Here is a 66,918-nt window from a genome sequence, read left to right on the forward strand (position 1 = left end):
CATAATGCGATCACGCTCGAACTGAGCGCGGGGAGAATGGTGCCGACAGTAAATTAAAGGTGTTTATTGGGCGTCCTCTTGTCTAGGGGGCTGGTGCTGGGGGCTATGAGCACCCGTACGAAATGCCGCACGGTTCCCGGACACGGCAAGAGTCACTAACAGCGTGTCGTCACATTCCACAGCTACCCCGAATGAGCCTCGATTTTACGGACGACGATGACGGTGGCTACGCATCATCGAGTGAGCAAGAAGCGGACCAAGTCTTTCCCACACACACACACACACTTGCACACACACATTCCGAAAACGGTCGCACTTATTAACCTTCACTGAACGACTTCCCTTCTGCTCCGTTTCAATTAAATGTGGCGCGACATTCTTTCGCTAATCAGGAACTGCCCCAACTCGCAGTCCCCACACACATTCTGCCAGGTGTTAGAGAGAGCCCGAAGGGCTTTGCGGGAAACTATGCTGGGTGTCCGGAAAATGGGTGCCCTTTTCACCGTTGCCTAACTCAAAGCGCTGCGTTCTTTGTGTACCAATTTGTACAGGTCGGCGCTACCTTTCTCGCTAGTGGTTCTTATCACACTCTGCAAGGGCACCAAAGCAATCTGGGCTTACGAACTGCAAAAAAATACTACAACAAGCATAAACAACGGCATACAGCGCTAAAAGCGGAACGGCAAAGCGCTGAGCGGTTTGTGTAATGTCAGCGCATGATTTTTGCTATAAATCACTTTCCCTAATTACCATTTCCCACTTGAAAAGCCGCATTCACCCGCAGGGAAGCACGAACCAAGCGCGAAACACGAGCTTTTTCCTCGCGAAGTACGCCCGGAAGCGGGCTGCAACCGAAGGGCGCGCTTTTTTCGCTGCAAATGTCATTAGAAAGAGTAAAGCAATGTGGTTGTGAGTTGCCCTTTAGGCCGTGGGACAAAAAACAACAACTCTCGGGCATCCTAGAGCGATGGTTTGGATCACCAGCACGCGTGATTCGAAGAGATGTTTGAGATACGCCTGGTAGGTATGCAATTTGCAAACCAAAACAACAAAATCAGATGGAGACGCATGGTACCTCACTCAAGGCTGCTCAAATATGCTGCACTACTTCAGTTTGCGACCAGTTTGCAATACTTTTCCCCTTCCGGGACTCATTTAATACGCTAACGGAAGCATCGGTATAGAAATAGCGCTGCAGTGCTGCTCTTAAAAATTAAGTTGTAAATCAGTCCCTGCATGGCAACGGAGCAAAGAAAGCGCCAAGCCTGCACCGTCAGCGGCAAGAGTGCGGATGATGGATGAACGGGGAAAAGAGAGTGCCGACGGCATAAACTGGAGCTATAAATAAGTAAGCAAGGCTCCACTAGAGGTAGAACATACGGAAGCTAATCGTCGCTCGTGTAAAGACGCACAATGCGATTGTTTGCGGATTTTTATTAGCTCCGTTCATGAGTGGGGTTTGATGGATTGATTAAAAATACTACCGGGCGATTAAGCGCACAAATGAGTCGATCAACATCGTCGTCGAAGGACGTTTATCAATGAGCGGTCTCCGATGGGTGTATGACGACAAGGTACGCCACTCGCTTACGTTTTTTCTTCCAAAAGGCGCTGCCTTTCTGCTTCACCGTGAATATTATGCAAACTATGTCTACCCACCTTGCATCGCCGATCGATATAGCCTATTTGACCGCCCCGCCCAAGCAGTGAACACGCGAAAGACAAACGTCCCCAGGCGCTATCGAGACGGTTGCACGGTGCACTTGCAACCCACGATGCACCGCCACTGAGTGTCGGTAAATTCCGGGCCTGAGTTTTCTAAAGAATGATAAATTACTCCCATTTTCACCGCCTGCTTTTCCGTCAGCTTTCAGCCCCCCGGAGTTCGATACAATTTAGCAAAATTATGAAATTTGTATGCGTCACGCTGCGTGGCGCCATAGGATGGATGGAAAATTGAGACGTTACATTAATGCAGTTCAATTTAGGCGTTTATGGAGCGTCATAATTCACCTGATAGGGGTAGCACGCAGAGTGCATCGGATGCATTGATTATGAGATTGATACCTCATCAGCAGTCAGCTTGGGAGGTTTGAAACGTATTTGCTACAACCAAAGAAAACAATTTGAAATGGAAATGATCGCAAAACTGCCGGATTAACATTCCACGGAGGATTTTTCATTAGTGAACGTAGCTAATGACGCTTGAAAAATTACTTTCTTGCTACTTCGGACGTCATCGCATCGGAAAAAAGGCTCACTCACCGAGTACCACGAAGACACGTTTGACGGATCTCTTCTCATTCGTTCCAGTCCAGGCATCGTATATGAGGCCGGTTCGAAATGTGAACATTAAAGCAACGTGCGTACCTTCGACATGCCGCTTATTTATCCTACCTAATGAAAAGAGAATGACTTTCCACAATTTCAGCCCGTAAGGAGCGGTGATGGCAACGCAAAAAAAACACACACACAGTAAAACTCATTTTTGTAATGAGCAAAACTAGCAGCAGAAGGTGGGGCGAAAGCCATTTGTGGACGCCAAAACCCAACCAGAGCCCAAGACTGAGAGAGATAGGAAAAGGAGCGTTCAGTCAAACACAAAACTCATTAGTATTTGGAATTGTCCTCTCGTGACCTCCCGAACCCGAGTCCCGAACATAATGCTGGGCGTTCCAGCAGCAGGAAGTAAGTGCCGGCATCATCTAGATAAGACCGCTGGTCGGTTCGTTGTTTTCGACCGGTGTTTTAAGTAACTGACTTCGGTTCCGTGCACCGCAAGCTACCGTGGCCCATCATAACACGGCATCAGACACGAACGGGACCCCGGTCCTGGTAGGGCAGGATAACCCCTTGTTTGCCATTTCGGGAGGAGTCGCTCGCACGAAAGCACCGACGGAAGGGAAATAAAATTCATTAGAAATAGTCATTAATAATGTCAAGTTGCATGGCAGGAAGCAGCGCGTTACTCTCGGGCACGAGCCGGGAAGGACGATAGATAAATTTCACTGCCGGTCACGGAAGTACCGGCCACGTGGTAAGTATCATCGTGGCGTGCGAGATTCGTGTACAACAGCTGTAAATTTGATGATGATTTCTGTTTTCCCCCACCAGACTACGGCGGTCTGCTGATGGCCAGCTCGAGCTAATAGAAACGTCCGTTGGACCGGCGAAACCGGGGTCGGAACCGATTCGTCACTGCCGAGTTGCATTCCCGCCAATCAATATTCATACGCACCGGCTACTAGCTGGGACTGGGTTTCGTTTAGCATCGTTCCTGGGGGACGAATCGGCCCCAGCTAGATACGAGCGTTTATTGAGTCATGATAAATAGGTACCGTTCATCGGGTTTTCCAATCACGTAGCCTCGATTCTTTTTCGCTTTCCCCCAAAACGCTTCGAACCGTGCAAGTGGCCACCGAGGTGCAATTTATACTCGAGCTCATATTATGCCTCCTGGAATGCTGCAACTTGTGCTTATCGATATGGAACGCCCTCGGCCGTGAGTGGAGGAGTTTTTTTTTTTGGCCCTTCTAAACCACCACGACCGACAGAAAAGAACGTGTTGACATTCGGCAATCGGTGCCATTGAGGCGTTTGTTCCCTCTTTGGTGGCTTCATCAGCGGTCTCGCCTTTGGCGCTGCTAGAGGGCTGGGATCGGATTTTCTGGATGGCGCAAATTTCACGCGCACCCTCGCTCATCGGTGGAATGCAATTTCTCGTGCGAACTCGTGTGAACGAAGGACAAAAAAAAAACATCTTTCCAGACCTTTCCCCACTGGAAGGTTTTTCCATTTCCTTTCGGCACCTTTTGTTCACGCGTCGAGTGCGTACGTTTGATTTCGAAAGGGCGCGAGGATTCGGAAAAGAAATGCGTACTCAACCGGTCGGGGAGCCACCAGGCATCAAGGAGCAGCCCTCGATCTGTCCGAAGGGGTGCATAAATTCGTGAACGTGTTCATCAATCTTTTATTAGATTTTTCAATTTCCCGTCGCTCGTTACCGGGCGCGCGATCTACGCCGAGTGGTTTCCAGGCCGCAGGGCCCGATGTTTTCGTGGCCACCCGACCCTGCCCACAGATGGGATGTGAGTTTCTTTCGCCTCGAAACGCAATCCCGAAGTCGAAGGATACGAATCCCCTCCGGAAACGCACCAATCAAGCAGCCGGTGCGTGCAGTGAAGCAATCCCGTTAGCGAGCGCCATTGTGCTCGGCTCCCTCGCAGGACTTGAAGGAAGGAGTTTATCGCTTCCCGTCACTCGATTTCGGGAGGTTTCCTGTGGCTTGCAAACGCGGGCTGGCCGAAAATCATGCCCTAAGCACGGCTCATCATCCGGAGGCGGGAAACAAACACCGGTTAGCGAGAGGTTTGGAAAAGTGATTTTTCTTGTTGCCCCAAAATAACGGCCCGAATCGCAAAGCAAGGTACGCGCGATTCCTTTGGCGTACTTTAACAAGTGCCATCAATCTCACCATTCGGTCCGGGAACAATCGCTCGTTGCGTTGGCAGGAAGGAAGCACGCCATCAGTCGGAAAGGTGGCGGCTTGTCGAGTGGCCACTTTCATCGTAAAGGATCGCTCAAGAGGATCGACTGCGTGTCTGATTGTGATAAGCACGATCGAAAATTCCCAACAAAGAAGCACAACAAGCGTCGAGACAACGTTCCACGCCATTAACAGCTCGTCCTGCCGATTGCGTGGTGCTTGTTTCGTTTCGCGGTGTGATAAATACAGTTTCCATTTCCGCTTACGGTTCCGCAAAACCCGTTCCCGTACCCAGCCGATCGATCGGCACAGCGGGCGCGCAGTAAATCCTTTGGTGCAGCATAAATTTCCCACCACACCGACTATCAACGCGTGCACTCGGCACGCGCTACACGTCGGTGCACCCGCGGAGCCGGAAAACAAATTAAAAATTATAATCCTCTCAGTGACACTCGACGCGGCCCGGCGGGTGCAACAATCAAACCATTCCGCGCTCGAATGTAAACAGCATTTTAAGAGCCTTACTACAGCGGCACTTCAACCGGCCACCGGGACCGGGACAGGACCCGTTAAAGCATTAATTTCGTATAAAAATAATCGCTTAAAATATGCAACAGCTCGCGTTTCACACAGCTGGACACCAATCGGGCCGGACACGGCCAGCCGGCATCGGCGGATTGGGGATTTTTCATTTATGATCATTTGCAAATTTACGTGAATAAAAGATGAACCATTTGGTGCAACCTTCGGTTGTGGGGATTTTCCGCCATATGCGTGTGTGTGTGTGTGGAGGGGAAATGATTTTAATGACCGACACCGGTCATTCACGCTGGAACGTTGTCCATCGATGCTTGTTAACAGTGGCCCGTTTACATCAGCCATGGGTTCGTTCCCGGCCAAACTAATCCTGGAGGCAAACGCTCTACTCTGGTCACGGATGGGGTGGCTGGAAACTTTATAATTACCAAAGCACACATTATCTTCCGATGCACCGGCACCGAGCTAGAGCAGGTGTTGGTGGTAACTTTTTTAAGCCTTAGCAGCGCCCGACACGGCATACCTACGCCATTCGGTCGACCTTCATCCTTATGAATCTTTTTTTTTTGTACTTTTAGAAGATCTCCTTTCACCTTCACCCGGGTGGGTTTAGATGTGGCGTGAAGCTTAGAGAGGGCCCTCTCCGGGGTCGTGGTCGTCTGTAAAGTTTGCCCGCTCCGTGTGCAGCGGCGTGAATGGGGCAAAAGGATTAGGCACACGGCCGTGGCTCAGGTGTAGCTAATTAGTTTGAACCATAAAGGGCGGCGGAGTTGGGAGTGAGAAACCTGCAAGATGACAGGACGATGAGCAGATACTGGAGTTTCGTTTTTTTTTTCGTTCTTAATTCTTTCTGTGCAAGCGATGATGACCTTAAAGCCATTCTTTCTTTACACTCCCAAATGGACTACAGAGTTTCTGCTCTAGAAAACGAACCGAGATGAAACTAGCTCAAAGTCTTTATCATCGATAAAGCAACTTTGCTCACGTGCAGTGTTTCGGTGAAAACACCTGGATCACTCTGACAAATCATCGGTCTTATCGTGTATGAAAGAGCGCCCAGCTAGGTGTTATTTTTGGCAAGCCTGGGCCCAATGCGACTCGTCATTTCCTCAATTCACTGCTATCTATTGCTACTCCCGGGTGTTGGATGATGTTTTTCGCTACTATAATTAACCACCGGTGCAATCTTGTCCGTCCATGGCGGATGTGATGAGCATGACTTTTCATTCATGCTGATCCGAACCAGCATGAGTACTTGCACTGTGCGATGGGCGTGTCAACGTGCTACCGTCATCGTTTATGGGCCCGCAATCAATGAGCAATCGACATAAAATGATCGTTCGAGATGATTTCCGATACCCGCCAAAGACACCCGGTGAAGAAGCTAGAAAACAAAACAATTCCAAAAACCGAATTGATAATGGAACGCCTTGCATCGTGTCTTCGTTGGTGGTGATTAAAAAGTGGCACCGTTTGATAAGAGCATGGATAGATTGGGATAGGTATATAACGGCATTCGCCGATGATCCGAAAGGTAGTTGGAAATAGATCGAAGTGCCTGGTGTCAAAATGAAGCTATTGATTGTACTGAGTGTGGTGTTGGCAGTCCTTATCGGGTTGTCTAGCGCAAAACCGTCGAGCTCTGGAAGTTGTTCAAAGCAGGACGAAGGAAAAACGTACGGTTTGCCGGAAGACTGCCATCAGTATGTGATCTGCAAGAAAGGTAAACTCGAGACTGAGCAATGCCCGAGCAAGTACAACTACGACACAGCCACAGACAAGTGTGTGAAGGCCAAGTATGCGACCTGTGCAGTGAAGGACACTCCGCTGGAGCCCGTAGAAACCAACGAGAAGTACGACTACCTTTGCACGAAGGTGTTGTATGGAGTTCGAGTCCACCCCGAAGGATGTGACAAGTACCTGGTCTGTACGAAGGAAAAGGCAGAGATTCAATACTGCGACGACGGATTCATCTTTTTGGCCAGTTCCATTAGCTGTGTTGAGGGTGATAAAGTGTCGTGTACGGTTAAAGTTATCGAACCGATCACAACAGCAAGCCCACCGAAGACATCAAACGACTCTGATGAGAGTGGATCTTCGGAATCTGATGAAAGCTCCTCAAAAGAGGGTGGAAAGTATGATTCGCTGTGTGACAAGAAGTCATCAGGAAATGTGGCTCACCCTGAATCGTGCACGAAATACATTTCATGCTCAAAGAACAAGGCCCAAGAGAAGGACTGCAAGAAGGGCTACTCTTATTCTTCCAAGGACAAAAAATGCGTGAAACAGAAGAATGGAGAGTGTGCCGATGCTCCTCAGACAACTACTTCGACTACGACTACAACAACCACTACCAGCGTACCCGTACCAGCAGGAAAGTACGACTACCTGTGTGAGAATGTTTACTTTGGAAACCGTGCCCATCCTGAGTCCTGTACGAAGTACATCTCGTGCTCGAAGAACAAGGCTCAGGAGAAAGACTGTAAGAGCGGGTTCTATTTCTCCGTCTACCTAAGACTGTGCATCCCAGGAAACAGTGAAACCTGCTCGGAGAACAACGGTGGCAATCATGAAACGCAGCCACCAACGGAACCGTCCGTCGAAGAAACGACTCCAACGAAACCGTCCGTCGAAGAAACGACTCCAACGAAACCGTCCGTCGAAGAAACGACCCCAACGGAACCGTCCGTCGAAGAAACGACCCCAACGGAACTGGTGACTCTTCCGCAGATTGGTGGAGATCCAGGTCAGCCAAGCAATGACTGTTCCGTGGGCTTCACAGGCTACCTGCCGATGCAGAACGATTGCACGACCTACGTGTACTGCTTCCAGGGAGAACCATTACAACGTTCGTGTCTCGAAAACTACATCTACTACGCGCCACTAACGACGTGCCTGCCAGGTGACCCGGTCCTGTGCCAACTGTACTCGGTTTAGGCGCCGTATCACCAGCAGGATACCATTAACCGGTGATACAAAGTAATGCCTTTGCCCCGTCCGGATTCAGGCACTCGTTTTTTTTTTTTTGCTGTTTCGCCGTGCACATGTACAGTCAGTAGCGGAGGCCTACCCTATCAGACGCGCAATCGACTGAAAGAGACTGAATAAAAAAAGCAGAAGGGGCCTTCGAGTGAAAAGAAAACCCATCGATTCGTAAATGCGTTGCGCCATTCCGCATCGAAAGCGGTGTAATTGACAATCAGTTTCAGTGGTTCGCCGAAGACGATCCGTTTCGTGAGCGGGCTGGGTCGGGCATATAATCGAAACCTTATTGATTGGCAATGAAGCTAACCGCACGACATAACCGAAACGGCCATAAAATCGTCGGCCGGTAAAGGGCGGCCACGCAAAAAGCCACGCGGAACTGTGCGTGTTTCGAGCATGTGAGTTTAATTGCTTGTCCCTTCGTTGTACGGGCGGTTCCGCCGGTGCTGGTTCCGCAAACTCGAGAGTCAGACATGCGTTACGCGGCCCCGTCAGGGATCATCCCATGTGGTTGGGTTTTGCGATAAGGCGCCTTCGTGTAGGGTGAAACGATAAAAAAGGCCCTCCGATAGCCGGAAACACGGAGGGACGAGCCATCGTTAGCGAGTACTTACCGGTTACACGCACCTGAAGGAGGAGGCTCAACCGCGAGAGATCGGAAGTAGTTATCGATTTTCGGTCCCAGCACCGAACTAACGGCGCATTTCCGGCGGCTGCAAATTGTCTGCCATGCGGACAGGAAACGACTGCCGGTTTTCTTTCGCTTATCTGGTGGGATCAGGCCACGTTTGTGAGTCCTTTTCTCCTTCTGAGTCATTTTGCTTACAGTGCGGTTGGTCGGTTCCAGGCTTCGCTTTTCAATTACACGACCCCACGCGTCCGCGCTGTTCATCAAAAGCGATTCGGTCGGTGCAGGAGCGAGGTTTTTCCAGTGCACATTCGGCGCAGTCCCGCTTCGGACGATTCATAGTAACGCCGAATGCCACTTCAAACTACACACCGGCTCTAATAGGTGTAAGGCAGACGGTCGATGTGGCGCAACCACGGAGGGATACAAAAATCGGCGAAGTATTAGCTGCATTCGACAACTGAATGGCGAACGAAGAGTGAAAGGGCGCAAAAAAAAGCGAAATCGAACCTAACGATCAGCCGTAATTACTAAATCCCGAAATCCCGCCGACCCCAACCAAGCATGATGTTTGCTTTGTAATTGCAATCAGTGCTGTTTAGGGCTGGTTTGGTCGGGATGGGGAGACACTCGAGCCATGTTTTGGTGCGCCCGTCTCGAATGTCTTTGATGCAATTGTGCAGCAACAGCAGCAGCAGCGGCACTTGTAGTAGTATAGAGGCGGATCTCCATTCTGCATGCAGTCATGGGTCTTTGATCAGTTTGAGTTATTTCACAACGCAACCGGCGACCTATGAATGCGTCCATTTTATGAATGGGGGGATTTTCTCGTTCCGCTAGTCGAGGGAAAATGTTTGATTTTCCCGACCCAAAGTTTCGTCATCCGCGCGAACGCAGTAGACGTGGGGGATTCGTTTAACAGGCGTTGCGATGATCGCCACAATAAACGTCACTCCGAGCGTAGCCTACTAATTGGCCATGCCGAATGGCAGGCCCAAGGCCAAAGAATGGCCCATCTCTCGGGGAAAGTTTCGAGTGGCCCGCGGTCGCGAACAACATTACCATATTTAATTGCCCACCCGCAAGGTACGAATGAGCTGTAAAGTTTGGCCCCCCGACAACGACAACCGGGGCCCACAATGGCGAAAGTTTTCCGTCCACCCGACCATCCATCAGACCGGGAGGCATTTTCGCGATAAGAATAGCTAGAAGTGGTCATTCCGATTCCTTCCGTAACCGGTGGTTCCACGCAGACACGGTTAATTTAGGAGGATCATTAATTTTCTTCACGAGCGCCTCACAGTTTCGATGTCAAAACTACGTGTCCGTCTGTCCGAATCCGGTTCGAGCTCACCTGTTCCCAGCATCCGCTAAATGGCACTGGAACGATCCTGCGAGTGAATTGGGAGAAAAAAGTACACCAACTCCTTGGGGCTATTTTTCATCCCAAGCTCCGTCTCGGACTACAGAAGCAGGCCATCGTCTTCGTTAACGTATTTTTTTTTGTACTTGCGTCCTCTCGACAATCGGAACCGACCGATGAGTTCGCCACCCCCGGCGACGGGTGCGAAAGAAGTTGTTCCGTCGGTGTTACCGCGTGTGAAAATGCAGTTGTATTGTAGTTTAATTATTTCCTCGCGGAAGCGTTTTTGTGCGGAGCTGTGGGTTTCTGGCTGGGGTTTTGTGGTAAAAACTCCTGCACCCGTTCGAAGAGAATGGCGTCGATGTAACGGTGGGCTGGCGTGTGAGTGGGCACGCGGGTACTACAACTACCACAGCTGCAGGAGCTTGGTGAGGAGCGAGAAAAAAAATTGTATACCACCACCCGAAACGAAACTTCATTAAGTTTGTAATTGATGATGTGAGCATATGTTTGCTTCTCACCAAAGTTGGACCGTCGCCCGGTTTCGGGAGCGAGCTTTTCCCGGGTTTTCTTACCCAGCTCTCGGAGGGTGCAATTTCGACGCCATCAGCCGATTGTTCCTGACCATCGGCTGCCGCAATTGAAATAGAACACTTGAGGTATAAGCCAGCGAGTTAAATGAAATGGAAAACCTTCAAGAAAAGCCGATCCGCTCGCCGCTAGAGCCAGTAAACGGGTTTAAATAAAAGTCCGCAAACGTTCCCGGCCCGAGCCGTGCCAGGCGAAATAATAATGAACGAGGTGGTTGAATGGGAAAACCAAAGCACCGATAGCCCGGCGTTCGGTTTCCCGGCATTGGCTGCGGTTGACGGAAGCCCTACGAAGGTGTCGGAAATTGGTTCTTAAACGGGAGCAGCCCCGGGTGGCTTACGTAAACGATACGCCATCGGACCGGTTGGGAAGCGTATCCCAGGGCTCGCGTCCGGCACTTCGACCCGTTTCGGTGACAGTTTTCTCGCGTTACGAAACGTTTTGACGGCTTTCCACGTCCGCGGATCACGTGGAGGTACGCAAACTGTGTTTGCCTGTGACTTGTGCACCTTTGAACCCGGCTCGGTGTGAAACATCGAAGGGTTTTGGCCCGATTGAGTCCGATGCCGGCGGCGAATGACCGAGCAATGCGACAATCCAATTGCGAACGGCCCCGTGATTCTGTTGACGGTAAATATTGACGCATTTATTGGGGTCTCTGCTTAATCTTCGTGTGCTAGTAGACCGGCTGGTGGGAAACACATTTAATACAATCGAAGTACGAATAGCGAGAGATATTACAAGGCATACACCACATATTTCCATCGAAAAACAAAACCCAAATGAATCAGAGGTAAATTCATCAAACGAAACGCAACTAATCGTAAACATGTATCATCATATACATTTCGCAACGAATAGGCATAGACTGGACCATTTCATTCCTGCTGAATAGAGGTATTCATTTGGTATTCCCAAATGAGGTAACGTCATTTTTGCTTAAAAGATTCATGGATGCAGAGTTTGTCACGATACGTTCCAGTGGCCGTTTCATTTTCATTTTCTTTCACTCTCCCGGAGTCCTAAAAAACGTCTCCTATTGCCCGTGCGCATATTTTTTCGATCGCTCGTCCTGCACCAACCTATCGCCCAACAAATCACTCGTGCCATAAATTCATAATCAATTACCGGGACGTGCGCTTGGGAAATGGGACGATTCGTTCTACAACAATGACATTCCATATTGGCCGTTCGATGATTGCTTCTCCTGCGGCGTTTTCACACAACGGACCGGTGCCAGGGAGAAAAGAATAGAAGGGAGAACGGAAGGATGCGCCAGCCAGGAGATAGGAGGTTTCGGTCCCCTTCGGGCGCGCTGAATTATGGTTTCACGTGCGTATCGGATTTATGCCCTTCGCAACACCACCCGGAGCCGGTTGTCTTCTTTTCCTTGTTCCACCGGGGTTTGTCTTCTTCCATTTTCACCACGTGCTCGATAGAGGCCGCTCACTGGCAATTAGGGCACGGTTCTGCCGGTTTGACGAGCCCAAGCGCTGGTTTCCGGCCTCGACAGGGCAGTAAACGGTTGCAGGATAAACAACCGTAAACTATTGGAAAATATGTTATGCAATGGGATTATGACGCACCTCCCACCAGGGGGGTTGTCGCACACCCCGTACTGTGCGGCTGAGCGTTAAGCTGACTCATCCCGCCAATTGAATCGTCATTAAGAGAGGGTGCGTTTTTTCTTCGCCTTCCCGGTGCATTTGGTGTGTCCTTACGCTGGTGAAAAGTTTACTCGTCGGTAATCTTTCGCACCGCCCTACTGCAGGTGAGGATTAGTCCACGCACACTGCCACCGATGGGGATGAGAGCGCTGTAATGAAGCACCCTTTTCGAATGCTTGAGAATCATAAATTTGTGTCAGCTCTAGTACCGTTTCACGCGATGTATTTTTAATTAAAATATAATCTTTCTTCACGATGCAATCGACGAAAGTTTTAACTCGTCTGATAATGGATTTAGTACACAAAAACTATTGGGGGCAAATGGAAATATTTTGAAAGGACGATAACTAACGCTTACTCCAGGTGTCAACAACCCTGAGTATCGTGCTCTCACTGTGGCTCGTCTAGGCAGCTTTATGTATTTTCGTGGATTCAACAATTTTACAGCCCTCAAACGAGAAATGATTGCTTCTATTCAATTCATTTTTGGCTTCTAAGAAATCGCGACATTTGTTTCAATTTCCCGCAAGATCTGCGTCGCCTCGGGTCGGACTTACTTCGCGATAAGAATCCCACTCACTCTTGCATAGCAAAATGAAAGCCCATCTTCCGATTCGGGCGCTTGGCAACATATTGTCTCGTGGCTCACCGGGCGTCGTAGCGTGGCATCATTGGCGTCGTTTCCGGGAAATCGGTAACGATTGTGCTCATTAAATTTAATAAATCAAAAACCCACCCTTCGCCGGTACGCCGTCAAGCGTGAATGTTGTGAGGCTGCTTCTCAGATGTGCTATTTTTTACTAGGCCAGGATATTCGCACCCTCCATCGCACGGGGAAATGAGCCCAGCCGTGCCGGAGCACGCACGCGAGGACGCGTGAGATAATCGCACACGCGCATCGAACCATTTTTAGAAAAACCGGCCACGGCTCGTGCCACACCGCAGGGGACATTCACGCTCCGGGATTCATAACACGAAAAAAAAAATCGCGTGACTTCTCACGACTCGGGTGCTGATTGGCCGCCCCGTAGGGGCACAACGGATTCAGGCTGTGCAAACAGGAGCAAATTTTATTACGATTTCCCGCATCCACATCCTTCGGGAGGGTGGACTTCGAAAGAGCGCACTATCCCGCCGGCAACGCGCGAAACTAGCACTATGCGCCTGTGCTTACACTTAATCTTATTAGAGTATCATCCAATCCGTTTCCGAACCGGCAACCGTCCCGCAGTGGGACGAAGAAATGAATCGCGGGCAATAATGCTAGGAAAAAAAAGCAGTGGAAGGAAGACGATCCTGGCCAGAACTAAAATCCCCGCTTCCCAATCCGCGGATTCGAGAGCACCCTTCCACGGGTTCGCAAGGACCTGCATGTCCGCAATCTCGAGCCCGCCTAAGGCCACACTCCAGCGGATAAAAAGACGCCACACTGGCGGGAAGCGCAGCGAATCCAAACCTGATTGAATCCTGAATGTGTTGGTGGGTGCTCAGACTCCTCGGGGTGGCCCAGCCGGATGGTTGGGAGACGCGAACGTGGCCGGGGACATGGATTTTCAACTGCAACTTCCGGCAACCGGCAATGATTTAGCTCTCCCAGGTGTGAAGACGACGTGTAAAACCGAACTTTCCAGCCCGTGCCGGGCGGATGACGGAGCGCTTTCGCCGGTAACGGTAACGAACTCCCGCGGCTGTGTGAGCAAACTTTGTGTGGCTTCGAGAGGAGATGTCTGCCCGCGGTCCAGCATCCCTTGCAACCGCTTTTCCGACGGTGCACCTGAGCGGTGGCTCGAGAGCCTGCAGTACAATGCTGCCACCAAATGAGGTTGTAGAAATTCGTTACTTCCGTCACACCCCGGGAACCATCGCTGCACACGGACGGCGGGTCGGGCGTATGTGTGCTGCTCAAGATAATTGAATCGCGGTGTGTGTGTGTGTGTGTGTGTGTGTGTCTGGCCGGCCGGGATTGAGTGCGCTTTGGCCGATTTTGTGCCGGTGCCCACGTTCCATTTCGCCGTAAGCCTCGCAGGTGAAATAAATTTGATGAAAATTGAACTCCCTTCGTATCGGGGCCAGAGCATTGGAAGGTTGGAGGGTCGAGTGTCGGTATTAGTGCCTGGATGGATGCCTCGACGAGGACGAACCAGCCACAAGGATGCAGTACCGGAAGCTGAACAGATAATTATTACAGCCCTTCGGATCGATCGCTTTTGTTACACGTGCACTTTGAAGCGGTCACGCAAAGGGAAAAGCGCTTCGTTTTTCATGTGTGGCCATTTTGTGTGGCCACTACACCGGCGGTGAGTTTTATTTAACACAAAAATACGCTCAATGCCAGACCTGAATGCCCGGAGGTCTCGTCCGTTTGATTTACGATTCCAACCGATAGCCCTCCCGATCGACACATAATTTATGGCACTATCTAATTCGTCCGCCGACGAGCACTTTATTGGCGGATAATCGCGTTATCGATAAGACCAGGTAAAAATGCATTGCTACCATCACAATCGCAGCCGTAAATTGCCCCAATCAGCACCGTGGGCTGTGGGCTTATCTCGTCGTGAATAACGCAAACAGGAACTGAAGTGAGAACGCCTCAAGCTCCCAGGTGGTACAAGTCACACCAGGCTACCTCGCCCGGTAGACACGTCGCAAACGGCACATAGAAGATGTACCCCTCGAGGCAATCGTGCAGAGTCGCCACGCCTTGCGAACACTGGATGTACTTCGTGCACTCGGGCTGATACGGAAGCCTACCATTGCGGATGGTTCCACACGAGATCGGAGGAGTCTCCGTGGATGTAGGATCACCCGGAGACAGTCCCGGTCGAGGACACTCACTTCCGGAAAAGGGCACGCATCGTTCAACCTGGCTGTCGTATATGAAGTGTGCCGGGCAGAGCATCATGTCCCAGATGGACCCATTGAGGCAGTTGAACGCACCATTACAGCAGGCCGGAAAGTAGTCCCAATCACCGTCCAGCGAGGCCGCACACTCGGAACTATCTGGGAAGTCCTCGGCGTAGAACAAATCACACCAGATCACCTCCGAACGGGCTGTGCGACTTTGCAGGGCCAACTTAGTGCGCGAATCCACCGTAATGTCCCCAAGGGACCTGCTCACTAGTGCCACCAGCAGGAGCAGTAATAAAGATGCAGCGATTCTGCTCATCGTGTACGTACTTGTGTTGATTTCCACTTACTTCAGAACTGACTTGTTGGGCTGACGCCGACCGGGCCTTTTATTAACAACCGCGCAATCGTTGCGTTGTCTTATCATCACCACAAGGTACCCTAAATCCGGACATCGGTCAGACAAACAACCTTCAGCAGACTTTGAATCACATCCGACCGAAAGAAGGATGTTGCTGGTTCCGTTCCGTTGTGTCTATCGATGTTTTATGGCACTCCTCATATCGTGCAATTGCATACGTCGTATTTTGCTATCAGCCCAATTAAACGACCCACATACCATCGAATTTCTTTTGCGTGAGTCAAACCAACCGATGGTAGAAAGGAATTCAGATTTCCACCTATTTAACCCGAGTGGAACGGAATTGAATCGTACCCTTCAACCCTCACAAGCACTCAAGGCAGCCACAAGACGCCACCCATCGACGGAGCGATATCTTTTGATCGTGCAATTAATAAGACTTCGCTCTACCACCGCCGGTTGCACATTGTGGTTCGCAATTTGTTCCGTTCCATTACCAGGCGCGCTCGGATTTTGGAGCCAACCCACTCTAGTGCATCACCAGCCGGTGACGACATCGTCGAGACGGATGATCTCATCACGATGATAATGCGATTTGCGTAACGCGAGCCGAAAACCCCATCATCTCAGCTCGCCGCGAATCTCCGAAGTTGGTTGCAAGGACCACGCTCGGCAAGGACGACGCACACAGGACACAGCGGGTGGCCACCGTAAATCAATTAGGAGCGTCAAAGAAAGGACCGCACTCGCGCGGGAAGAAGCATCGCGCACAATTAATGCTTCCACGGGTGCTTCCCGGTTGTCGCCGGTGCTGGAGCCACGGAAATCGTTAGCATTGATTGTAAAGTGCATTGTTGCAGCGATGGAGCATAATTTACGCTTCGTTCTGATTTAATTTGCCTTCAGCAGCGCTATTCTTTGCGTTTGATGTAGACGTTCATCGTTTTATCCCATGACGATGTCGATAGTGTGGCTCGGTACCAGGATCTAGTTCTCATTGCCGTACGCAAGAAGCAAACTCATCAGAGTCACCATTGGAGCAATGGTTCTGTAAGAACTGTCAATAATAAAAACCCAGCTGGCCCATAATAGACCCGCCGACTAGGGAATCTGAAGCGTTTGTTAGCTTAGCAGCTAAATTAGAAACCGTGTGAATTGTTTAATTCCGCGATCTCAGCGCAAGGATATGTCAACGTCCTTGGCGAGATGGATGAAGCACCTGGCCAAATCGCGGGAATGGTTCCGTTGCACTGCATGAGCAACATTTCCCACATCGCGATAGAATCGTCCTTGTAACGTGCGTGCATCCGTGCCGTCCTTCATCTCCATTTGTCCCTTATGGTGCCTTCTGCTGGATAGGAGCTTTGTTCGGTGTCTTTCCTTTGGAGACAAAGGAGTTCCCAACACGAATTCTGGCACCCGCAGCGCCCAATCTGTCAGACATAATATTTGCAGCTCCACACCGCGCCGGGAATAACACACGCTGCCCGCCGCGACACACGCTGTGGTGTAGGAGTTTTTGGAAGCCACGCGAAGAACTATGTGCCAACTCGAGCCCAACACGGCTGTCTCGCAATTACTTTACCAGCACCGAGCAAATGTTGCTCGAAACATCGCGCAACAAACCACGCCACCCGCTCGTGGGTGGGATTTTTGGGGGGAAATTAAAGCAACGAAAAAAACAAACACACATATACACACGCGCGCGCGAAGTTCCGATTCCTCGCTAATAGCTGACACTGTCGAGGCCGACGTAGACCGAACAGTGCCACTCGCTTGACAGCACGTTTGTCTAAATTCCAACCCCGCGCCCTTTGGCCATCGCCAACAAGCTCACGCACAGACAGGAGTCCTTTTGCAAGGATCTCACCCCTCAGGCGCAACCGCGAGTTTTCACTGGAAGGGGTTTGACACCATGCTTATGTGAAGTGACAATGCCCGCGCGATGATGTGCCATTGTGTCGGCGGGAAATCGGGCGATACATACGTGCAGGGAAAATGCGTTCACACGAGCGTGTGTTTGTGTCTTTTTGTTGCCAACGGGGCATAAGGATGCGCCCTCACACTGCCAACGCCGGGCGACAGGAAACTTTTCAATGTAATTAAAAGCAGATCGTTCGCCGAGAGCGCGTTACATTAGCGGCGTTGGCTGCCGGTTGACTCGAACGGCCTCCCGGAGGTGTTGACATTGAGTGAGCTGATGAGATTTTGACTCGATTGTTTGACGCGCCTCGGCAATCGGAAGCGTTTGGAAAAGACGGAAGAAGCAAAGCGTACCAGCTCCAACAGTGTGCTTTTGCTGGCGGCGAGTCCTGGCAGCCGCTTTCGATTAAGTTCCGGGATGTTTTCTGAGGGCACTGTACGCTGTAGGCTTTGTGAGCCTGATTTCTGCTCACAGGTGCTTTTATTGGCAAAAGCTTTGGCGGCTTTTTCACGAATGTAGTGCGGAAATTACATCGCACGAGGATGTTGTGCTTGTGGGTTGAACTATCCCGCACGGTAAAAGAAAGCATTTTCCCATTCAAGATACTCGAAGGGTTTTATCTCAAAGCACAACCCGACTCGCGAGTACACCAAGCCAACCAAGCCAGCCCTTCTGAGTCGAACAAACAATTCAATGTAATTTACGCACGACAGTATGAGAAATTTCTAAACACAAAGCGACATCTTCCCAACCACATCTTGCGCGTTTTATCTTCCAGAACCACACCCACACTCAGGTTGGCTCGCGATATGGAAATGTCTCCCAGCCAGCCGGGAAATGATAAACAGCGAATGCAGTTTTTATTTCCTCCCAGCGCACGCCATGCTGTTAGTACATCCCACAGAACGATTCCCCAGATGTAGAGCCGACGTTTCCGACGCAAAGGGTTCCTTCCCGAAAGCAGTGCCATTATGCTAATTTTACGATTACTTTCGCACATCTGGTGCCGAGCTCGCGCTCGAGTTATAGCCCGCGGTCGCGGTAATGATTTGTAATCGTTCGCAATTTCGTCCATTTAAAATATTTATTCCTGCGTTCGCGCGTTGTAGAAAGGGGTAGAAATGAAACCCCCGAGAGGGTGGAAAAGTGAATGCGGCTATTGCTCGAGGTACACGGAAAGCAACTTTTCTATTTTCACCCGGACCGTGCCAATTTCCCGCCTCTAATTACCGCATTACCGAGAAAGCTCGGCCTGATCGTTCGACGGAACGGATTGTGCGCGCTCAACTTAGTTAAGCCGTGTAGATGGCGAGCACATTTTCATAAATTTAAATTCATCCTTCCAGTCTCACCATCCTCGGAAAGGATCCCCTCAGGCCGAGTTCTTCCAGGATTGGGACCGATGCGTGGTGTGGAAAATTTATGAAGCTGCAATATTTGATGTAATTTGAATAATAACGTTTAGCGCGGCGGGCCATTTTGTTCGTTTTTCGATTAACTATTCTTCGGTACACAACGCGCCAGGCACATACACACACGTACAGAGAAACAGGACACACCTCCCACAGGATTGGGGGGGGGGGCGCATTTCCACGCAGAAAATCGTTCGCACTAATTCCCTTTGAACCGGCCGATGATTGGAGCCACGATGATTTTAGTCGGTTCGCGCTTAAACGGCTTACCGACGACCAGACTGTCCGTATTCCTGTCCCCGGGCCGGGTCGTTGATTTGTTTTGCTTTCCAATTAACCGTGGCGTGCGTTGTGGGAGGGGATTCGAGTGGGCTGGCTGGTCGGGAAAACATATTTTGTCGCTTTGCTTTAAAACCACCACCATCAACAGAGACCCGGACCTTCTGTCTCCCTCGCAGTGTCCGATCGCGATATCGAACTTCGATATAAATAATTTAGCGTAATTTGATAAATTAGCTTTCGAATAAATATTTATAGTGCCGGTGAATAATTTATCGCGCGAAACTGCGCTTTCTAATCAGGCCGCATTACAATGCGCCCTCGCGGGTATACTCGAAGCCTCGATGGTCGCCGTGGAGTGTTTCGCGGATATTTTGGGGCTTTTTTGACTCACGTGAAAAGCGATGGAAAACAGCGAACAAAAAGCTCACTTCCACCTGTGTCAGAAACACTGCAAAAGGTTAGGCTTTGTGGTGTTTTCCCGGTGCAAATAATCGAGCAAAGAGGCAGTCTCTCACCAGCTCGTGTGGTGCCACGGCTCACACGGGAATATTTGAATGATTTCCGATTAATATACATCGCACTACCGAGACGGGTCGATTTTCCGGGGTGCTTTTAGTTTCGTTTACCCTTCTCAACACCGACCCATCGCCATATCAAGCGACTGTTATCGGCAGAATTCAAAACGGGTGCCAAATCCGGGCTCCAAAACGAGCAGGTCGAAGGGCCGATCGCTTTGATAACGAAAATGCGTTGATCCGCCGGCAGTACCACGCGTGTTCCCTTTGAAGCACCGGCTCCGGTTGGTTGGCCGGCGGCCATAATACGGGACGGGACCTGTGTCCTGTTGTTTCCGTTCCCAGATCCATTTCCCAAACCACCCACCCTCTGCCCCGATAACGCGATGCGAGGCGGGCGAAAATGAAGCCGTTTATTAAAGCGTTTGATGTTGTTTCAACTATAATGCGCGTATTAATTTCCACCGAACGCCACGCTCGCCTCCCGGGACGGGAACTCGGGATGTCAGGACGCGTGTGGAAATAGGGACACGAGCAAACATCACCCAGTCGGTGGGATCCTGTGTTAGTTTGTCGTTTATTACAGGATGCTCCCTTGCGAGGCTCCCGATGGATCCAGCATCAACAGCGCTGTCGCTCGGAATCGCCGGTACGCGATTACTTACGCCCTGGTGGTGACGGTTTGCGACGAATTGGATAAACAGCGTGCCCAGAGCCCCGGTGAAAGGATATCGAGCACCAATCGCATTGGTTGGGGGTTGCGTGAGTACGCGCTTTACACAAACCCCGTGTTCAATAACATCAACTGTGTTTGTACGATCGGAACGTTTAGTTTATTGCAACGCCTAGTAATGGGGCGAATTAATTGCGCCCGAGCAGATGTTATGCACGCTTTTCATTTATTTTAGTACTTTACAGCGAGGTGGTTGTGTTTTTGAAATCGTTGAACTTCTTTTCACTTATACCACGTACAGCTGACAGGATTGTCCATCTCCGGGCAGGCATACACTCAACGGTTCGTAGAAAATGTATCCCTCGAGACATTGCCGCTCGGTGTAGTATCCCTGCGAGCACTCCAAATATGTGGTGCAGTTTCCGACGATCGGTACACGTCCCCTGAGAGTACATTCATCTCCCGGTGCGAATGCAGGCGTTGTCGCAGGTTCTGTACTGGTTGGTGGATCAACCGACAACGTGGTGTAATGATAACAGGCCTTGGCGACATCACATTCAACAACAGGGGCACTTTCCTTGTTCGGGTACGCGAGACAATTTCCAGCGAACGCGTTGTTCCGACAATGAACAACGCCGTTCATACACACGCGAGAAGGCACAGTCACCAGTTCCACGGATCCTTCACATAGCTCATCATTGCGCTCCAAATCATCCAACTTAAGGCACAACGGAAGATCACCACAGCGTTCCATCGGAATGAAGCGATCCTCGTCGCTAAGATCGACCGTTGTTTGGGACGCGATCGCGTTGATGGCTAGCAAGATCAAGATCAGCTGCTTCATTTTGCACTCTGTTAATAGGGCTTGTGGCAGGTTGCAGACTATCAGTAGTCTAGTTCTTCTGTGGGGTTTTATACCAGCCCTGTATGCATTTATCGCAGTCAGAAGCTACTATCGGGTATACGACAGCGGAAATTGTCATTTTACCACCATCGATAGTCTGCAGAAGCCCGATAACAAGTTGCAGTATCCTGTTGAACGTGGGTAAGCTGTATGTGTAGTTTTGCTTATCGATATAAATGCTACTAGACAGAACAATGATGAACAACGATCTCTGATAGCGCTGGTATCATTGAATCACAAATCGTAGATAACAAACGCTATCATCACATTTGTTCACGAGCCATGAGCTAAGGCACTTGCTATCATAAAAGAGAAATAACCTTTCCAATGAGAACATATTCGATGGTCCAATTGATAATCAGTAGATCACAAGAACATTGTTAGATATGGCAAGTTTATTAACTTCAAAGCATTTATTACAATTTGATCGTCTGATACATTAAAACAACGTACACGTATCAACCTTTCCAGGAAGGCAAACGTTGAAAAGCTCGTAAAAGATGTACCCTTCCTGACAAAGAAACTCTCGATAGATCTCACCATCACACCGCAGATATCGCGTACAGTCTCCTTCCAGAGGGAGCAAAGATGAAGCAGTAGTCGAAGAACAGCTGCTACCCTTTACAATGCCAGAACCGGAGCTGGAAGTCGTTGTCATCGTCGTCTCGGGTCCACAGTCGTTACCTTCTGGTACGCACAATCCATCTCCAGGCTGCGGCAGGAATCCAACAGGGCAAAGCATTCTCAGTGCCACCACATTTTCCACACATAACAGGGCACCATTAGGGCAGATCTCAGACACGACCCACCGCCCATTTGAAACGTCTTGGCACAAGGCAAAGTTCCATTCCAACTCGGCAAAGGACTCGCACCAAACCTTTTGCCCACAGTCAAGGTGAGGAACGTCCAACGTGTCCATGTTGACCGCTGTTCCCAGAACTGGAGCAATCAGAAGCGAAATAAGTACAACGAACACGTTCATGGCTGGTTGAGTGATCAATCAGAAGGCTCATAAATGCTTTTTATAGGCAGTTCACAGAAACGAATTCAATAATAAGCTTAGATCCTGGATTGACTTGGAAGCAATCGCGTTATCTTGTGCATCCGGTTGGTGGAAATTGCTTTATTGGCGTGTGTTCACTTTGTCAAACGACGGACGTGTGGATTTATTCCACTAGAGTACCAGCAACATGGTGTTTTTCTATCTCTTTGTGGTCATCGCTAGTGGGAGTTGGTGCTCGAACGATGAATCTGTTTTTCAAATTGACACACTGTCGGCGTCTCAGGGTCAATGGAGAACCCAGGCTCCGGGTGAGTTTGCATCGGTCGATCGGTCTATTCTACATATTCTGGATCATACATTGGATGCTTTCTCTTTTTTCCATCTAGCGATCAACTTTCATCACACAATATAGCACTCAGAATTGCTGCATAAATGTGCAAGGTGCGATCAACAGCCACCACACGATTGCGCCTCTCGGACATTCACACACCAACGCGCAGATTCTATGAAAATTAATCGCTTTTACAACAGCAGCAAACACCCTTACGCGCTAGGCCGCGATCCCTATCGATCGTGCCTCAAATTATGATTTAATTCCGCGCACACATCGCAACACTCTAGCTTGCGCTGCGTACACGAACTAGAAAACCATCTGCAACGGCGCGCTCGAGCGGGCTCTTCTGCTGCGGCTGAAGCGGACTCTTGTTAAAGTAATTAAAGCGCGTGTTCGCGTACAGATCGCGCGCCGTCTCCCATATCGCTCAACCACGCTGGTGGGAAGCATCGTCGCCCACAGAGCAACATCAGAATCGCGAGCATCGAGCGTCTTAAAACACCAGCACCATTGTACGCTGGGTGGGTGTCCCGTTGGGGGTCTGCTGAACGTATCAAATGCAACACGAAGCTGGCGATGGTATAAAAAGATTTCCAAAATCGGCCAAAAGTTCAGTTGGCCGGGTGGTGTTATCATGTGCGCACAAAAGTGCGGAGTGTAAGATCTAACGCGAAACCTCGAAGTGCCCTCTGAGGATCGAGCAGTGTGAGTTGAGGATCCGATCCGTGTTCGGTGGTGTCCCACCAAAGACGACCCAACCCGATTGGGAGTTCCTTCGGAAGTAAGTCTCAACTTTATCCAACGCTAGTGTGTGCTTGTGCGTGATTGCAAGTGTGTGAAAGATCACTCAAGGACTAGCGAAACTGATCATTTCCCACAGAAACGTTTTGCGAAAAAAAAAAAGTGAAATATCGTCCCGCAAGACGACCTCGAGCGGGTGTTCAACGGAGTCTATTTTCGGGCCCGGCTGGATTTCATTTTATCGTCATCGGCAACTGTGTTGCGGCTATTATCAGTAACGCAAGCTGGCAGAGCTAACGTGCGGATGAAGTGAATTTAGAAGTAGACCACAGTGCAGTGAACCAATTTGATAGTGCTCGAAATTAGGTCCTAAATAGCTCTAATTTTTCCGGCCCACGACACGATGGCTTATCAGTGCGCGAGAGTGGCGCGAGATTTCAGCCACAAAAACCCAGGCTACCGATCTCTGAGGCAACGCGCATACGATCGCGTTTAGTGTACTGGCGATCGCGGGTCGTTTTAGTTCATTCTCATTTGACGATCGTGCGTTTTTACTTTCTCAATCTCTCTCTCCCTCTCTCTTGGCACACTCGCAGGACAACCGAAGGACTTGGCAGGACCGCCATGTTCTAAGGCGGCTGCGAGAGGACGTCTCAATCCTGTCATTCCATTAGAAAAGCAGCCTGAAAAAGATCACTCCAACGTAACGCCAGCAGTGCTGTGAACCGTGACGCAAGATGAAGTTCCGGCTGAGACGTCCGCTGCTGCTGGCGGTGTTCTTTATCATAGTGATCGTTGCCGACGAGGTACGATGTGACGAGGACCCGGCGACGGTCAAACCGGTCAAGAGAAAAAGCAAGAAAAGCAAAGTGAAAAAACTGGCCGTGAAAAACCTGAAGAAGCCACGTGATCGACCTCAAGCTGATCGACCACAAGCGCAAGCTCCGGAATACGACTCGGCGTACGATTACGGTGACAACTACGACTACGAACCGGATCAGGATTATGACGCGGAGAACGGTGGTAAGTTGTGGTCGAGTAACCCTGCTTTATTCCAACATCAATTGTCAGGCTATTTGCATTCGGGACATCATCTCACTAGCGACGATTTTTTCAGCTCCTGGAGGACGTAACCAGAATCCTGGCTTCCGTCAACCGGATGACGAAGTTCCGCGAGCCGCAGCCACAACGACAACCACCACTACAACACGGGCACCGGAACCGGAATCGATCGTACAACCGTTCACGTGCTACCACGAGGGCAAATGGTACCGTGAAGCGGAAGTCTTCCAAGCCGACTACCAAGGTTGTGCCACGTGTCGCTGTCGAAATGGTTCGATCCAGTGTGATAAAGCGGATTGTCCGCGTGTCCTTCCAACGACCACGACAACCACCACGACGACTACCACAACCACGGAAAAACCAGAGTTCGATGCAGCGGCCGTTGGTAATCGACTTCCGAATGCGTCTCCTGGTGAACCAGGACTTCAAGGTGAAGCGGGTCAGCCAGGAATTCCGGGCACTCCGGGTATTCCCGGTCCACCCGGTCCACCAGGACCAGCACCAGATCTCTCTTTCTACACGCAGCAGCTTCAGGACTCCATGGGTGGTGCCGACAAAGGTCCTGGACCGGAGAACTTCCAGTTTATGCAGGCCCAAGTTGGCCCAGTTGGACCACGAGGACCTCCCGGTCCGAGTGGTGCCACAGGTCCTCAAGGTTTTCAGGGATCTCGGGGTGAACCGGGTGAACCAGGACCACCAGGTGTTGGAGGTCCTGCAGGACCTCGAGGACTTCCGGGACCTCCGGGAAAGGATGGGGCCGCCGGTGATGATGGAGAACTCGGCCCACAAGGACCGGTAGGATTGCCAGGACCACGCGGTTTACCGGGTATGCCGGGAGTGCCGGGTCTTAAAGGACACCAGGGCTTACCGGGACCCGAGGGCATGAAGGGTGAAACGGGAGCCGTCGGTGAAAAGGGCTCGGTTGGAGCCACTGGACCAGCGGGTGTGCCAGGAGCGGTGGTAAGTCTCGGGAATCCTGTGACTGTGTGTGGGTGTGTGACTCAAACTCTCGTGTGGTTCGTAGGGACCTGCAGGACCTCGAGGAGAACGAGGCCGTGAAGGGCCTCCTGGACCAGCTGGCTTGCGAGGCATCGATGGAATAGCAGGACCACCGGGACCTCCGGTAGGTGGACATCAGGATTGTACGATGTGGGAGAAAAAAGCTAACATATGTGTCTTTCACAGGGTCCTGTAGGAAAGCCTGGTTCGCCAGGATTCCCTGGCAGCAACGGAGCCAAGGGTGACATGGGAGCGGCCGGACCCAAAGGTAGTCAGGGTCCTCAAGGTCCTCGAGGTGAGTCCGGTCGACCAGGGCAACCAGGAGAGCCTGGCCTTAACGGACCACCGGGTAAGGATGGTGTTTCCGGTGAAAAAGGCAGCCCAGGATCACCCGGAATTGCAGGACCTCCTGGGTTCCCAGGACCTCGAGGATCTCCGGGAGCGAACGGTAGTCCTGGTGATTCGGGTGCCAAAGGCGAGCCAGGTCTACCAGGTGAACGCGGTTATAAGGGTGAATCGGGCATCAAGGGCGAAGCAGGCGTTCCCGGCCCTCGAGGACTTCCGGGAGCAGTTGGACCCGAGGGAAAACGAGGCAAACGAGGCATGAAAGGTCCCACAGGACTTTCGGGACCTCAGGGCGAACGTGGGCTGCCAGGATCCCCAGGATTACCCGGTCCGGATGGAGCGCAAGGTGTGAAGGGTCAATCGGGTGATCGTGGAGCAACTGGTGGTCAAGGACCGAAAGGATCAAGCGGAGATCCAGGACCACCAGGGGCACCAGGCATTCAGGGTTTGCGAGGACAACCGGGTCGTCCGGGAGCGCAAGGAAAGGCCGGAACGCCAGGAGACCGTGGATTACCCGGAGCTGATGGAAAGGTTGGCGAGTCGGGTCCGCAAGGATTGCAAGGACTCCCTGGACCGATGGGTCTACCCGGTGACAAAGGCTTCACGGGTGAAGCGGGCAAGGATGGGGACATCGGACCACCGGGTCCTGTAGGTCCTCGAGGTGACGCAGGCAAGGATGGACCACCGGGCATCTCAGGACCTCCGGGACCGCCAGGAAATGATGGTGATCGTGGTCCACCGGGAACTCCGGGTCCACGTGGATTCCAAGGACTCCCAGGAACATCGGGAAATCCGGGTGCTCAAGGAAAAGACGGTCAGAATGGACCACCAGGACCACCAGGACCGGCTGGACAGCCAGGAATCCGAGGTGAACGAGGATTTCCAGGAGAGCGAGGACCCGTGGGTACGCCAGGAACTCCAGGAGTGCGAGGAGAACCAGGTGCACAAGGAAACGATGGACCTCCGGTGAGTGAAACATGTCTTTTTTGCGATCTCCAACGCTCTTCTAAAGGCCTGATCATCGCTTCATCTTCACAGGGCACTCCGGGGCCGACGGGCATGAAAGGGCACCAGGGCGCACCGGGAATGGTGGGTCTTCCGGGTCTTCGAGGACCTCCCGGATCGGCTGGTGACAAGGGCGAACGAGGCAGTTCCGGTCCACCAGGACCCGAGGGACCAGCCGGGCGTGTTGGTGAACGTGGTCTTCAAGGACCTCTGGGACCTCCAGGACCTCCTGGAGAACCAGCGGAAAAGGGCGAACCAGGCAATCCGGGCATTCCTGGTGAACCTGGAGCTCCAGGAGCTGTCGGTGATCGTGGAGCAGTAGGACCGCAGGGTTTGCAGGGCTTCCCAGGACCACAGGGTCCCGGTGGATCACCCGGTGCGAAGGGCGATCGTGGCAACATGGGCTTAAAGGGCGAACAAGGCAACTCGGGATTGCCGGGTGTGCCAGGAGAGCCAGGACCTCAGGGTTTGATCGGATTGACGGGTGCGAAGGGCGCTCGAGGTGAGCCAGGATTACGCGGAGAAACCGGATCAATGGGAACACCAGGACGACCAGGCGACCAAGGACCAATTGTAAGGATCCTCTGAAAGCACTAGAACGAGTCTGTGAGGGTCATTTGTTATCTCTTTCTTTCACAGGGCCAAACAGGCAATCCAGGCGCACCGGGAACGGCGGGCATGCCAGGACAAAAGGGCAATCCGGGTGATTCCGGACGTCCGGGTAATGCGGGTCCTCCTGGCATTCCAGGACCTCAAGGAATGGAAGGACTCAAGGGTGAAGCGGGCAGTGATGGACCTTCAGGACCACCGGGCAATCAAGGACCACAGGGCGTACCGGGAGATCGCGGTCTTCCAGGACTTCCGGGTCCGAGTGGCGCTCAAGGATCACGTGGAATGCGTGGAGCCGCGGGAGAACCGGGAACCCCAGGAAAACCCGGAGGTGATGGCCCTCCGGGAGCTCCAGGACATCTAGGACCTCCAGGACCACCTGGTCCCACCGGTGACTCGGGTCCGGAAGGACCTCCGGGCAAACAAGGACCACCCGGTATCGCAGGACGTCCTGGTGACAAAGGCCCACTCGGAAACCCCGGTACACAGGGTACACCTGGTGCACCAGGACTCCCAGGACCTCCAGGACCTCAGGGAGCGATTGGACAAACGGGCGACCGAGGACTACGAGGTGAAACGGGACCTCAGGGTGTGGATGGACCGACGGGACCTCGTGGAAAACCCGGCCCACCAGGACTGGAAGGACCCAAGGGCGAAAACGGAGAGCCAGGACTCAAGGGAACAAAAGGTCACCGAGGGTTGATTGGATTGCAAGGACTGCCAGGTCCCGCTGGTCCGCCCGGAGACAAGGGTAACGTGGGTAATGAAGGACCTTCAGGAAAACCAGGCGAAGCAGGACCTCGAGGACCTCCGGGTCGCGATGGTTCCCCAGGATTGCAAGGCTCACTGGGTATGGCCGGTCCTCGAGGACCTCCCGGAAGTGATGGCAAGAACGGTCTGTCAGGTCCTCCAGGACCTCCAGGACCACCAGGACCTCCAGGCGATGGTGTGGGCTATGATGCTGCCGCTTTAGCCGCTCTTCTCGGTCACGGACAGATGAACAATGTGAAAGGTCCGGACCCGAATCAGGGCGATGAACCGATGAACCTTGGACGTGTGTTTGAACTGACAGACGAAGAACGTCAACGGCTGGTTGAGAACGCCTACGAGAAGCTCAAATCAGCCTTCGCTACCTTCAAAAAGCCAGATGGAAAGCAAACCTCACCGGCAAAGACCTGTCGGGATCTGTTCGCGGCCCATCCCGAGTTCGCTTCGGGCCATTATTGGATCGATCCGAATGAGGGTGATGCACGTGACGCGATCCTCGTGTATTGTGACGCCTCACGGAAGGCTTCTTGTGTCCTGCCACAACCGGTTCGTACTCGGGAGCTTCAGTACGCCGGAGATGAACCGGAAGTGTGGTTAGGTGAGCTGAAGGACGGCCTCAAACTAAGCTACAAATCGGACAGCAATCAGATCGGCTTCTTGCAGCTGTTATCAGCGAGTGCCTCACAAAATCTAACATACCACTGTCGAAACAGTGCGGCTTATTTCGATGAATCGCTGGGTGATTTCCGATCGAGTTTGAAGCTACTCGCGTGGAATGATGCCGAACTGACGGCTCGAGGACCTCAACGGTTGCGTTACGAGGCGCTGGAGGATGGATGCAGGCAGAGGGCACCCCACTACGCCCACACCATCCTCAGTTATCGCACCGACAAACCAGGACGATTGCCGTTCGTCGATGTTGCGATTCGGGACGTTGGCAAACCGGATCAGCAGTTCTGGATCGAGATCGGAGCCGTTTGCTTCGAGTGATGGGTGCAATTGTGAGCAGGAAAGGTGATGGAGGAAGAGAGAGAGCGGTAGAGGGGGGAGAGGGGGAGAGGGGGGAGAGGGTGGTGGAGGTGACAACAGGCGGGTGGGACGCGAATGTGATGACTAATGCGAGGACAGGCAGGTAGGCTGGAGGTTTGACGAGTTCTCTTGGCGAGGTGGTAAAGGTCCTTGCGAGAAAGGACAGGTGCGTGCGTGCGTGCGTGCGTGCGTGCGCGCGTGTGTGTGTGTGTGTACAAAAAAAAGTAAGAAAACACAATAAAGTAACGTGCTAGGGTAAGAAGGATTAACTCAGGTTCCTTTGATTGTATTCCTTACTGGTTTGATTTTATGATCTTTCAACATTAACTGGGCTAAGCAAGCTCCTAATCATGGTCCTTATTTTACTCGATCTTCTGGGCTTGTGAGGGTGATATAGACATAATCAGACGATCCCCTGTGGCATTGTATGAAGCTTTGACTAAAATAAAACCAGCAAAGCTTCAATGATTAAGTTGGCAATCAGTGTGCTGAATGCCGCTTGATCCGCTCGCATGTTTCTGCTACACAAAAGAGGCACAAAATTAAGCTCCTCGAAGGAATTCACGTAACTAAGCCTGACTCCACTACTAAACAGGGTGTGCGAGTTGATGGGACCTAAGGAAAAGTTCGATAAAACACGCATAATGTTCGATACTAAACGCTGAGTGAAAATACTGTGCTTGAAAAGGTTGTTGAACCCTTCAGGATTTCGATTTTGACTTATTTTGTATGTTAAAAGCATTTAAGTGAGCTTAAAATGTACAATTACTCGAGTATTTCCTCGTTTATTGTATAAAACAAAACTATTTTCCCTAATAAAACCCAAAAATGTTGAAATTCCCATTTTTCTATGAATTTTGGATAAGATATGCTCTAAATATAATGAAATAACAACACACATTAGCCTTTTTTACGATAAACTGTTACAACAAATATTACAATATCGAAAACAGCAATTCCAAACATGCTACTTACGTTAAAAAGTTAACAACAATTTATTGCAGAAAAAGTTATAAGCAATCAAATAAAATTATTAAAAATTATTCGAACAATAATAGTACACACGATATTACGCAATGAACAAGTTCATTAAAAACTAATTTACAACAGCGAACATTGGGGGAGGCCAAAAAAGTAGTCAGCTCAAATCGCATATTTCATCGGCAAAAAAGTCGAAATTTTTGGCAAAAGTAACAGGAGAACATACCAGCTAAGAGGTATCATTTTTCTGATTTTTCCGGATTTTTTTTAATTTAATTTTTTAAATTTTAAAATTTTTTCTGATTTTAAAATTGAAAAACAGATGGCGCTCACGATTGAAATATTTCTGCTATAAATTTCGTTTGAAATATTTCAAGAAATCAGCGCCATCTATGAGTGAGTTAATGCAACTTTTTCTCTCAACCGTAATTACCGCCATCTATGGTTGAGAAGCTGAATCAAAACTGAAAATTTTCGTTTTAGCGCCATCTATAAGTGGAAATTAAAAGGTCTGACTTTTTTTTTCGAAAATTTTTAAAATTCCGAAAATTCAGAAAAATGTTACCTCCTAACTGGTATGTTCTCCTGTTACTTTGCAAATAAAATTTTGCTGTTTTGCTCGACAAATGCGCGGTCAATCTTAGATATTTTTCCGATGTTGCTTTTCTCGCTGAGGGTGTTTAAACGCTTTTGTCTGGCATGCTCATTTCGAATTTACGTGTTCACGATATTGTTTGCACAGCAGTTTTTCGCATAAACCACAATTAGTTTTTTGCTTTATAAATAACTAATTTACAAGAATGGCATGCTCGCTGCTGTCTTAAAAATGCTGAAACATAACTAAACTTGTAGAATGCAAGAAAAATGCTGCTAAATCTATACAATATTGTTGCGTTTCATTTATAAAACGATGATAATTCCAAAACAAACTGAATAATTTATTCGTTCGATATGATTTATATATTTCAATGTATAGAAAAGCCCTTAAACTAAATGGATTGGTACAAGATTGGCCATAAGATACGCTATCTGTTAACAAAAATCATGTTTTTCGTATTACGTAGCAGAAAAGAAGCATTGACTTTATTATAATGCTACGTACAGGTCATAGACCATTTTAAACTATGATAAGATGCGATTTAGGAAGGGTATTAAGGACTAGAAATTATTGCTTGTACCCAAATGGGTGTATTTTGATCGAAACGAATACAATCATTCAAAAAGAAAGCATTACTAGATGGAGTTGATTTATTCTATCAGTTCAAAACTCATTTATGATGCTTCAATTAGTAAAACGCAATATTTTCTCACACCGAAACTCAAATAAGCGTGCTTTAGTCCTTTTGAAACAATCTTGTGTGCAACCTAAGATGCAGCGCAACATAAAACCCTTGCACAGTGGTTCCTGTGCAGGACATCTTCGGGTTAGCAAAGTATGTAACATGTATATTTAAAAATATACAAATTCTTATACTCATACTTAAATCTCATAAATTGGATTGTTTAAATCAATTAAATCATTGTGGGCATGTTGTAACAAATGCTTATATATGACAAAGTTATCATGGATGGGAAATTTGCAATTCTGTCATCATTCGAAAGGACATTTGTTGGTTTGAAAATTTCTTATTTATTGTTTTTTCGTACTTCATCCACTACTAATCGTAGATACTTCATTATTTACTCTAACAGCTAGCTCTTAAACAACAGAAAGAATAATTATACTCACAGCATCGTTACAAAAGACACAAATTAAAGCAATTGCTTCATCTGGTGTCACACACATGGAGCTCAAAATGCATTATTAATCAGTTAATTCCGGGACATCGCGACCTATTCCTGAATCACGACATTTTCCACTGTAACTTTGTACCACAAGGAGGTCTAGGGCACATGCGTAATGGAATTATAATTCATCATTACACACCGAACGTGAAGGGATTCTGGGAAACCGTGCGCTACCCTCGAGGCTGATCGAGGACGCGATCCCGGCATGGTGTCTCCGAGGGCATTTAGGAATTAATTCCAATGGGGAGAAAAGTGTTGCCATGTCTCGGGCATCGTCTCCATGGGGAGCAGGCTTCTGACTCTGGTGCGATTAATCTTGCAGATCAGGCAGAGGCAGATGAGCCGTTTGTGCAGTCGCAGAAGACCTCACGCGAAGTTGCCATGGTTGCTTGTCTAATTATTATCTCCCAGCTGGCTCCCGGCCTTATTATCATTCCGACGCAGCTCACGACAGCAAGCAGGTTCCTGTCGTGTTCAGCGACGGAGATGAGGACCTTCCAAGCGAATGGGAAGCCTGGCCAGATAGCTACCGAATGGTCATAACGTGCTCCTTCCCGTGGATGAAGGTGCGACCCATGCAAAGTGCTTACAAATTGAGTGGCAAACTTGTGACTGTTACAGCGGAGACTGTGAGCAGAGGCGCCCAAGACGATCAACATTAGCGACGCGCCATCCGCCATGCCTTATCTAGATCGAGGCAGCTCGGTTCCGAGCGATCCCGGGCTCATCAGATGGGGAATCTCCGATGTTCAGGAACATTGTGACGAAGAACAAAGCACCCTTCGGCTATGGAAGAACGAGATAAGCATCTGCTGATGGGCAATTAGATAGCTTTGTAATGGGTGTAAAGGAACGGCTTACACGGATCGTTGCATACATTAGCAAGAAGCAAAGTTGATGCTAAAGAACAAATATTGGCTCCGTTTAGGACGAGTTTTGGGTGTCCAAAAGCGACAGAAGGTGTTTAGCAACTAGCTTCGTAGTTCGTTTTCTTCAACACTATTTGATTCAACAGGGCATGATATTTATTCTCCACGGACTCGTTACACCACGAGGACAGCTGTGCAAACACGCGTGAACCCGCGGTTAATGGCACCTGTTTCGATCCGGCTCGCGTCGTGGAATCGGACATCGAATGGTCCCGAATCGACTCGAGAGAGACCAGACCATTACCAACATATCGCCGTCATGAATCATAGAAATCCACCTCGACAACTGGCGGTCCGGGCAGTGGATTCCCGCACAGTAAGGTGCAAATGGGCATGGGTTTGTGTGGGCCGAAACATATCATCAAGATAGCGCGTGAACAGCCGCTGGCCTCTGGTCGTGGGATTACAAAACACAAACATTCCTGCGGTATTTGCACTGGTCACTGGTCAGATTTATGCGCCATGTGCGCGGGAATCGCACGAAAATCGTCGACTTCCTTACATGCCCCGTTTGCTGGTGTACTTTCTGCGAAGGAATGCCTTTGCCCTTTTGCGCTCGAAGGAGTCCCTTTACGCTTTGTTCTGACCCAGTGGACGGGATTTGCATACGAGAAAGTTTGATGCCCCTGTAATGGCACAGTTTAAGTGGCTTTTAGAGTGAAATTAAGCCACTCTAGGGAGATTTCTACGACCCAATAGCTAAAGAAGGGGTTTAACCAAGGCAGCCATCGCTTTATCAATGAACTTTAGGTTTACATTCGCGAGTGAGCTACTTTCAAGCGAACCATTAGCGGACTGATATCAGCCCCGATGGAGGACGGCACGTCAAAGCAGAGATAATTGTGCAATTATGGGCAATTTTCGCAAGGGAAACGTTTCAATTAATGTCCCCCATCGATATGGAATAGGCCAGGTACAGCCAGATGCAGATTTGCGAGGACGACCGCGTCGTGTGCGTCTAAGTCCCGGACACCGACGATGATAAGCTAATTTTTATTATTAGAAGCAATTACAGTTTTTCCAATTGCAAATGGTCGTCTAGCTAGGACATGGAGTCACCGAATGAAGGAGGTTTTCCGCATTAACCGCTGAGCAGGGTTGAGCAAAAGTCGCCCGAATTGCCTAACCACCCTACCAGGCGATTTGTTTGGACTGATGCCAGCAGTTCAATCAATCGCGCCTCCCATTTCGAGTCGTTTGAAGCTCTCGGTAGCAGTTTAGGGGGTTAAAAGGACCCAATCGTGAGCTCGACTGCTCAGCTGCATTCGTTCGGTGGCAGCAACCATAAATTCCACCAGAAGCACCGCCGGGCACTCGCGGGCGCAGAGTTTATGCATCCGAGTGACATAATAATTAGCCATGCGGAGACCAACGGCGACATTCGGAAGGCGATTGCGCACGACTCAGATATCACGGAATGGGGCCGTTAATTATTGTAATTTCACTTTATATTCTGCACAATTTCCGCGGGACAATTATCGCACGGTTTACGATGCGCGTTGCGAAATAATTTGTCGTTGTTGGGGTGGTTTAAGGAGGCCCTCGGTTTAACTCAGAAGCCTGACTTTGGTGGACTATTTTAGGTTAAATCTGGACCATCCAGAGTCTTCGAGAAAACGACGACACGAGGCAAAAAAAGAGACATCGCGTGTCCCACCGGTAGCGAATTTCATTTCAATAATGGACTGTTGTTTTATGAAACATCGCGTTGCGGAATCAAACTGAACCGATGCGATCGCAGAGTCTCGTTGGGGGGTCGTTCCTACCGGTCAGAGCTACTGGAAGACGTCCCATGGTTTGGCGTGGAATTCACTCCACATTTCATTTGTGCCGTTTTACAACATTTGTATTTAAATTAGCTTGCGGCTGTTACGATTCCGCGGAGGCGATCGAAATATATATAAAATGAAGAATAAACGGCACATCCGTATCACGCCGCGAGCCCAGCTACGTTGCTGGATCCTGCTGGGCTCGTGGGCTGCTCGGTATTCGGTCGATCGTGCTTCCCGGTGTTCCAGGTGGGCAGAGAGGTTTTGCAAAAATATCTCCATCATGATCGGCCAGCAGAGCCATTCCACATGGGGCTCTTTTGGGCCCGTTTTCTTCAACTCCTTTGCTCGCTAATGAAGCTACCGTAGGGGTTAGCTGATAAGGCAACTGCTGGCGATCGAGGAATAGCTTATTGTGTGGCAACTTAATGTGCCTCTCGCATTGCCCGTTTAGGTGTGGGTAAGTTATCCGCTCGTTGTAATTTATCCCATTACCATTCGTCGCTGGGTACTAAATGCATGCTCTATCTGTGTTTGGCCACCAAAGGACAGACTGAAAGCCTCCAAAGGCTCATTGCGAAAGGTTTTATCAAATGAAATATAATTATTACAGCCAATCGATCGAACAGCTTGGCTTGCAATTCGAAAACTATATATTTTACGCCTCTTTCCCTAGGGGCAATTATGCTCTATCTCAGCAGTTCGTTATTCCGTGTTTGCTCACAACTAAAGCGAGTAGTTTTTGAGGATCAAAAGCGCAGTCAACACAGCAGACCGACTCATATCAGCTTGTTTATAGTCTCTCGGTCAATGTTACTTCATCCAGCTGCTTGATTCGGAATGCTCTGCAGCTCACAAGAAAGTGTGAAGAGTCAGCAGGAGTTAGAAAGGTGTTCCATTGCTATTCGAGGATTGAGAAAACATTTTTTTCTCCACGTCAAGTCCAAGAGATAGACCTAGCATGAGCGAAGTCGAGCTCCCGACGAATGATCCGAGAGCTAGAGGAGTTGTGGTTGATGATAAGATTGCTAGGCCCCGAGGCTAATTTGGATGAGTTTCTCGTGCTTTTCTGCTGCAGGTTTGCTTCAAACATCGAGCTGTTGAGGTGCCATTTCCTCCTCGGATGGAAACAACGAAAGAATGCAAGCTCAGTCACCTCGTTTCAGGTTGATATGAGCTGAGAAAACTGAATTGAAAATCAACCTCGGAATGACAACATATATTTTATTAATTAGCTATCTCAGTCAAATAACAGATGAGAAAGCGATAGACAGCTGAATGTTGAAACAGCGGTTTTGAAATGGAAGTTATTATATGAAACACAAATCTCATTAGCTTTCTCAACTAACTCCTCCATACGATCGGCGGAGCTCAGCTAACGGGTGTTTAATTGCAACAAGTAATTAAACCATGCATTGGAATATTAAACAAAGCAGTTGCAATAAAGAAACTGCGGGCATAATTGCGAGCAAGCAGCGATTAAAGCGCCATCCTCGTGTCCTGCTCTGGATCTGGTAGGATCGTGCGGAGAAGAACACGATCAGAGAACAACGTTTAACGTATGATAATTTGATCAGAGGCTTGCCGTGATCGTTTAGCGGCGACATTTATAACATCTCTCTTTTTTACGAGCACCACAAGTAACACGGAATCAATTACAAGAAAATGATTTCTTATCACATAAATTACTATCGGAAGCCGGCAAGCGAAACGGGAAGATCCTAGAACGAGGAACATTTCTGAGACGGTGTCCTTTAAACGTAAGCCGACCAACGGTAAACAATAAAATTGCAGAAACACATCCTCTCGATGTCAACGAGCGAATTTATGCTCGAGAAATTAAATATTGGTTATTAATTATTGTACAAGTGTGGAAGTTGCTCTTTCACCTGTTCTTCTAGTGCTAGAAACGGCGCAGGAGGCGTTTGAAAATATAAATCAGCCGCCGAGACACGCGTCGAATGAATATGCATTAGCATATGCCTTTTTGGAAGGTTTTATGCGGTTCTTCGCATGTTCGATCGAGTGCAGAAACACCGTTTAGAGGAGGCTTGTTACGACGCACGCAAAAAGGATAAACAACACGCAACCGCCGATAACGCCGTTTGCCGGACAGGATATCCTTGCCGATTGTGAGTCCCGCATGCCTTGAACGGTTCACGGAGGTCTTTTTTGCATACCTGCTCGGTCTGATTTATCTGCAAACGAACGCGTTCCGACGCCATCAGCAGAGTCAAGTGGAACGGAAAACCCGTTCAACCCTCGGACAACGCTCGATTTCGTCCAGTTCGGCAGGAAAGACAAATCAGCTGTTGTCAGGCGGGAAGAGCTGTGGGAAACCTGTCTTCGACGGCACCGCCTGTGAGCGAAGAGAGTGTTGACCCAATCGTTGTAGTTTCGTAGTCTTTGTTGGCCGCGTAATAGCCGCATATTCGATTTTTGTTCGTTTTGTAAATACGATGACAATACTGTGACAATTAAGCATTGTAATTGTAAATTGTAAATTCTGTGACAATTAAGCATTCACACTTGATCATCGTAAAAGTATAAAGAAATGGCTTTTAAAGAGCTCTACAGTACTACAATACTACAATAATTGTAGTATAAATCCAACAACCTTTGCCAATCATCATGGCTCTTGTGGAACATTCATAGGATCTCTATAGCCTTCCTTATTCACTAGATAGCGATGTTGAAATTGTTTCACCTTTAAGTCCAGTTTCCTCTTCACTGAACAGTCTGTCTCGTGGAAGGGATGACGCAGCTACCCAATGACCTACCGTACGCGTGTCGTTATGCTCGGGTTCACCTGTTTGCTTTCGTCCAATGGAAGTGGTCGAGGACATTATATGGTCGTTTGGCATTTCCACCTCCGATTGGTATTGTTTGAGGACTTGCGCTAGTTGTAGATGAATGTTTATGCTGTTGCTGGTTGGTCGTTCAATAGGCGTGGTTAACATAACCTTAAAGAATAAAGGCTGCAAAAATCACACAAAAATAACCAGAAATTAATATACGAGTTTATTCTTGCGGAGTAAATTTCCTCAACAGGAATCTAACATAGTGCTGTGCATGACTAATAATAATAAGAATAAAGTTCATAGCCCACTCGTCATAAGCATCCGTTCGATGCGAGGCACGTCGTCTTCTCACGACTGCAGACGGGTCGCCCTGCCGACTGGGAATGTTTTAATGAAGGGAAAAATGAGGAGCAAAAATCCACACAGACAGCCTGAGAAATTGCACCCAGTCACCGAGTGCAGTGCCACGATTGTGCACTGGGTAATAACTTAATTACAGGTGAATGCATTCGTACCATTTAATGTGATAGCCAGCAGAGTGAAAAAAGAGAAACACTTGATCCCGTCTCTGCCTCGATGTCCGGTGTAGATGCGTTCCGTCAAGTCTTCTCATATCTGCGAGGCTTTTTGGCAGACCGAGCGTCGGATAAAACCGGGATCTTGTGCCGTAATTGGTGTCGGAAATGAAGCGTCCCCACGGGCATGGGACGTAATCGATCCTCATACATTTATGCGAGTGAGCATCGCACGAGATGAGGATCGTTCACAATAAACGGTTGGCTGTTTGCGGTAAATCATGCATTTATCGAAAACATTAACGCCTTCCACGTGCCCTGATCACCTTCGAGTCGTCTATATTGCACTAATTGATGCAGTCAGTGTTGGTGAAGAAGACCCCACCCGGTTAATTGCTCCGTGTCTGCGTCTAAATCAACAATGATCCTTTAGAGAGCATTCCGGAGCTCGCGATCTATATGTGTTGCTGTTATTCTCTTTACCGGCCTGGTACAGCATTCCCGAGTCGAAATGGAACGAGTTTTCGCATTTCGATCGCTCGCGGAGATGATGGATCCCGCTTGAGCTTCCCGGAGCGCATGACTTTAATTAAAGGTTGTGAAGTTATGCTCGGGCCGAATAATTAGTCGCTTTTAACTAGATACGTTCTTCGGTTCCATCGAGCAACGAGGTTCGATTTCGAATTGCCGCCGTGACGAGCAGTGTGGAAACTATCCGCAACAACCGCCTCAGAAACCCTTGCTCACGGGGTGAGAGCAGAGCAGTTTTCCATCACCGTCTCCATCAGGGAAGTGGATGCTTTTTTATCAGCTCACGTTTATCATTCGAAAGTTATCGTCCCGGGGCTGTGGCGGACTCAGCAGCTCGGCATGCTGGTTCGTTGCTCGATAGAGGGGTGGCCCAGGTGCGCTCGGGGTTATTATCGGGGGTTGTTATTAAAATTCAATTTAAAAGCAGTTCCGCAAGGCACTTTAGTGATGGCATTTGCCGTCCGGAGGTCGCTCAAAGTCGACCGATGTTCAGCGATATGGGCGTCACATTCCATTGCCACGGGGTCTCGATGTGTTTAGCATTGGCAAAAATGTTAACCAATGCCGTGAGCAGTAACGAGTGGATATTTATTCTAGCACCGGGAATGTGTGTCAAACCAGGAACAACCGTCTCGAATGTTGCTTACGCATGGGTGAATACGAGTAAAAATGTAAGGAGAAGAGAGCAAAGGAACGTCAGGAACGAATGCGAAATTTTTGCACAGAAGCATCCAATTTCACGACTGAGCAGAGCAACGCCTCTTTCGATATCTCGTTCAACGTGATCCTCTCTGCTTTGTGTGATTGAAACGAGTTGGGGCCATTTGGGTTATTCCTACCATAGATTTTCCATGTTTTCGACGGATGTCTGTTCATCATACGATCCAGGAATTCGGTGCATCAATGAACCCAGTTCATTGAAGATAATTTGGCTTCAATCCACGATTTGTGTAAGTGCGTAAATCATTTTAATAAAGAAATTAACTTAATATACCAGCTTTTTGAACTTTTAATTGACTTGTTATGGTTGTGCTAATTTCTTAGAGTATCTTGAGTTAATTAAACTTGTTTTGAATCAATGCTCTCGAACTATAGTGTGAATTCCGTTCCCAGTGCAAGCCCAATGAAATACAATGTATTGCAACGGCAACCAGTCCTTCTCATCATTTTGAACACGATCGAAATCGATTTTCCCACACGCTGGACAACTCACGACTGACCGGATTGACTTCAAGGGTGGCTCATTTCCTGGGACGGTTCACTATGTTGGCCCATGCTCGCGTTCCACTGCATCGGTGTTGCATGTTGCGGCTCGCTTCGATTTTCACAGCTCTCACTTAATTACTTAATTGCCACTGTGCATCCGTTTTGTCATCGCGACCGGCGGACGCCTGGGAGAGTTTCCTTGACGGTGTTTCACCTCTTGGCAGACTGCGTTGAAGCGTAAACTATCTTGGCTCTGGTCCCAACCGGCCTTAGGAAGTGTTGACCGTTTTCATCAAACTCTACGTATTCACTAACCAGAGTCTAGAACGGACGGCTGTACTGAGACTTTCCATTTGAGCATACATTCTCGAACAAAGTTTCCTTCGCGCTCTCTCGTTTCCTTCAACGTTAGCTTCCATTTTTCCCCTTTGAACGGAGTATGTATAGTATATGCTGGATGCTCTCTCAATCGTTCATTGATTCGAGAACCTGTTTGGGAGAAAGAAGCGTTGCACTGCTTGTTTATTGCTGTTGTTTTTGGTGCATCGATAACGTCTCTTTACTCATTCTCTGCGTGAATGAACCAAAAAACAAAGAAGCTTCAAAATTTGATCTCGCACGCTTTGTCAACAGCCAACGCAACCTTTGCCAAAAATCCATTTGACGCGCTTATCTCATGTACACAGTCATAAAGACTTGTAAAAGATAACTTTTTTTTCTTCATATATTCATGTTTACGATACTACAGAAGTACTCAGACTCTATATAAGAGATAATGGAATCAAGAGAGGCAGAGAGAATAAATATACTCAATGGCTGCGAGCGAGAATTGTAGCGCACAGTCATTTTCTGGGGGTTCGTCGCTTAAAAAATGTGTCGAATCGAAAGACTTCAACGAGTGCTATCGATAATTCAGCCAAAATTTCGTTCAAAATCGGTGTTTAAATATGGTTTTATTTATTCTTTCGAATGGCTAGTGAAAACCATATGTTGCTACACTTGGAAAACGTATATATATATATATATATATATATATATATATATATATATATATATATATATATTTATATATATATATTTATATATATATATATATATATATATATATATATATATATATATATATATATATATATATATATATATATATATATATATATATATATATATATATATAAATATATATATATTTCCACCTGGAAGGAGGTATAAATCGCCTTGCCTATTCTTCAATGGAAAACGTATCGAAAAGTTTCGGAAAACGATATTGAATAGATGCTCTGCATGCAAAATAAGTCTTAGTTTGGAACACTCTCGTATAATGAGCGTATTAAATTAAAAGCCTGCCGACCGGCAACGTCACCAGCATGGATAAATAGATAAATGGGATCGAATTCTTAAATGGACTCACAAAGACGGCTCCCCGATGGGATCTTCAAAGCGATCCGAACGTACGCAAAACGGGAGCTGGTTTGTCCACCATCTGTAATTACACTCCGAAACGTGCAGATTAGCAGCCAAGCCACCCATTCGACCTATATCGCTTTGCGTTCAATGTTATCCAGTAACGGTCGGGAGCTACCTGTTCAGTGGGCGATGGTGCGTCTAAGAGACACATAATGTTATCACTTGAGAGTAGCTTTTAAGGTTATCTACCAACGAAACTTGGGGGCGCTTTGTTTCAAAAGGGCTGCCGCCATTAGAGGCCAGTAGCTAATGATCCATTACCGTTTTGATCCGGCGTATCGTATCTCTTAGTTTCCTCACTTACGCTGGTACGCGAAAGCTGTGCGAATGGTGAAGGAAACTATCGAATGGCAATTGGATTATCCATTGAAGCTGCATATTGTCTCTATCCAGGCAACTCCATAGCAAAGGTACGTCACACAACCGTTACAAGGGCCATTAATTGGAATGCTGGATAAGGATTGCGATCAGCTTTTCCATGAGGTACATTGTGCGTAGAATACCTAAAACTTCTAACAATCATGTGGGGTCCACCTGTAGTTAAGACCTGCTTGATCGTTAGCTCTCCTTCGAAGCCAAAAACATGTCCAGTCCCAGCGAAATGAGACAACTGCATCTTGATGAGTCAATGTGCGCCTTCTTTGACTGGCATCCGTGGCGCGAGGACGAGATCGTTATCGGTGAGTCATCGCCCGTCGTTCATCGCGGTCCGTGGACTAAACATCCTGTTTAATTTTATTAGCCGAGAGCGAACCGATCATGATCGCGCTGTTCCACGTTCCGAGCCGCCAAGTGGTGTCGTACTATCGACGGCAGGACCGCGATTGTATCGTGACGACGCTGGCGTTCAATAAGATTTCCGGCGAGCTGGTGGTGTGCTATTCGTACTCGGGTAGGTAGTAATTAAACGCCATTACGCGATTAATCGTCGGACATCGATGTATGTGGGGTGGTTGAGTTGTAGATTTCGCTCCTGGGAGTTGCTGATTGGGCGCTCCAGAGTGGGATGGGCCACGATGAGGTGTTGGCGACGACGATGCGGTTCCGTTTGCAGAATGTTTGATTTATTATCGCCGGTGTATGTGGTGCTTTGAGCTCTGTGCTGAAAGAGAGAAAGCAGAGTATGTCCTAACGAAGAAGAAGATCATCTTTATGGAGTGATTTTTTAAAACTAGATCAACCTAAGCGAGTGCTATTACTCCATGTTGCAAACCTCTTCTAGTTTAGAACTAAATCGAACGATCGTCGTGAGCTTCCAATTCGATCCGATACAACTCGCTTCCTTTCACCTGGTGGGGTCCATATTTCACTTGGCTTCCAGCGAGAACATGTTTTCACCTACTCTGAACCAACTGCGAGTAGCTTTTCGAGAAAATCTCATTCCGCAATGCAATGTAATGAAACTAATAATCATGATCAAGTGCGCTACAAAGCTACAAGCCTTGGTGGTCCGCTCATAATTATTGATATTGACTATGGAACCTCAACAGCTTTCCCATAAAGCCGCCCGAGGCCGTTACGACTAGTAGCGATACACGCTCGGTTGGTCTTCGAAGGGTACGGTACTTCGATCAATGGATGCAATTTCCTTCCAGCGAGCATAGCTTTTAATGATACAAATTTAATAAAACAGCAAATGGCGGAGCAAAGGGCACTGGCGGACTGAAATCTGGGTGATCGAATCGAGCTTCCCTGTTTGCTTTCTCTCTTGCTCTCTCCTACACTTTCTTCCTAGTATATCTCGATGATGATGTGTAACCACAATGACGTTATCATCAAGCTTCTGTGGAGCCTGGGCGGAATGAAACCAAAAGCGTTGATGCATGTTTTCCCTATATCTTTGTATCAGCTAGCCTAGGAAGTGACGAATCACTCACGATTTGGAACTTTGGTGTTTCACGGGGCATTGATTCTAAGAATATCAAGCCACAATATGAAGCCTCGATCAGCAGCAGTTCATCGTGTATCGAATGTTCCTATAAGAAGCTACCTATCGTAATCTGCCCTCGACCTTTTCTTCAGTCGATTCGCTGAGTTCGCAAAGACTCGTCAAACAATAATTCTTATGAACATCCATATTTATTGTGTAAAATATGACATGCAACGGGTTTTAGAAGAAGATTTCTTTAAGAAAAAGAAAAGCAGATGCATAAAATACACCGAACCCAATGAGCACGAACATGTTTGCAAAGCAAAATCGGCCAAAGTTGTGCAACAAATACACGGCATGACCACATCATCTTTTAACGTTCCTCGGTTGCACATTATTGGTGCGTGCCAAGCTCATATAAACCAGCAGTAAACAACATTATCCCCACGGATATTATTCCAGAGCCTCAAAGGGGAACCCTAAGCTAGTGCGCGATTTATAGCACGTTGAAAAGGTAGTTGATCGATCGTGGAACAGGTTTATGTTCGACCGTCCGACCATCCAGTCGTAGACACTCAGTTTTGGTGACGCCTCGCTGGTAACGATAGGCTGGTGGGCCGTTTTATTGCTCTGCCTTATCCACCGGATCGTCCGCACGCCATCCGTGATCGATCGTGCGGGATCGATCCCGTACACGTACTCCATCAGCGAGATCACACCGGGCAGATCGGTTCCGTGGTGTAGTTTGAAGCGAAATTTTATCTTGATTGATTTAGATTGAGCCATCACGAGCTGATAGACGCGATGGGATACGTATCGGCTGCCTTTGAAGCACACACGGGAACCAGTTTCGGTTTGCAATCCGGGCAGCAGGGAAGCTCTTTTCGACGCACCTTACGATCATCTCTTCGGGTGCGCTCCTTTTCGTCCAATTATTAAGTGCACATGTGCTATTAAAATAAATATTGTTTATCCAATTATACTCCTCTGCTGGGTTTCTTGAATACGGACAAAAAATGAGAACGTTTCTGCATCGGTCGTTAATAAATACTAAAGGAGCCGAACGATGATGTGAAGGCAGCATACCGCAAGAGAAGTGAACATCCAGCGACCAATAAATATCCCCAGACCGTCTCCAATGCCCTTTTACCACTTTACCGCAGCAGTTATGTTGTTCTTTTTATCTCTTCCGGTGCACGATGCTCAAGGATTTCGCAGCGTCTGGTGAACGGGCTGAAGTTGCGAATCATATCGCTGATGAACGATCAACGGGTACGGTTCCTCGTCGAAAACGTAGCAGAAACCTGTGCCTTGGACGCGTGTCAAGAGACGGAGAGTACGAAAGAGAAAAGAAGCATGTAAAAGGCAACTCCCCAGCACCTGACAGGGCGCTGGCCGTTTGGATTGGAAAGTCCGTATAGCATGGAAAGGAAATGGGTGTAGATGAATGAAAAAAAGCACTACAGTCCTGCAGTAGCACGAAACATTGCTACTTCCGCCCACGCCCAACGCCTACTGCAGGTCACGATATTGACCTACCGATCCAATTTTTATCTCGTTTTACAGCGACCGACCGATGTCCGGTGGTAGTTGTACAAGTCTATAAGCATCCGCTCGAGGGAAAAGAACGCTACAAGGCCAATCGACCAAAGGAACGCAATCATGCGAGATAAGGTGCGGTTTGCCTATAAAATGAGGACAAAAAGTTGAAACACAAGTTCATATGCTTGTAGTTTAATTGTTTTTTTTTTTCTTTTCATCATTCTACCGAGTATTTACATTACGAGCAATTATCATTATCAACGAGCAGAGAAAATGGCTTTTATTTCTTTTAATTTCAGTGCAAAAAAATCTATCTTAACGTCAATTAAATCCCAGTAAGCATGACACATCCCGTTGCGTGCATCTTAGGCTGCCACATTATTGCACGCGATAAAACGCAATTGTTATGTCGAGTGGTTCCGGTGCTGGCGCTCATAAAGCATCGGGCAGGCGATAACTCATGTCGCAATTCCTCCACTAAATGGCGGTAAAAAGAAGTGGTCTGTTGGTGCAAGGAGAAAATTATTGTCAGACGCAAATGCGTCTCGCCAAGTCGTAGGTAAGATCGGGGGCTCGTCTCGCGTTTCAAAATGGCCACTAAATCATGCGAGCTGTTCGCCTCACGATCGAGAATGCCCTAGATTGAAACATAAAGCATCAAATCTATGAATGAAAGAAAATGTCAGAGAATTATTTGCGCAAAGCAATTTATAATGTAGGGACAAATGTGGTATCATAAATCGTCTCCCCACCACCTCGAAGAAATTTTATTGGTTTATCACGGAAATATTGATCATAAGCCGATAAAGAGTAATCCATTTCAAGAAAACGCCCTATTTAATTTAACTGTTAAACCAATCAGACACAAAAAAATATTTTGTGTCTTATTGGTTTAATAGTCAAATTAAACAAGCAATAAACCATAACCATAAACCAATCGTTTGTCGTAATATGCCATTACTAGAAACTAGAAATAATGTAGCTGACCATTTATATCACAACGTTTAATTCAATACTTTTGACCAGAAGTCTGGCAAAATGATGGATGCGTGATTTGGTACTTTGACATCGTTACGCACGTTGCAATCGATTTTTGTCCCAGCCAGTCAACCTCAAGCCCTGTATTGTCTTTTACAGGGCCTCTATCATTCGCCGTAATGGAGCTTGATGTCTCATTTCACGATGGCTTGGCTCCATCCTCATCTTCCTACGTACTCTGTCGCTCCTAATGGAGCTGTGGCACGTGTCTCTTCTCCTTTGGACCGATCCACGGTCCCGCGGACGTACTGCTTGGCAAATATTTTATCAGCAGAACGATTTTTATTGCTTGATCTGCGGCTTTTTGTCCGTCCGGTCGACTCACTAGGTACCGGGTAGATTTTCGTCTTTTCCCGACTGGCCATAAATCTTCCGGGCCTGCGCGCACCGACCACCACCACACGAAGCGATAGGATCGACATGAGGGAATTTCCATCCCAACCTGTGCGTCTGAGTTTGAGGTCCCTGGAAATGAGCTGTGGTGTGCATTCGCAAAGCCGTATAAGAGCTGAACTAGGGTGGAGTGAACTATTCGGCTGGTGCGGTCGAGAGGTATTACAAAAGTAGTAGAAATGGACCATAAATAACACTTAACTTTAATACGGTGCAACCGATCGGTGCGGCGGGACATAAATCATGCATTATATTAATGTGCATTTTCTTTTTCACTTAATTGTGGATATTATCAGAGTATTATTCGCCCGTCGTAGACTCAAGGAACCTGCTCGATGAAGACCTAGACCCGGCAGTGGTTCCTTTGAAGTCGGGTGTGTACTCCTCAGGATCGAGTTAGTCGGTAGATCCACCATAATCACGTATCTGCGATTCGGAGGACATATTATTATGGATGCGGTGTGTCGTTGCGGATTGTGACTTGCGACGGCATCCAGGACGATGCAGGTTGGTGCATAGGCGACATAACGGGCTTCCTGGCCGGTTCGCGTTGGATGTGAAGCATTGGAGGGTGCCACGAGATCATGCGATAATTATCACTTCCACCGAGGCTACCCCAGACTGGGCCGAAGGAATGTTTAGGCAATGTGTCATTAAATAATTAGCACGTTATTACCTAATACGGTCTGGACCGTAATAAATGGGCCGATTCCCACGGCGAACATAATTTGCACGATCACTATTCGCTTAAGCAAGGATCGAAAGAATTCGTGATAGAATGTCACTCGGAATCCCGATTTTAGCATCAAACGCTTGTTTTGAATATGTTCTGGTTAAAAAAAGTCATATAAGTCGTTTCAATTTTGTTAAACAAGGAACTCAGTTCTGTGTAAGCCCGCTGGGCACCGTTTACAGCCATCACGCGAGAGGTTATTGCTTGTGTCCAGCGTTCAGGTCGCGATAATTAAGACATTTAACGCTAATTATCCCCCAGATACGGCAAGCATCCGTAATGACTGATAATAGTCGTTGTGATAATAAATAAATTAGTATTTTATGTGTTCCACTTGTAACTAGCGGTTGTCCCGGGATGTCTACGAGCTCCGGTAATACCGGAGGGATGCAAGAAGTGATATTTCTGATTTGTTTCTGCTGCATTGCAACCAAGTAGCGTGGTTCGAGAATTTATACGAGTGTGCAAACCAGAAACCAGATTTTTATGACTCCAGGTCATTTTTAATTGGAATAACACAAGGGTTGCTAAATGATGCAACAAACTATAAATGCAATTCAAGCAATTCCGCGATATTCTGCTACATTTTTGGAACATTTGAAAGACACACAACTTAGAAAAAAAACACCAAACAAGGAGTATGTTGTTCTGCAATCTCTCTGTTCGAAAACACAATCCAAATGTTATCCCGCAGCGTGATGAAGTCAGTCGTTGTTTCTGTTTTTCTGAATATGCTCGTGGCTGCTATCATTACATGTTCCCGCACGTGCCTTTCGTGGACTTCACGGGTGCACTTTGAAGAAAAACCGACCGACGAATTCCTGACGCTACATAGGAGATCCCTACCCGGACGCGTGACAATCGCGTGAGTATGGGGTCAGCAACTTCGTGTCATCGTGCCGATCAGTTACCATTGGAGGCGTGTTTTAATGTCGAACATGGAAACGATCATGACATTCAGAGTGTTCAGAGGTTTAAAGAAACGAAAAGTTAGTTACTATAAACAGTGCAATTATTGCTAATGCAATCTATTACGTACTTAGATGTATAAAATAGCAAACCAGATGAGAATAGTTTTAATGAACTTGTTTTAGCGTATTTGTATAAATAAATACCAGGATATAATCCAAGTTAAGCAGTGTTACAGATAAATTTTACACCGACTTTGCCATTGGCAAAGCTTCTGCTACTTCCCCAAAAAAGGCCAGCAATGTTCAATGTTTGCCTGCCGATAATAAAGAGCATTATAACCAGACAGGCTGCAAAGCGTGTCATTAACTACTCTGCGATCGTGCCGTACGGGTCTGACATCAATGAAGGAACCCATAAAATCAATGAATATCTAATTATTCACGCATTCGCACTCTGCAAAAGACAAGAGCTTTTTCCTTCCTAACGAAGGAACTACTGAACGGAACGCTATACTCGTCATTCACGTTCTTAATACAAAACGATCAAGATATAGATGCTTCGGTTCGTGTTGGTTAGGCTGCCAGTTTCGCCATCGGTCGGTCAAGGCAGGCTTCAGCATGAACCATAGTACCGGTTTGTGACTGCGTTTCATTTGTTCGTGGCGCGGTTGCGCCCTGGAATCGGTACAAAATTTCAATTAATTTAATTCCGAGCTACACAAATCACATAATGAAATACTATTGCGTGATAAGAATCGTTAGAATATCGAAATTTACTTAATAGCAAATACAGCTTATGCACCAACAAAATGATCGGGTGATTCACTAACAGTATTTGACAAAACACATCTTTTAAAGTAGCATAACGTAAATAGCACACAAAATGGCATTGTGAATTTTTTGAGCCAAATCAGCTGTAACAATATATTTTTTGTTAATAAAACTATAATTTTAATGCAAATCAATCTGGCATCAACTGTCATCGAAAAGAAATGAATAACAAATTATGTGTTTCATGCCCATAAACAACGCACATCCGACAATTATTGCTAAACAAGCTATGAATGATCGAATAGAAGATCATCGTCCAACTCTAATGAACGCTAGTTAACAGTAAGCGTTCAAATTTGCATATCATAATTTTATGGTCAGCCCAAGCCGCAAGGAAGTGCACTCGAGAGCCGGCTCCTCGTGCCTACAAGCCACATCTCGTGGTGGAATCTCACCGCTTTGCGCACGAAACCGGAGCATTTTTAAATATGCATCTGAATGCTTGATTAAGGGTGGGTTGGCTGGCTTGCGCCACCCGGTGGTCTCGAAGTGGCGTTTAGAGGCAGGTCTGGTAGCCAGTAGTCGGCCCCGTGTCGTTACTTGCTCGGACAATTCGCTGATAACCCCTGTATGGAAGGCAGCTCATTGGCCCTGCATTTGTGCCAGGTTCCTTGAGACGACGCGAGGATGCAGTTTTGTCGCGTGTGTGGTATGGTCCGGGTCCGGCAAATCGAACTGCACAATCGCAATCGATTACTCGACGCAAAATTGTGACTAAAAGCGCAGCATGAATAATTTGAATATTTATAATATGCACACTCGCTCTCCCAATATGGCCCTGCCGTCAAATCTGATGCTGAGTTCTTTTGCACACAGACCTCCCCAGCGGCTGGTGGGCCGATGACTAATGAGGGTTGACAAATTTCACGATTTTCCCTCCCTGCGAGTGGTCTCGATGTTCGAAGGACCCAAAACGGCTCCAGTTGGTGATGGATTGTTGAAACAATCGGGGCGTTATTTATGTTGCCGCCGTGATCGCTGGCGGCCGATCGCTTACATGTCATGATATTTATTGGCCGGAATGTGTTTGATCTCGCGGGGACAGCGAAACAATAAATAACATCAGCACGATCCGATCGTGCGCGATCAGAACTGTGACAGAACGAACAATGCTTCCGAACGACTCGATTTGCTATATGCACCCGTTGATCGAGCATGATTTAACATAACTGATAGGCCTACGGGAGTCCTGCAATCGATCGAAAATTTGTCAACAATCCATCCTTTACCAAATCGATTCACTGCTTCATAAGCTCGATCGAAAACGGAAAGAAATATTCTCCCGAAAGACGCATGATCAGACTGGAACGAATCACAAGCAATGAGATCCGCATGTTGCCATATGCAAATGCAGCCGGAATGTCTACATGAAGCATACGACCTAACAGCTCACGGAATGCAGATTCACATCCGGTGGAATTGGAAGATACGATGCTGCTATCACCATATGCAAATTGCAGCCTTATCCATGTATCCGTATGCCGTGTGCAAAACGAGTTGTTTGAAGCCAATCTAATGGATGTAACTGTCCCAATAAATCAAAACCGTAACGTACCGCGTTGTACGAAAAAGGCAATGATACGAATCCATTACATCCGTCGTCCACGACCGATGCAGGACTAGCCCTGGCCGGACCAACAAGTCTACTGCGATCATTCGATTGATGCCGACGGACCAGTGGCCAATTTGCGAACCGAAGGATTATATTATGGGATCTCCTTGAGGCCAACTCATGACTCTATTCAATTGCGATCTCCGGGGTTGAGATCCGGCGATGGAATTCATCTCGCATGACGAACGCCCTCAGGGGTCTGGCGATACTCCGGGCTTCCAGGTGGTGTGGACAGAACGAATAAATAAATCAATAAGCTAATAAATCTATTGCTACTCCCTCGATCCAGCTCAGCTCAGTTCGATTTAGATTCCGCGGGGATGCAAATGGAAACAGTTTCATCGACAGTTGTCGATCGTGGATTGAACTGTTTGAATAGACGAACCCTCGTGAGCCTTATCTGGAGTCAAACCTTCAGACAGAGGGCCCAGAGAGTAATATATCACATCCTCGCCAAGTATTCAATAATTGATCGTTTAATTATTCGCCAGCGGGTTTGCATCGATATCTCGCATGCAAAGCTTGTTATCATACCTCGACTGCATTCAACAGCAGGATATGATTGAGATCGTTCAGTAATGGTGATTATTGCTCGCGATCAGCTGGTGCTGTGTTGAGAAATGCTGAATTCAATTGGACCATTCCTCAAAATGAGAGTTTCGTGCTAACCTCATATTAATTTCTCATTACTTCCTATCGCCGGCAGTTAGCAGGCGTGAAACAAACACCGCTTGGCTTTGCCTTTTCCCAGCAGATTTGTTATCCATCGGATAAGCTTCATGAGGAAGGGATCTGGAATATAGCTACCATTATTTTGGAGGTAGTACTAAACCTCCGTTTCCGAGTCACTCTCCGATAATGCAATTAATCGCAACGAGTGTTTTGAGTCAGAAAATGGCCACGATATCAAAGTTCACGATGCCAGCCTCGGTAACCATAAATTACAATCCACTCACGAATTAATCACCCTCCCTATAAATCTATCGCTCACAGCATGGCTCGGTCAACAGAGCGATTGCGTTTTTTTGCTAGCGCTGCGATTATGGTCCGAGGAAATGTCGCTGCATTTAGTCATCCAGGTGAGTACATTTCAACGCCCTCGGGTCGTTGCAGACCCTAGCGAACCCCCGCACGTGAGCTCCATGGGATTTGTTGCGTCCATGGGACGGACGATGTTTGCGTCGCGTTTGGCTTGAGGCGTTTGTGAGGAGAGGTTGAAAAATTCAATAAATCACACGTTGCCTCCGTCTGCAATGCGCCATGAGCGTTGCAGTGTTCGGACGCGTTCACGCGCACTAATTGATTACTTATTTAATTATTATTTATGTTGGTCGGCTTCCTTACACGCGACCTCTTGGCACGTTGATGCCGCTATAGTTTTTTCTTCTTTTAAAGCTGCAGTACGATCAACGGGTCGCGGCTTCCTGTTAGCTGAAGGAAACGATGTCCTTTGTTCCAACCATTGAAAGGGCGAGTAATTAATTGGCAAGCTATTTTAAATTGTCCATTTGTGGTACAATAGCAAATATCCATCCTATGTTTCATTTGCATTCTTCGTAAGGCTTACGATAAGAAAATGAAGAATCATTTAAAATGCCAAGTGATTCAGTACACATTATTACGCACTTCCAAAAAGCGTAAGTACACATTGTTGAAGGAAGGAATAAAATGTCTTTAAATAGATGAAGGCCATATTTTTCAAGTGTTTTTCTACCTTACACTTTATTACACACGCGGTAACAAAACAGAAACGAGCTAGATGGTCATGATATATGGGTGAGCATCGGTAATCCACGCCTGGACAATCGCCATGCATAAACATGTTTTTATGTTTATGGAAAACAGCTTTCTAGGATCAGGATCCAGCTTTAAGAACCATTATTTATGTTGTTCGGAGCCATAAATAATATCGAATATTATTTTCGCACCTTCTACCAGCTCCTAGTCAGAAGCACCTTCGAGACAGGGTGAAGTAAAATGAGAAAGTTTATTGAATAATGAAAAGGCTTATCGCAATATCATCTAAAACATATATTCACAGCATTCAAAATTTAAAAGAGTATAACCTATCAAAGAACGATATTTGAGTAAAATGAGCACATACGTTGTGTGCGTGCTGATATTACCTTGAACATCTAGAACGTTGCTGAAGATTAACGACCCTTTCACACAAAGGTAAAGATTTATAGTTCACGCCTTGCTGTTCTACATTTTCGGAAACCCATTGTAGCCGCCGACACTATGCTTCGACTTGTAGACTACGATGACTGTTGGAAAAAAGCAACATGGTGCCATCCGCAGGCCAATGGAACACGCGCACGTAAGAAGGTTGCATTTGGAATTCCAAACCAACGCCCTTTTGCACCGGTTCACCCATGTTGCGACCAAAACCGGCAGCTCACGAGTCGCGTGGTGGAATGCTAGAGCATACTCAGTGCGAAAGCCAAAACCAGAGAACCAAGCCTTGACCGACTCGATCGTTAGTCCACTGAGCACCATGCAAGGGAAAACGAACCTCTGCTGAACCCTCCTGTAAAGGCTTTTTAAAAGGCCACATTAAGTCGATCCCAACCGCGAGCTCGAGATTAACGCTGCACCCAACGATAACAGATGGCAGATAGTGTCGGCGGCACTGTAAAACAGTGACAATCACACTTGTCACCTGGCGGCGCGCTGTACAGGAGTTAGTGAAGAACACCACAGCAGACACCAGGCTGCTTCTGGATAATCCCGGCGCCTCCGATTTCCGGTCTGGATGCGAATGAGCGATCGTATAAGGGATTATCTTAACGCCATCGATTATTCATTAAGCGCCACATGACGGCTATCTAAAGGGTAATAACGTGTGGATCAAAGCAACACTCTTCGATCGTAATTTGACAGCATCGACATGTGGTCGGAGCTAATGCGTCACCATCCCACGAGGGCTTGCATTCCATTGACCATATGACGGATGCATTGAGACGCTTCTTGACCCAAGAAGGCTCATGAGCCATGCCAGACAGCCATTTAGCAATACCTTTTCAAAGCGTGGCCCTGCTCTCCAGCGACATTATTGCATAACTGACGATCAATCGCATAAATCGTCGCTTGATGACTCGCGCCACTCACCAGACAATAGCCCACGCGTCCTCCTGGACATACATATAGATTGGAAATTATGAAAATCAACATCGCTGTAGACGGAGAGACGCGTAGTCTTACCTTGGCGTCACTGTGGCCCCGATGGCGCCTGGGTCGCATCGGAATAATCGTATTTCTGTCATCGTAGCTCCAACTGTAGCTTTCGGACCAACTCGCAGAAACGTGAGCTTCTGAAACAAGGCATGCTTCAGCGCGATAACGGACGTATCGCCAGGCTCACCAACGCCTCCGTTGTTGAAATGACTCCCAAGGGCTGGCTGGTCGAGTGCGCCATCCAGAATGGAAATGCGAAGCCTGATCGCGAGAGCCACGTGGTCAGACGCGTGGGCTCTTTGCGCGTTCTGGCCTCACGTCGCCAATAATCGGCAAAGACGGACGGATTTATCGTCTGCTGTCATCTGGGGATTGAGGAACGGTGACTTGGGGATTCCGACTGCAAGGCCTCTGTCAGATGGAATGTCAAGTGACACCTTAGTACACCGCGAGACGCTGGCCCGTAAAATACACGATTGGCACACTTTTTTCTTCCCGGTAAGCATTCTCTGCAGTCTCGAGTTCGCCAGCTGCAAGCCGATGTTTTATCAGCAGATTTGTCACTTGGAACTTAAATCCGGTCGGCACCCGAACAACTAAAAGCTCTTTTCCGCACATATAAGCCGCTCGACCGCACAAGGCTATCGTCTTACAATTAGCAAACAATATTTTCCCCGATTACGCTCATTTTTCAGTCGGAGGCTTCGATGGCGCAAAACCTCCTTACTCGGTGTTTTGATCGTTGGAATGAAGTCCAAAAGACCTTTTTTTCTTCTCTTCCTGTAACCTACTCCGCCACGACAGGGCCTCGGGCAATCCGATCACCCAGGTCGACTATCAAGGATCACCGGCACGGGTGAACAATCGGTCGTACTGCGAAATCTCAAAACCGATCCCATTCCTTCAAATTCCTGCGATCTAAATCACTCGACCTTACTACAATGTTGCCGAAGGTTGCCCAGCGAATGATATCGCCTCGGAACGGTCATGCCAACGCGGTTAAACGTTGCGGGACGAGATTAATGGATGCTCATGTTGCACTCAAAATCTCAGCCACCCGCAAGCAGGGGCGTATCCTGGCACATTATAAATAGACCGCTTTCTGTGAGGCCACGCCAGCCTCGGTACTGGGTGGATAAAACAACCGCCAGCGGGTGTGAGGTGTGAAAAAATATGCAAAGATAAATGACCGGCTTCGAATCAATCGGAGTGTTTTCCGAAACGCAATCGATTATCAGCTCCGCGACCCTACGGGCTACTGTTACATCGTGACTTCGCCAGTAATGCTCATGAAGGCCCTGGTAATTGTTGCAATTGCGCCCGTGAGCCAGCTTCGTTCGTTAAAGCGTTTATTATAAGCAGAAACTATCGATCATACAGCGTACGAACGAAGCGTGAATCAGGAGCAGCATTTTAGACACTCTCTGATGGTGAACTTTGATCCTCGGAGCACCCATTGGGGTTGAAACTCCTTCTAACCTGCAGTTGGCGCAGGGATATGTGATCGAAATACACGATCACCACCCAGCTATGACCATTACCGACGGTTGAAGGGATTATTCCAATCAAGGACACTGATTGAGGCAGCTTGTTCCATCGGCTGATGCAATTAATTTCTATCCACTGACCGCTTGTATAACTATTCTAACGTTCGATCGAGTGATCCGATCGGCAAACATATATCACGCCCGTACGATCAACTAAAACGGCCAAACGACACGTGATCGTGGTAGCGGACTATTTGCCTGCGGGAAATAAACTTGTCCAACAATGGGTTTCGGTGACACTAGATGGATCGCGAACGCGAAGAAATGTCCGTACTTAATTAAGAAATAAATCGCCTTCCAGCAACTCACCCAACTTACCTCGCCATTTGCTGAGGCCCTCGAGTGGCATCAAGGCGCGATACGACAAAGTCCACGACTCGATGGAATCTCGATCGATCGCGATCCCAATCCGAATGGAATGTTGCTACGGACCGAGATGACCACGGTAGACTCTCCTCAGAGTAGCCTGTCTCTTTCGTTCTCTCTTGGAACACTTCGATACATAAGTCAAAATGTCAATTTAGCCCGATTTGTTTCGTTTTGCGTCGTTGTCGTTGGGTAGAATTCCGCACCGGACAACGTAGGAGTTAGCTGTTGGTTGGTCGCCCTGCCGTACTGGTCACGGTATGAACTTTTACCGTTCCTGGGGCCTCAAACCTCAGTCTTGAAGGGGTGTAAACGTGGCTGGCATCGGAACACCCTGCGACATGTGGCTTCCGTTGCGTTTAGTCATGCCATTTCGAATGCGCATACCGTCTCTTCGGCGGCACGGAACAGAGCCTTGATAGCATTGCGCGAAGATCGTTTGCGAATGCATGCGAATGCCACTTTCGTTTTATGGACAGACCGACACATGTTGGAACTGTTGCTGGCAGATTTAAAAGTTTATTTATTTATCCTATTGAACAGTGAGCATAAAGGAAGAGCATAAATCTAATAAATGATGCAAATAATTCAATTAAAGTTGTTTTCACATTCTTATTTTAATATTTTTAAATATTAGCGTTCTCATGTTTTTTGTAATCATACATGTATTGTGATTTTAAATGATTTATCTTGGTGCAACATTGATGGAATTGAAAAAAAAAACACTATTTATATCATATTTAACTTTATCAATATACTTTATGGCAATACATTCCATGCTTCCCGAATATATTCGAAAAATTTAACCAAGAGAATTATTACCCACTGTTTTGGGTCTCATCATCCATTGCCGGCTGTGAAATGAAATCCAATGAACGTATAGTGAATATTCCCTTTCAACGCCAATAAATATGCTTCCAGACAATTGACAGGTCTCCGTATCGTTCACCGTTCGCCACTCGGAAGAGCAGCATGGAACGATTTAGCTCTCGTCCTCGGTAATTTCAGCACGCGATCAAGTGTTCTCCGCTGCACATGATGCACCGCTTCCCGCGCCAGCACTAATGCACCGGTTGAGAGCATTTGACGAAGAAAAACACACTTTATTGATATTGACCTCATGTTGAGGATGCCAGGTAATGACGTTGCAATAGCGTAGTAACGACCAGACAGAAAACTGAAATGATGCTTCAAATAGCATGCAAGAGGAAGTGTAGTAAAGATGAACGCTTTGGTGAAGCGAGAAAAATAACGACAGAACGAAATAGTGTAAATGGCATGTATTATTGTAAACAATATTGCGCAGATTATTTTGACGCTTTTGAAACTGACTGCAAAGATTGGCATAGACATCTTCATAACACTATTCGCTTTTCGTGTCCAATTTTATCCCTTCAAGTCACGCGGCTTTTAACTTGGAAAAACTAGAAAGGAACGCAAAAGGACGATCAATCGTTCTATCCCTTTTTCTCTTCAATCTCGTCGTCGAGGCGATCTCTATCTTTCGTACAAAATGCACTTCTCCTCGTGCGATCGGCAGCAGGCGATAAATGAAAAACGACCTACGATGCCGTTCCATCAAGCCGCGAAAGGTACGACCCATGCGCGAAAATATGAACCATATTGGTGTTGATCGCCTCTCGGGCATCACTCGTACCCGCGTGCGCGGATCGGTGATCTAAGTGGCGATTAGGTTGATCGGTTGCATCGATATCACGAGCTCCACCGTCGCCTGGAGGTCAGCTTCAGCCTCTGGACTCCTCAAGGTGCTGGTGGTTCCAGTTGTCCATCATCGACCGTCGCCATCGTGGGGTAATGCATCTTCTTGAACAGGCTTATGCAATTAGTGGTGAACCGTTGTTCGCTTTTAGACGATACAAGCTGCACGGATCATGTCCAGCACGCGCCCTGTTCGTGTGCTGAAATGACGCGATGGGTATACGGCAAACGAAGCATCCATTTCCATTCCATTGCTGAGCGATAAGATGCGTTCCAATGCTCTGTAGTGTAAGCTGAAATGCCTGCAACGTTTTCGCAGATTGGTTCGATTTGTTCTCAAGGGTTTCTCGGAGAAGGTTCTCCAAATTTATATTGCTCATTTGCAGAAGAAATAGACGTACTAGCGGATTTTTTTTCTTATGCAATATCTCATGTAGCATAATGCAGCCAACAAACAAGCAGGAATTTACATCCAGCCAAATATCATGTCGTTGCGATGACATGAACGCAACACCTCCAATGTGCTGGCGCCTCCGGGTACACGCTGAATAATTGAAGCAAGGGCTTCAGCTCGACCGGGACATTGTGATGGACATTAAGACAAAACACCTTACAACTCAATCGAGCAGCAATGAAGAATGTGCCCGCCTCAAATTCGAAAGGCGTTCCCGTGTGCCCTTCGAAAGGGCTTTTTCTGTGAGTGTTGGTCGTTGAATGGGTCCCCAATCGAATTAAGACATTAGTTTCTTCGTTCATCCGGGTACGACGTCCCTGCACAATAGAGTGCCAAAGAACGGGGTTGGACGTCAACGGATTGAAATAAACATTCGCACTCAAACATGCCATGTCTCATGAAATGTTCACGAGCGTCCGACAACTCGGAACACGTTCGTTAGACCAGGCTCCACAAATTGAAGAACGTTGCACCTGAAATGCATCAAGAGAACGTCATATCAATTGTCCGCCTTGAGGTATTTCACTGTTGCTCATGTTTTACGTCGTGGTGCTAACTGAGTGTGAAACCCATTCGAACAAGTGGGTCTATATTAGAGATATTTGAGAATAAAAATTACGTAGGAAGTTGATTTTGTCGGGTCTTTCTTAACATAACATTTAACTTTCTTCTTCATATTTTTAAATGGGTTTATGTGTACCCACTCAAGTCAGCAGTCCTGATATTAGCAGTTCACTCAAGTTAGTATCAAAATTTATTATGAATTATTTAACATTTTTGTAGAATATCTGTTTGTTATATTCAAACATTTTTAAGTCTTAAAACACACTTAAAATATCTTTTACACTTTAATTGGTTTCAAGACTTTTTTCACAACTCAAAAGCACATCTGACCTTTTACTGTGCCCCGCTGGAGTGTTTCGCATGCCAACGCTGCCAATGGTCACCGGAAGAGGTTTTTTCGCTGTCAGTCGCTTGGCAGGCAGGATAGCGTGCGTGAATTTCAATGAACTTTTACCGCAACGAACAAAAGTAGGTCGCTCGGTTGATGCTTCGACCAGTAGGATCGATAACGATCGAGCCCTTTGGGGGGGAAGACAGAATCGACACCACCGGTAGATAAGCGTGCTCGGCATCGCTGAAGATTAAACACGACGCACAAGCGGCATTCCATTCGTGACGGAAAATGGCCCACACGGGAAGATTTATGCATGCAATCACGATGCTCTGGCGAGCCGTCTTCTATTACTGGAGAGCCCGATCATGTAGCCGCCTAGCCGATCGGCAGTTATGATGGATAATTCACCCTGCGGGGCTTTTGATTTCATCTGCCTCGATGCCTGGCAGTTATTTGACAAAGCCTTCCCTCTGCAGGCGATGGCCACAATGCGATTAGCGAGAAGGCTCACTGACGCGAATCGACGTAATTGCAAACAAATTAAGCAATCACTTCTTAAGCCCTCAGGGAACACCTATCCTGCGGCTTCTAACCGGCCAATAAAGATGTGAAACCTTTAAAGGCCATCGATGAGGAGTCGCCGCTAGGAGAAGCTGCCTCTCAACAACACCTCCATGATAAATGCACGGAATTATTTTGTTTTATAATTGAACAGCACCGCTCTTCCTTGATAAAAAAAAACAGCGACGAGCCTTCGAGAAGGACGGAGAATTAGCCCTTTCATAATGATAAATGCCTGCACTCGAATCGGCGGTAGCATAAAAAACCCTAAACGGTAGACGCCTTGGTCCCGCAACTGAACCGCCGCTGTTTATCTTGGCCTGAAATACGACTTTTTCATGCGTCGTACGTTCAATCGGCCCTACTCGTTCGGCGCACTTTGCGGAAGGCCAATCGCGTTCTGCCCTAAAATTAGTATCCGCATCGAACGGTGTAAGCCCTTCGTTTGAACACCCTCCGGAGCCGATCGTTGAGCAGTCGCGATCCCCGTGGATAGCCACTAATCGGCAGGGCGCGATCTAATTTATCAGAATCGAATTAACAAAACTAGCTCATTCGGTTGATGGGAAAATTATAAGCATTTTTTCCTCCGTCTTGTTTATCGGTGAATCGATGCAGGGGCCCGATGCCGATGGGTTACACCTTGGCCGTGGTACAGCGATTACGTACACGGGCCGCACGCTTCGGAATGTAATATTTCGCTGCCAGGAACGTAATAAGTGGAAGCCGATAATAGCACCAGTCGGCTGAAATCGTTGCCAAGATCGTCCTTCGGCAGTAAGAAAATGAAACGGCACTTGTCGGAAACTGCCCTTGGGTGAGTTTTGAAAGAGCAAGATTGGATTGGCATAGCATCAGGTGACCTGCTAAAGGAAAACATGAAATCCTGACTGAAAAAGCAAAAACGTATACCAATTGTGACTTCAAAGAAAAGCTGAGTTGCTATCAAGCTTTTCAAAATGGAAAGCGCATTCCAATCCAGCGTCACCATTCCGAAAGTATGCAGATGATATTTAATCTTGATTGATTACGGCTCGGTTCACTTATCGCATCGGAACGCTTCCACAGCTCTCCTTCGTGCTCCTGAAAGACTCGGACCCGCGAGAAAGCCCTTTACGCTCTCAACTCCGGCCCACCACACTCGAACAGGGCGGTATGTTTGTCGGCTCGATAATTATGCAGCACCTCAGAATTCACGGCTAGTCGGGCTCCCGATCTGTGGCCGTCGCACCTATTAGTACTCAGCCAGCACCACCAGCAGTAGCACCGGCCGGGCAACCTGTTCGAAGGGACCGACTCATTTGGGTTGTACCCTCGGGGGCCCTCTGGACCAAATAATTAAAGCCCACTGTAAATCTCCCCGGGTTGTCTTCGGTCGTGTTAAATTACCCAGTCACCGAGATAGATCACCGGTGCTCCTCTGGCTCCGATAAGCCTCCCGAGCCTCCCGGAACTCTTGAGCCAAACGGACCGAGTTTCAGCGCCGGCCACTTGGTTGATGCGGTCGCGGACGTTTCTACAAAACGACGTTAACTGATGGCGATGTTTGCTGATCACGACAGTCGTACACAGCCGCTACCGTGGCGTAGCACCGAGCCCTGTCTCGGTCGATGATGGTGAGGTTCGCCTGCTCGCGTGATCCTCGAAACGGCCGAGACTGAAGCACGATAAGATCGCCACCCGAAACGAATCCATCTAATCCGAGGACGGACGCGCGATCTTCGCGAACATTGCGAATCGATCAACCGACAAACCGCTCATGATCGTGCCCGAATCGGGAGGAAAGTTGACACAATATGTCGTCTTATTAGCAAGCGAGCTTTTTGTTATCAATCGAGAATGCATTACAAAACATATCCCAACCCATCCAGAGCCCACGTGGGGCTACAAATCAATGAAACTCAATCCCACCTCCGGGGCTTCTCCGGGTAATTAGTCATCTGTTCTGTTCTCGGTCGTGTACTCTGGAGTGCGGCTGTGAGGCCTGATTTATGAATTATGCTCTAACTAGTTGATATAATCTGCATATCTGCCGTTCTGTGAGCCGCTCAGCACCAAAGCTACGAGGATCGAGATGGGAAGGATCGAGCGCTGGTTTGCAATCTATAAATGATCGTTCCAAGTGTCGGCGAGCGGCAACATCAAACCGAACGAGCAACTGCACGAGCAGATCTTTGACCACCGCTCGCGCATCCCTTCGATGGCACGAGTATCGGCGATCGAGGATCATGTTCAAGGCTCTTCCTCGAATCGCAAGACTCTAACCTCCTCCTCATGGCGTTCGTTCAGTGCGACAAAAGATTCACGTTCATGTATGATCCATTTTTCATGAGTTCTATGTTTTCACTCTCGCCGTCCCACCGAGGCCTTCAGACTCTCCACCTGGTTGGAGAAGTGCCACCGGGTGGTACACCGTGGCAAATCCTGACGCCATCATTCCGGACCACACATGGCGTTGCATTGCCGCTACCATCATCTCCCTTCTCGTGGGGTATCATGAAATTGTAAAACATATCCATAGTCGTACAATGCAAATCAACCACAAGCGAGAACGGGATAGGATACGGGATAGGAAGGAGCCGATCACTGCGCAGGAGGCGTCGACTCCATCAACAAATCACGAGTCGCCGGAGAAGATCTTCCCGGTCTAGCTCGAGGATCCATGCTGCATCTTCGTGAGACTGCTCAATCGCACCAGCGCGATCCGCCGATCTAGCCGATTATCGGCCTCGATCAAATCGATGAGCTGTAACCGGAGTCGTTTGATTGAGCGGAGGACTCGCTGGCCTGTGTGGACGTGGTGAGGGAAGCGAATTTATGGTCGGAGCGAATCGATGCGGGCCAAGTGGCTGGAAACGCTGTTCAGGGTGCGCAGGTTACATGCATACAAATTGATACGATACCTGCGAGGACATCGATCGCTAGTTTATGGAGCTGTTCGCATGTTGCCCGTGTAATTTAGGGCCTTCCGTGCGCAATCAAACGTCGGACGTGGCTGGCCGATGAGCGGCCGGTTCCAATGAATAACCGGGGAAGAGAGGCTTCCCCGAGTTCCGAGTCCTAAAAGCTCATTTCCGACGTGTACCCGCGGTTTGACTCACCGCTTCGTTGAGTCATCGCATCGTTGGGAAGAAACTGACGTTGTGAGTTGATTTACGAGGCTGTCTACAGGAGATTGCCGCGACCGGAGGCGAGAAGAGCGCGGATCAAATGCTGCAGGGAAACGATGAACATGCTTTATTTGCTTGTTTCGATAGTTTATTGACGCCCCTGTGTCTGGGTATCGGGCTGGTTTCTCTGCAACCACCGAGCGACTTCCAAGTCGGTAGTAATTAAATTTAAAAGCATTATGTAACTGTCTGCGTCTAGGCGCTAAGTGCGTCAGGGTCTCGCCCCCGCACCCTCAGGCTCGTGCCTTCGGCGCTACGTACACGCGTATGATTTATGGCGCGTCGAGGATCCGAGCGCCACCATACCGCTCCGGATCACATATCCACGTGGTTGTTCCCGCCCATGGACGACAGGGAGCCTCGAGGAGCAAGCCGGCCGGCTGGTCCACACTCAGAACGCGGGCGTCAAAGTTCTCGGCCGATTGACATTCGACCACGCGGACCACCTCGATAAACGCTTGTAATGGCAAATTGCGCACATAACTCACACGGAACGGCTCAATGCAGCTGCGGGAAAGGGTTCCTCGGATCAATCATCACTGGTGGTTGGAACATGGTGCTTACAAAAGAGCCACCTAAACACCGCCTCAATGGTGGAGGCGTTATTATTGAATTCAGGGAACATTACCATTAAGTGTACCTTCGTTGTAATGCAATCTAATCTATGGAACAGGACTGCCAGGCACCAACCGACCACCTTTTCTGCCACTCCTGAAGCGTTTACTGCATGCTGAAAATATTCAAATAAAAAACGGCGTCTTTAGCAACATTGTAATTCAACGCGGCCACTCTCTGAATAAGTGTCTCAAAATGGGAAAAAATAAACAATGTCGATCTACTTCGGTAAGTGCCCGCGTGTCATAGCATGAGGACTTCAGCTCTGGGTGGGGCACTGTTTATGCAGACAAATGATTTAATATTATAGCTGCAGGGTTAATGGTATAAATATTACCAACAGCTCAACATGGTGACTGACGATCGGGTTTGAAATTAGAGGCGATAAACAACAGACACGTCCACTCATGGGCATGCACGTATTAAAAGCTTGTTTCATATTTGCAAAATGTCTATTTATGACATCCGTTTTGTCGATGGTTGCTGAAAGTAACTTAAAGCTCGAGGTTACATGCACGTGCGAACAGGTGTCCTAGCTAACGTTTGAAGGATGTAGCTATACAAATAGTAAGTCTGTTTTGTTACATCACCCTGCGGAAAAGGATTTTTAAACAAGATGCTTTAAGAAGATCATAAGTGACTCTAGTCCCAGTTTACCTTCATGTAATTACAACGAAGGACCATTTAGCTGAAGCATCCTCCAGTACTTGAGGCATTTCCATTTTGCCATTGAATGATACAATTTATTTGTCTTAATTCAACGGTGCTCGAACGTGTTCCTCGGGCGTACCAGCATTTAACCCGCTGAATTGGTCGAGATAGTCCATTTCAAATTTATCATGTAATACACATATATTTTTCTTCAAAAATTGTGCATCTTTGAGAGAGATATTTTCATGCGAATAATGGAATGAAACACCAGAAATTTTATTTCTAATTAACTGCATTGGAAATTAGAAGAATATCGGATTGATCCGTAACAACAGCTTGTAGCGCATTGTCGAGGCAAGCTAATGATCTATAATAATAAAAAAACAAGTAGTGAGGTATGTCTGTACAACAAGTGACACTTGAGTAATATGATACTGAAAGCATTCACAGAAAAATGCCAACAATTTGCTATTACAAGCGTTTATCGAGGTGGTCCGCGTGGTCGAATGTCAATCGGCCGAGAACTTTGACGCCCGCGTTCTGAGTGTGGACCAGCCGGCCGGCTTGCTCCTCGAGGCTCCCTGTCGTCCATGGGCGGGAACAACCACGTGGATATGTGATCCGGAGCGGTATGGTGGCGCTCGGATCCTCGACGCGCCATAAATCATACGCGTGTACGTAGCGCCGAGGGCACGAGCCTGAGGGTGCGGGCGCGAGACCCTGACGCACTTAGCGCCTAGACGCAGACAGTTACATAATGCTTTTAAATTTAATTACTACCGACTTGGAAGTCGCTCGGTGGTTGCAGAGAAACCAGCCCGATACCCAGACACAGGGGCGTCAATAAACTATCGAAACAAGCAAATAAAGCATGTTCATCGTTTCCCTGCAGCATTTGATCCGCGCTCTTCTCGCCTCCGGTCGCGGCAATCTCCTGTAGACAGCCTCGTAAATCAACTCACGACGTCAGTTTCTTCCCAACGATGCGATGACTCAACGAAACGGTGAGTCAAACCGCGGGTACACGTCGGAAATGAGCTTTTAGGACTCGGAACTCAGGGAAGCCTCTCTTCCCCGGTTATTCATTGGAACCGGCCGCTCATCGGCCAGCCACGTCCGACGTTTCATTGCGCACGGAAGGCCCTAAATTACACGGGCAACATGCGAACAGCTCCATAAACTAGCGATCGATGTCCTCGCAGGTATCGTATCAATTTGTATGCATGTAACCTGCGCACCCTGAACAGCGTTTCCAGCCACTTGGCCCGCATCGATTCGCTCCGACCATAAATTCGCTTCCCTCACCACGTCCACACAGGCCAGCGAGTCCTCCGCTCAATCAAACGACTCCGGTTACAGCTCATCGATTTGATCGAGGCCGATAATCGGCTAGATCGGCGGATCGCGCTGGTGCGATTGAGCAGTCTCACGAAGATGCAGCATGGATCCTCGAGCTAGACCGGGAAGATCTTCTCCGGCGACTCGTGATTTGTTGATGGAGTCGACGCCTCCTGCGCAGTGATCGGCTCCTTCCTATCCCGTATCCTATCCCGTTCTCGCTTGTGGTTGATTTGCATTGTACGACTATGGATATGTTTTACAATTTCATGATACCCCACGAGAAGGGAGATGATGGTAGCGGCAATGCAACGCCATGTGTGGTCCGGAATGATGGCGTCAGGATTTGCCACGGTGCACCACCCGGTGGCACTTCTCCAACCAGGTGGAGAGTCTGAAGGCCGCGGTGGGACGGCGAGAGTGAAAACATAGAACTCATGAAAAATGGATCATACATGAACGTGAATCTTTTGTCGCACTGAACGAACGCCATGAGGAGGAGGTTAGAGTCTTGCGATTCGAGGAAGAGCCTTGAACATGATCCTCGATCGCCGATACTCGTGCCATCGAAGGGATGCGCGAGCGGTGGTCAAAGATCTGCTCGTGCAGTTGCTCGTTCGGTTTGATGTTGCCGCTCGCCGACACTTGGAACGATCATTTATAGATTGCAAACCAGCGCTCGATCCTTCCCATCTCGATCCTCGTAGCTTTGGTGCTGAGCGGCTCACAGAACGGCAGATATGCAGATTATATCAACTAGTTAGAGCATAATTCATAAATCAGGCCTCACAGCCGCACTCCAGAGTACACGACCGAGAACAGAACAGATGACTAATTACCCGGAGAAGCCCCGGAGGTGGGATTGAGTTTCATTGATTTGTAGCCCCACGTGGGCTCTGGATGGGTTGGGATATGTTTTGTTATGCATTCTCGATTGATAACAAAAAGCTCGCTTGCTAATAAGACGACATATTGTGTCAACTTTCCTCCCGATTCGGGCACGATCATGAGCGGTTTGTCGGTTGATCGATTCGCAATGTTCGCGAAGATCGCGCGTCCGTCCTCGGATTAGATGGATTCGTTTCGGGTGGCGATCTTATCGTGCTTCAGTCTCGGCGGTTTCGAGGATCACGCGAGCAGGCGAACCTCACCATCATCGACCGAGACAGGGCTCGGTGCTACGCCACGGTAGCGGCTGTGTACGACTGTCGTGATCAGCAAACATCGCCATCAGTTAACGTCGTTTTGTAGAAACGTCCGCGACCGCATCAACCAAGTGGCCGGCGCTGAAACTCGGTCCGTTTGGCTCAAGAGTTCCGGGAGGCTCGGGAGGCTTATCGGAGCCAGAGGAGCACCGGTGATCTATCTCGGTGACTGGGTAATTTAACACGACCGAAGACAACCCGGGGAGATTTACAGTGGGCTTTAATTATTTGGTCCAGAGGGCCCCCGAGGGTACAACCCAAATGAGTCGGTCCCTTCGAACAGGTTGCCCGGCCGGTGCTACTGCTGGTGGTGCTGGCTGAGTACTAATAGGTGCGACGGCCACAGATCGGGAGCCCGACTAGCCGTGAATTCTGAGGTGCTGCATAATTATCGAGCCGACAAACATACCGCCCTGTTCGAGTGTGGTGGGCCGGAGTTGAGAGCGTAAAGGGCTTTCTCGCGGGTCCGAGTCTTTCAGGAGCACGAAGGAGAGCTGTGGAAGCGTTCCGATGCGATAAGTGAACCGAGCCGTAATCAATCAAGATTGAACATTACTTGCAATATTATCGAATTGTTCAGTATTTGAAGAAAGAAAAAAGGCTGTTATCATCATTACTATCTTTTTATTATGAAAATTCTAGTCTTAATCGATCGTTGAATTATTGCCTCATGTTGTAATGAAATGGAATTTTTCAATAATTTCTCAATTTTTTGTTGCTTTCAATGAATGAATTACACCATGAAATGGTTTATTTTACCTTCATAAATATATGCATAACCCTAAGCAGCTTTTAAAGCGTGATAGGATGTACATAAACGAATGCCAAAATCTTCTGGACGGATGTTTGATACGTTCTCTTGTTGCATTTCAGGTGCAACGTTCTTCAATTTGTGGAGCCTGGTCTAACGAACGTGTTCCGAGTTGTCGGACGCTCGTGAACATTTCATGAGACATGGCATGTTTGAGTGCGAATGTTTATTTCAATCCGTTGACGTCCAACCCCGTTCTTTGGCACTCTATTGTGCAGGGACGTCGTACCCGGATGAACGAAGAAACTAATGTCTTAATTCGATTGGGGACCCATTCAACGACCAACACTCACAGAAAAAGCCCTTTCGAAGGGCACACGGGAACGCCTTTCGAATTTGAGGCGGGCACATTCTTCATTGCTGCTCGATTGAGTTGTAAGGTGTTTTGTCTTAATGTCCATCACAATGTCCCGGTC

At 48.0% G+C, this 66,918-nt stretch overlaps 2 protein-coding genes across 2 annotated transcripts; both read left to right on the top strand.

Moving 5' to 3' along the window:
* Window positions 1-6,592: 6,592 nt before the first annotated feature.
* Window positions 6,593-7,960, top strand: LOC128730169 (uncharacterized). The gene has a single exon (XM_053823201.1). It carries the CDS (start codon window positions 6,593-6,595, stop codon window positions 7,958-7,960), a length of 1,368 nt encoding a protein of 455 aa, XP_053679176.1.
* Window positions 7,961-23,993: 16,033 nt separating this feature from the next.
* Window positions 23,994-29,035, top strand: LOC128730884 (collagen alpha-1(I) chain-like). Its single transcript, XM_053823971.1, has 6 exons — window positions 23,994-24,276; window positions 24,374-25,278; window positions 25,343-25,441; window positions 25,504-26,628; window positions 26,701-27,240; window positions 27,307-29,035. Exons 1-6 carry the CDS (start codon window positions 23,994-23,996, stop codon window positions 29,032-29,034), a joined length of 4,680 nt encoding a protein of 1,559 aa, XP_053679946.1. The 3' UTR covers window position 29,035.
* The last annotated feature ends 37,883 nt before the right edge of the window (window positions 29,036-66,918 follow it).

This window comes from Anopheles nili, chromosome 2, assembly GCF_943737925.1.
Source record: "Anopheles nili chromosome 2, idAnoNiliSN_F5_01, whole genome shotgun sequence".
In the NCBI taxonomy this organism is placed as follows: Eukaryota; Metazoa; Arthropoda; class Insecta; order Diptera; family Culicidae; genus Anopheles; species Anopheles nili.

Coding starts and splice junctions, on each gene's coding strand:
- LOC128730169 (XM_053823201.1), top strand. CDS start 6,593: ATGAAGCTATTGATTGTACTGAGTGTGGTGTTGGCAGTCCTTATCGGG.
- LOC128730884 (XM_053823971.1), top strand. CDS start 23,994: ATGAAGTTCCGGCTGAGACGTCCGCTGCTGCTGGCGGTGTTCTTTATC. Junction 24,277..24,373: donor GGATTATGACGCGGAGAACG/GTGGTAAGTTGT, acceptor CGATTTTTTCAG/CTCCTGGAGGACGTAACCAG. Junction 26,629..26,700: donor AAGGAAACGATGGACCTCCG/GTGAGTGAAACA, acceptor TCATCTTCACAG/GGCACTCCGGGGCCGACGGG.